Here is a 67,751-nt window from a genome sequence, read left to right as displayed (position 1 = left end):
ACACCCAGAGCAGAAGTCCTACTTCAGCCAGATCAGGCCTGCAAAGAAACTGCGTTTCACAGGCCTTTCGAAGAGATGTTCCCGGTAGGCTGTAAGAGCACTGTGCAGAGCGAGTTGTTTCTCAGGTTCCCAAAGAGCTGGAAGCAAGATGCTGTGGGGCCCAACTCGCCCTTTGGAAAGAAGCCTGCACGTTGTGCCTTTCAGCTCTAGGGCAAAGTAGCACACCCAGAGCAGAAGTCCTACTTCAGCCAGATCAGGCCTGCAAAGAAACTGCGTTTCACAGGCCTTTGGAAGAGATGTTGCCACTAGGCTGTAAGAGCACTGTGCGGAGCGAGTTGTTTCTCAGCTTCCCAAAGAGCTGGAAGCAAGATGCTGTGGGGCCCAACTCGCCCTTTGGAAAGAAGCCTGCACGTTGTGCCTTTCAGCTCTAGGGCAAAGTAGCACACCCAGAGCAGAAGTCCTACTTCAGCCAGATCAGGCCTGCAAAGAAACTGCGTTTCACAGGCCTTTGGAAGAGATGTTCCCGGTAGGCTGTAAGAGCACTGTGCAGAGCGAGTTGTTTCTTAGCTTCCCAAAGAGCTGGAAGCAAGATGCTGTGGGGCCCAACTCGCCCTTTGGAAAGAAGCCTGCACGTTGTGCGTTTCAGCTCTAGGGCAAAGTAGCACACCCAGAGCAGAAGTCCTACTTCAGCCAGATCAGGCCTGCAAAGAAACTGCGTTTCACAGGCCTTTGGAAGAGATGTTCCCGGTAGGCTGTAAGAGCACTGTGCAGAGCGAGTTGTTTCTTAGCTTCCCAAAGAGCTGGAAGCAAGATGCTGTGGGGCCCAAATCGCCCTTTGGAAAGAAGCCTGCACGTTGTGCCTTTCAGCTCTAGGGCAAAGTAGCACACCCAGAGCAGAAGTCCTACTTCAGCCAGATCAGGCCTGCAAAGAAACTGCGTTTCACAGGCCTTTGGAAGAGATGTTCCCGGGAGGCTGTAAGAGCACTGTGCAGAGCGAGTGGTTTCTTAGCTTCCCAAAGAGCTGGAAGCAAGATGCTGTGGGGCCCAACTCGCCCTTTGGAAAGAAGCCTGCACGTTGTGCCTTTCAGCTCTAGGGCAAAGTAGCACACCCAGAGCAGAAGTCCTACTTCAGCCAGATCAGGCCTGCAAAGAAACTGCGTTTCACAGGCCTTTGGAAGAGATGTTCCCGGTAGGCTGTAAGAGCACTGTGCAGAGCGAGTTGTTTCTTAGCTTCCCAAAGAGCTGGAAGCAAGATGCTGTGGGGCCCAACTCGCCCTTTGGAAAGAAGCCTGCACGTTGTGCCTTTCAGCTCTAGGGCAAAGTAGCACACCCAGAGCAGAAGTCCTACTTCAGCCAGATCAGGCCTGCAAAGAAACTGCGTTTCACAGGCCTTTGGAAGAGATGTTCCCGGTAGGCTGTAAGAGCACTGTGCAGAGCGAGTTGTTTCTTAGCTTCCCAAAGAGCTGGAAGCAAGATGCTGTGGGGCCCAACTCGCCCTTTGGAAAGAAGCCTGCACGTTGTGCCTTTCAGCTCTAGGGCAAAGTAGCACACCCAGAGCAGAAGTCCTACTTCAGCCAGATCAGGCCTGCAAAGAAACTGCGTTTCACAGGCCTTTGGAAGAGATGTTCCCACTAGGCTGTAAGAGCACTGTGCAGAGCGAGTTGTTTCTTAGCTTCCCAAAGAGCTGGAAGCAAGATGCTGTGGGGCCCAACTCGCCCTTTGGAAAGAAGCCTGCACGTTGTGCCTTTCAGCTCTAGGGCAAAGTAGCACACCCAGAGCAGAAGTCCTACTTCAGCCAGATCAGGCCTGCAAAGAAACTGCGTTTCACAGGCCTTTCGAAGAGATGTTCCCGGTAGGCTGTAAGAGCACTGTGCAGAGCGAGTTGTTTCTTAGCTTCCCAAAGAGCTGGAAGCAAGATGCTGTGGGGCCCAACTCGCCCTTTGGAAAGAAGCCTGCACGTTGTGCCTTTCAGCTCTAGGGCAAAGTAGCACACCCAGAGCAGAAGTCCTACTTCAGCCAGATCAGGCCAGCAAGGAAACTGCGTTTCACAGGCCTTTGGAAGAGATGTTCCCGGTAGGCTGTAAGAGCACTGTGCAGAGTGAGTTGTTTCTTAGCTTCCCAAAGAGCTGGAAGCAAGATGCTGTGGGGCCCAACTCGCCCTTTGGAAAGAAGCCTGCACGTTGTGCCTTTCAGCTCTAGGGCAAAGTAGCACACCCAGAGCAGAAGTCCTACTTCAGCCAGGTCAGGCCTGCAAAGAAACTGCGTTTCACAGGCCTTTGGAAGAGATGTTCCCGGTAGGCTGTAAGAGCACTGTGCAGAGCGAGTTGTTTCTTAGCTTCCCAAAGAGCTGGAAGCAAGATGCTGTGCGGCCCAACTCGCCCTTTGGATAGAAGCCTGCACGTTGTGCCTTTCAGCTCTAGGGCAAAGTAGCACACCCAGAGCAGAAGTCCTACTTCAGCCAGATCAGGCCTGCAAAGAAACTGCGTTTCACAGGCCTTTGGAAGAGATGTTCCCGGTAGGCTGTAAGAGCACTGTGCAGAGCGAGTTGTTTCTTAGCTTCCCAAAGAGCTGGAAGCAAGATGCTGTGGGGCCCAACTCGCCCTTTGGAAAGAAGCCTGCACTTTGTGCCTTTCAGCTCTAGGGCAACGTAGCACACCCAGAGCAGAAGTCCTACTTCAGCCAGATCAGGCCTGCAAAGAAACTGCATTTCACAGGCCTTTGGAAGAGATGTTCCCGGTAGGCTGTAAGAGCACTGTGCAGAGCGAGTTGTTGCTTAGCTTCCCAAAGAGCTGGAAGCAAGATGCTGTGGGGCCCAACTCGCCCTTTGGAAAGAAGCCTGCACGTTGTGCGTTTCAGCTCTAGGGCAAAGTAGCACACCCAGAGCAGAAGTCCTACTTCAGCCAGATCAGGCCTGCAAAGAAACTGCGTTTCACAGGCCTTTGGAAGAGATGTTCCCGGTAGGCTGTAAGAGCACTGTGCAGAGCGAGTTGTTTCTTAGCTTCCCAAAGAGCTGGAAGCAAGATGCTGTGGGGCCCAACTCGCCCTTTGGAAAGAAGCCTGCACGTTGTGCCTTTCAGCTCTAGGGCAAAGTAGCACACCCACAGCAGAAGTCCTACTTCAGCCAGATCAGGCCTGCAAAGAAACTGCGTTTCACAGGCCTTTGGAAGAGATGTTCCCACTAGGCTGTAAGAGCACTGTGCAGAGCGAGTGGTTTCTTAGCTTCCCAAAGAGCTGGAAGCAAGATGCTGTGGGGCCCAACTCGCCCTTTGGAAAGAAGCCTGCACGTTGTGCCTTTCAGCTCTAGGGCAAAGTAGCACACCCAGAGCAGAAGTCCTACTTCAGCGAGATCAGGCCTGCAAAGAAACTGCGTTTCACAGGCCTTTGGAAGAGATGTTCCCGGTAGGCTGTAAGAGCACTGTGCAGAGCGAGTTGTTTCTTAGCTTCCCAAAGAGCTGGAAGCAAGATGCTGTGGGGCCCAACTCGCCCTTTGGAAAGAAGCCTGCATGTTGTGCCTTTCAGCTCTAGGGCAAAGTAGCACACCCAGAGCAGAAGTCCTACTTCAGCCAGATCAGGCCTGCAAAGAAACTGCGTTTCACAGGCCTTTGGAAGAGATGTTCCCGGTAGGCTGTAAGAGCACTGTGCAGAGCGAGTTGTTTCTTAGCTTCCCAAAGAGCTGGAAGCAAGATGCTGTGGGGCCCAACTCGCCCTTTGGAAAGAAGCCTGCACGTTGTGCCTTTCAGCTCTAGGGCAAAGTAGCACACCCAGAGCAGAAGTCCTACTTCAGCCAGATCAGGCCTGCAAAGAAACTGCGTTTCACAGGCCTTTGGAAGAGATGTTCCCACTAGGCTGTAAGAGCACTGTGCAGAGCGAGTGGTTTCTTAGCTTCCCAAAGAGCTGGAAGCAAGATGCTGTGGGGCCCAACTCGCCCTTCGGAAAGAAGCCTGCACGTTGTGCCTTTCAGCTCTAGGGCAAAGTAGCACACCCAGAGCAGAAGTCCTACTTCAGCCAGATCAGGCCTGCAAAGAAACTGCGTTTCACAGGCCTTTGGAAGAGATGTTCCCACTAGGCTGTAAGAGCACTGTGCAGAGCGAGTGGTTTCTTAGCTTCCCAAAGAGCTGGAAGCAAGATGCTGTGGGGCCCAACTCGCCCTTTGGAAAGAAGCCTGCACGTTGTGCCTTTCAGCTCTAGGGCAAAGTAGCACACCCAGAGCAGAAGTCCTACTTCAGCCAGATCAGGCCTGCAAAGAAACTGCGTTTCACAGGCCTTTGGAAGAGATGTTCCCGGTAGGCTGTAAGAGCACTGTGCAGAGCGAGTTGTTTCTCAGCTTCCCAAAGAGCTGGAAGCAAGATGCTGTGGGGCCCAACTCGCCCTTTGGAAAGAAGCCTGCACGTTGTGCCTTTCAGCTCTAGGGCAAAGTAGCACACCCAGAGCAGAAGTCCTACTTCAGCCAGATCAGGCCAGCAAAGAAACTGCGTTTCACAGGCCTTTGGAAGAGATGTTCCCGGTAGGCTGTAAGAGCACTATGCAGAGCGAGTTGTTCTTTAGCTTCCCAAAGAGCTGGAAGCAAGATGCTGTGGGGCCCAACTCGCCCTTTGGAAAGAAGCCTGCACGTTGTGGCTTTCAGCTCTAGGGCAAAGTAGCACACCCAGAGCAGAAGTCCTACTTCAGCCAGATCAGGCCTGCAAAGAAACTGCGTTTCACAGGCCTTTGGAAGAGATGTTCCCGGTAGGCTGTAAGAGCACTGTGCAGAGCGAGTTGTTTCTTAGCTTCCCAAAGAGCTGGAAGCAAGATGCTGTGGGGCCCAACTCGCCCTTTGGAAAGAAGCCTGCACGTTGTGCCTTTCAGCTCTAGGGCAAAGTAGCACACCCAGAGCAGAAGTCCTACTTCAGCGAGATCAGGCCTGCAAAGAAACTGCGTTTCACAGGCCTTTGGAAGAGATGTTCCCGGTAGGCTGTAAGAGCACTGTGCAGAGCGAGTTGTTTCTTAGCTTCCCAAAGAGCTGGAAGCAAGATGCTGTGGGGCCCAACTCGCCCTTTGGAAAGAAGCCTGCACGTTGTGCCTTTCAGCTCTAGGGCAAAGTAGCACACCCAGAGCAGAAGTCCTACTTCAGCCAGATCAGGCCTGCAAAGAAACTGCGTTTCACAGGCCTTTGGAAGAGATGTTCCCGGTAGGCTGTAAGAGCACTGTGCAGAGCGAGTTGTTTCTTAGCTTCCCAAAGAGCTGGAAGCAAGATGCTGTGGGGCCCAACTCGCCCTTTGGAAAGAAGCCTGCACGTTGTGCCTTTCAGCTCTAGGGCAAAGTAGCACACCCAGAGCAGAAGTCCTACTTCAGCCAGATCAGGCCAGCAAGGAAACTGCGTTTCACAGGCCTTTGGAAGAGATGTTCCCGGTAGGCTGTAAGAGCACTGTGCAGAGCGAGTTGTTTCTTAGCTTCCCAAAGAGCTGGAAGCAAGATGCTGTGGGGCCCAACTCGCCCTTTGGAAAGAAGCCTGCACGTTGTGCCTTTCAGCTCTAGGGCAAAGTAGCACACCCAGAGCAGAAGTCCTACTTCAGCCAGGTCAGGCCTGCAAAGAAACTGCGTTTCACAGGCCTTTGGAAGAGATGTTCCCGGTAGGCTGTAAGAGCACTGTGCAGAGCGAGTTGTTTCTTAGCTTCCCAAAGAGCTGGAAGCAAGATGCTGTGGGGCCCAACTCGCCCTTTGGATAGAAGCCTGCACGTTGTGCCTTTCAGCTCTAGGGCAAAGTAGTACACCCAGAGCAGAAGTCCTACTTCAGCCAGATCAGGCCTGCAAAGAAACTGCGTTTCACAGGCCTTTGGAAGAGATGTTCCCGGTAGGCTGTAAGAGCACTGTGCAGAGCGAGTTGTTTCTTAGCTTCCCAAAGAGCTGGAAGCAAGATGCTGTGGGGCCCAACTCGCCCTTTGGAAAGAAGCCTGCACTTTGTGCCTTTCAGCTCTAGGGCAACGTAGCACACCCAGAGCAGAAGTCCTACTTCAGCCAGATCAGGCCTGCAAAGAAACTGCATTTCACAGGCCTTTGGAAGAGATGTTCCCGGTAGGCTGTAAGAGCACTGTGCAGAGCGAGTTGTTGCTTAGCTTCCCAAAGAGCTGGAAGCAAGATGCTGTGGGGCCCAACTCGCCCTTTGGAAAGAAGCCTGCACGTTGTGCGTTTCAGCTCTAGGGCAAAGTAGCACACCCAGAGCAGAAGTCCTACTTCAGCCAGATCAGGCCTGCAAAGAAACTGCGTTTCACAGGCCTTTGGAAGAGATGTTCCCGGTAGGCTGTAAGAGCACTGTGCAGAGCGAGTTGTTTCTTAGCTTCCCAAAGAGCTGGAAGCAAGAAGCTGTTGGGGCCCAACTCGCCCTTTGGAAATAAGCCTGCACGTTGTGGCTTTCAGCTCTAGGGCAAAGTAGCACACCCAGAGCAGAAGTCCTACTTCAGCCAGATCAGGCCTGCAAAGAAACTGCGTTTCACAGGCCTTTGGAAGAGATGTTCCCGGTAGGCTGTAAGAGCACTGTGCAGAGCGAGTTGTTTCTTAGCTTCCCAAAGAGCTGGAAGCAAGATGCTGTGGGGCCCAACTCGCCCTTTGGAAAGAAGCCTGCACGTTGTGCCTTTCAGCTCTAGGGCAAAGTAGCACACCCACAGCAGAAGTCCTACTTCAGCCAGATCAGGCCTGCAAAGAAACTGCGTTTCACAGGCCTTTGGAAGAGATGTTCCCGGTAGGCTGTAAGAGCACTGTGCAGAGCGAGTTGTTTCTTAGCTTCCCAAAGAGCTGGAAGCAAGATGCTGTGGGGCCCAACTCGCCCTTTGGAAAGAAGCCTGCATGTTGTGCCTTTCAGCTCTAGGGCAAAGTAGCACACCCAGAGCAGAAGTCCTACTTCAGCCAGATCAGGCCTGCAAAGAAACTGCGTTTCACAGGCCTTTGGAAGAGATGTTCCCGGTAGGCTGTAAGAGCACTGTGCAGAGCGAGTTGTTTCTCAGCTTCCCAAAGAGCTGGAAGCAAGATGCTGTGGGGCCCAACTCGCCCTTTGGAAAGAAGCCTGCACGTTGTGCCTTTCAGCTCTAGGGCAAAGTAGCACACCCAGAGCAGAAGTCCTACTTCAGCCAGATCAGGCCTGCAAAGAAACTGCGTTTCACAGGCCTTTGGAAGAGATGTTCCCGGTAGGCTGTAAGAGCACTGTGCAGAGCGAGTTGTTTCTTAGCTTCCCAAAGAGCTGGAAGCAAGATGCTGTGGGGCCCAACTCGCCCTTTGGAAAGAAGCCTGCACGTTGTGCCTTTCAGCTCTAGGGCAAAGTAGCACACCCAGAGCAGAAGTCCTACTTCAGCCAGATCAGGCCTGCAAAGAAACTGCGTTTCACAGGCCTTTGGAAGAGATGTTCCCGGTAGGCTGTAAGAGCACTGTGCAGAGCGAGTTGTTTCTCAGCTTCCCAAAGAGCTGGAAGCAAGATGCTGTGGGGCCCAACTCGCCCTTTGGAAAGAAGCCTGCACGTTGTGCCTTTCAGCTCTAGGGCAAAGTAGCACACCCAGAGCAGAAGTCCTACTTCAGCCCGATCAGGCCTGCAAAGAAACTGCGTTTCACAGGCCTTTGGAAGAGATGTTCCCGGTAGGCTGTAAGAGCACTATGCAGAGCGAGTTGTTCTTTAGCTTCCCAAAGAGCTGGAAGCAAGATGCTGTGGGGCCCAACTCGCCCTTTGGAAAGAAGCCTGCACGTTGTGCCTTTCAGCTCTAGGGCAAAGTAGCACACCCAGAGCAGAAGTCCTACTTCAGCCAGATCAGGCCTGCAAAGAAACTGCGTTTCACAGGCCTTTGGAAGAGATGTTCCCACTAGGCTGTAAGAGCACTGTGCAGAGCGAGTTGTTTCTTAGCTTCCCAAAGAGCTGGAAGCAAGATGCTGTGGGGCCCAACTCGCCCTTTGGAAAGAAGCCTGCACGTTGTGCCTTTCAGCTCTAGGGCAAAGTAGCACACCCAGAGCAGAAGTCCTACTTCAGCGAGATCAGGCCTGCAAAGAAACTGCGTTTCACAGGCCTTTGGAAGAGATGTTCCCGGTAGGCTGTAAGAGCACTGTGCAGAGCGAGTTGTTTCTTAGCTTCCCAAAGAGCTGGAAGCAAGATGCTGTGGGGCCCAACTCGCCCTTTGGAAAGAAGCCTGCACGTTGTGCCTTTCAGCTCTAGGGCAAAGTAGCACACCCAGAGCAGAAGTCCTACTTCAGGCAGATCAGGCCTGCAAAGAAACTGCGTTTCACAGGCCTTTGGAAGACATGTTCCCGGTAGGCTGTAAGAGCACTGTGCAGAGCGAGTGGTTTCTTAGCTTCCCAAAGAGCTGGAAGCAAGATGCTGTGGGGCCCAACTCGCCCTTTGGAAAGAAGCCTGAACGTTGTGCCTTTCAGCTCTAGGGCAAAGTAGCATACCCAGAGCAGAAGTCCTACTTCAGCCAGATCAGGCCTGCAAAGAAACTGCGTTTCACAGGCCTTTGGAAGAGATGTTCCCAGTAGGCTGTAAGAGCACTGTGCAGAGCGAGTTGTTTCTCAGCTTCCCAAAGAGCTGGAAGCAAGATGCTGTGGGGCCCAACTCGCCCTTTGGAAAGAAGCCTGCACGTTGTGCCTTTCAGCTCTAGGGCAAAGTAGCACACCCAGAGCAGAAGTCCTACTTCAGCCAGATCAGGCCTGCAAAGAAACTGCGTTTCACAGGCCTTTGGAAGAGATGTTCCCGGTAGGCTGTAAGAGCACTGTGCGGAGCGAGTTGTTTCTTAGCTTCCCAAAGAGCTGGAAGCAAGATGCTGTGGGGGCCAACTCGCCCTTTGGAAAGAAGCCTGCACGTTGTGCCTTTCAGCTCTAGGGCAAAGTAGCACACCCAGAGCAGAAGTCCTACTTCAGCCAGATCAGGCCTGCAAAGAAACTGCGTTTCACAGGCCTTTGGAAGAGATGTTCCCGGTAGGCTGTAAGAGCACTGTGCAGAGCGAGTTGTTTCTTAGCTTCCCAAAGAGCTGGAAGCAAGATGCTGTGGGGCCCAACTCGCCCTTTGGAAAGAAGCCTGCACGTTGTGCCTTTCAGCTCTAGGGCAAAGTAGCACACCCAGAGCAGAAGTCCTACTTCAGCCAGATCAGGCCTGCAAAGAAACTGCGTTTCACAGGCCTTTGGAAGACATGTTCCCGGTAGGCTGTAAGAGCACTGTGCAGAGCGAGTTGTTTCTTAGCTTCCCAAAGAGCTGGAAGCAAGATGCTGTGGGGCCCAACTCGCCCTTTGGAAAGAAGCCTGCACGTTGTGCCTTTCAGCTCTAGGGCAAAGTAGCACACCCAGAGCAGAAGTCCTACTTCAGCCAGATCAGGCCTGCAAAGAAACTGCGTTTCACAGGCCTTTGGAAGAGATGTTCCCGGTAGGCTGTAAGAGCACTGTGCAGAGCGAGTTGTTTCTTAGCTTCCCAAAGAGCTGGAAGCAAGATGCTGTGGGGCCCAACTCGCCCTTTGGAAAGAAGCCTGCACGTTGTGCCTTTCAGCTCTAGGGCAAAGTAGCACACCCAGAGCAGAAGTCCTACTTCAGCCAGGTCAGGCCTGCAAAGAAACTGCGTTTCACAGGCCTTTGGAAGAGATGTTCCCGGTAGGCTGTAAGAGCACTGTGCAGAGCGAGTTGTTTCTTAGCTTCCCAAAGAGCTGGAAGCAAGATGCTGTGGGGCCCAACTCGCCCTTTGGAAAGAAGCCTGCACGTTGTGCCTTTCAGCTCTAGGGCAAAGTAGCACACCCAGAGCAGAAGTCCTACTTCAGCCAGATCAGGCCTGCAAAGAAACTGCGTTTCACAGGCCTTTGGAAGAGATGTTCCCGGTAGGCTGTAAGAGCACTGTGCGGAGCGAGTTGTTTCTTAGCTTCCCAAAGAGCTGGAAGCAAGATGCTGTGGGGCCCAACTCGCCCTTTGGAAAGAAGCCTGCACGTTGTGCCTTTCAGCTCTAGGGCAAAGTAGCACACCCAGAGCAGAAGTCCTACTTCAGCGAGATCAGGCCTGCAAAGAAACTGCGTTTCACAGGCCTTTGGAAGAGATGTTCCCGGTAGGCTGTAAGAGCACTGTGCAGAGCGAGTTGTTTCTTAGCTTCCCAAAGAGCTGGAAGCAAGATGCTGTGGGGCCCAACTCGCCCTTTGGAAAGAAGCCTGCACGTTGTGCCTTTCAGCTCTAGGGCAAAGTAGCACACCCAGAGCAGAAGTCCTACTTCAGCCAGGTCAGGCCTGCAAAGAAACTGCGTTTCACAGGCCTTTGGAAGAGATGTTCCCGGTAGGCTGTAAGAGCACTGTGCAGAGCGAGTTGTTTCTTAGCTTCCCAAAGAGCTGGAAGCAAGATGCTGTGGGGCCCAACTCGCCCTTTGGAAAGAAGCCTGCACGTTGTGCCTTTCAGCTCTAGGGCAAAGTAGCACACCCAGAGCAGAAGTCCTACTTCAGCCAGATCAGGCCTGCAAAGAAACTGCGTTTCACAGGCCTTTGGAAGAGATGTTCCCGGTAGGCTGTAAGAGCACTGTGCAGAGCGAGTTGTTTCTTAGCTTCCCAAAGAGCTGGAAGCAAGATGCTGTGGGGCCCAACTCGCCCTTTGGAAAGAAGCCTGCACGTTGTGCCTTTCAGCTCTAGGGCAAAGTAGCACACCCAGAGCAGAAGTCCTACTTCAGCCAGATCAGGCCTGCAAAGAAACTGCGTTTCACAGGCCTTTGGAAGAGATGTTCCCGGTAGGCTGTAAGAGCACTGTGCAGAGCGAGTTGTTTCTTAGCTTCCCAAAGAGCTGGAAGCAAGATGCTGTGGGGCCCAACTCGCCCTTTGGAAAGAAGCCTGCACGTTGTGCCTTTCAGCTCTAGGGCAAAGTAGCACACCCAGAGCAGAAGTCCTACTTCAGCCAGATCAGGCCTGCAAAGAAACTGCGTTTCACAGGCCTTTGGAAGAGATGTTCCCGGTAGGCTGTAAGAGCACTGTGCGGAGCGAGTTGTTTCTTAGCTTCCCAAAGAGCTGGAAGCAAGATGCTGTGGGGCCCAACTCGCCCTTTGGAAAGAAGCCTGCACGTTGTGCCTTTCAGCTCTAGGGCAAAGTAGCACACCCAGAGCAGAAGTCCTACTTCAGCCAGATCAGGCCTGCAAAGAAACTGCGTTTCACAGGCCTTTGGAAGAGATGTTCCCACTAGGCTGTAAGAGCACTGTGCAGAGCGAGTGGTTTCTTAGCTTCCCAAAGAGCTGGAAGCAAGATGCTGTGGGGCCCAACTCGCCCTTTGGAAAGAAGCCTGCACGTTGTGCCTTTCAGCTCTAGGGCAAAGTAGCACACCCAGAGCAGAAGTCCTACTTCAGCCAGATCAGGCCTGCAAAGAAACTGCGTTTCACAGGCCTTTGGAAGAGATGTTCCCGGTAGGCTGTAAGAGCACTGTGCAGAGCGAGTTGTTTCTCAGCTTCCCAAAGAGCTGGAAGCAAGATGCTGTGGGGCCCAACTCGCCCTTTGGAAAGAAGCCTGCACGTTGTGCCTTTCAGCTCTAGGGCAAAGTAGCACACCCAGAGCAGAAGTCCTACTTCAGCCAGATCAGGCCTGCAAAGAAACTGCGTTTCACAGGCCTTTGGAAGAGATGTTCCCGGTAGGCTGTAAGAGCACTATGCAGAGCGAGTTGTTCTTTAGCTTCCCAAAGAGCTGGAAGCAAGATGCTGTGGGGCCCAACTCGCCCTTTGGAAAGAAGCCTGCACGTTGTGCCTTTCAGCTCTAGGGCAAAGTAGCACACCCAGAGCAGAAGTCCTACTTCAGCCAGATCAGGCCTGCAAAGAAACTGCGTTTCACAGGCCTTTGGAAGAGATGTTCCCGGTAGGCTGTAAGAGCACTGTGCAGAGCGAGTTGTTTCTTAGCTTCCCAAAGAGCTGGAAGCAAGATGCTGTGGGGCCCAACTCGCCCTTTGGAAAGAAGCCTGCACGTTGTGCCTTTCAGCTCTAGGGCAAAGTAGCACACCCAGAGCAGAAGTCCTACTTCAGCGAGATCAGGCCTGCAAAGAAACTGCGTTTCACAGGCCTTTGGAAGAGATGTTCCCGGTAGGCTGTAAGAGCACTGTGCAGAGCGAGTTGTTTCTTAGCTTCCCAAAGAGCTGGAAGCAAGATGCTGTGGGGCCCAACTCGCCCTTTGGAAAGAAGCCTGCACGTTGTGCCTTTCAGCTCTAGGGCAAAGTAGCACACCCAGAGCAGAAGTCCTACTTCAGCCAGATCAGGCCTGCAAAGAAACTGCGTTTCACAGGCCTTTGGAAGACATGTTCCCGGTAGGCTGTAAGAGCACTGTGCAGAGCGAGTTGTTTCTTAGCTTCCCAAAGAGCTGGAAGCAAGATGCTGTGGGGCCCAACTCGCCCTTTGGAAAGAAGCCTGAACGTTGTGCCTTTCAGCTCTAGGGCAAAGTAGCATACCCAGAGCAGAAGTCCTACTTCAGCCAGATCAGGCCTGCAAAGAAACTGCGTTTCACAGGCCTTTGGAAGAGATGTTCCCAGTAGGCTGTAAGAGCACTGTGCAGAGCGAGTTGTTTCTCAGCTTCCCAAAGAGCTGGAAGCAAGATGCTGTGGGGCCCAACTCGCCCTTTGGAAAGAAGCCTGCACGTTGTGCCTTTCAGCTCTAGGGCAAAGTAGCACACCCAGAGCAGAAGTCCTACTTCAGCCAGATCAGGCCTGCAAAGAAACTGCGTTTCACAGGCCTTTGGAAGAGATGTTCCCGGTAGGCTGTAAGAGCACTGTGCGGAGCGAGTTGTTTCTTAGCTTCCCAAAGAGCTGGAAGCAAGATGCTGTGGGGCCCAACTCGCCCTTTGGAAAGAAGCCTGCACGTTGTGCCTTTCAGCTCTAGGGCAAAGTAGCACACCCAGAGCAGAAGTCCTACTTCAGCGAGATCAGGCCTGCAAAGAAACTGCGTTTCACAGGCCTTTGGAAGAGATGTTCCCGGTAGGCTGTAAGAGCACTGTGCAGAGCGAGTTGTTTCTTAGCTTCCCAAAGAGCTAGAAGCAAGATGCTGTGGGGCCCAACTCGCCCTTTGGAAAGAAGCCTGCACGTTGTGCCTTTCAGCTCTAGGGCAAAGTAGCACACCCAGAGCAGAAGTCCTACTTCAGCCAGATCAGGCCTGCAAAGAAACTGCGTTTCACAGGCCTTTGGAAGAGATGTTCCCGGTAGGCTGTAAGAGCACTGTGCAGAGCGAGTTGTTTCTTAGCTTCCCAAAGAGCTGGAAGCAAGATGCTGTGGGGCCCAACTCGCCCTTTGGAAAGAAGCCTGCACGTTGTGCCTTTCAGCTCTAGGGCAAAGTAGCACACCCAGAGCAGAAGTCCTACTTCAGCCAGATCAGGCCTGCAAAGAAACTGCGTTTCACAGGCCTTTGGAAGAGATGTTCCCGGTAGGCTGTAAGAGCACTGTGCAGAGCGAGTTGTTTCTTAGCTTCCCAAAGAGCTGGAAGCAAGATGCTGTGGGGCCCAACTCGCCCTTTGGAAAGAAGCCTGCACGTTGTGCCTTTCAGCTCTAGGGCAAAGTAGCACACCCAGAGCAGAAGTCCTACTTCAGCCAGATCAGGCCTGCAAAGAAACTGCGTTTCACAGGCCTTTGGAAGAGATGTTCCCGGTAGGCTGTAAGAGCACTGTGCAGAGCGAGTTGTTTCTTAGCTTCCCAAAGAGCTGGAAGCAAGATGCTGTGGGGCCCAACTCGCCCTTTGGAAAGAAGCCTGCACGTTGTGCCTTTCAGCTCTAGGGCAAAGTAGCACACCCAGAGCAGAAGTCCTACTTCAGCCAGATCAGGCCTGCAAAGAAACTGCGTTTCACAGGCCTTTGGAAGAGATGTTCCCGGTAGGCTGTAAGAGCACTGTGCAGAGCGAGTTGTTTCTTAGCTTCCCAAAGAGCTGGAAGCAAGATGCTGTGGGGCCCAACTCGCCCTTTGGAAAGAAGCCTGCACGTTGTGCCTTTCAGCTCTAGGGCAAAGTAGCACACCCAGAGCAGAAGTCCTACTTCAGCCAGATCAGGCCTGCAAAGAAACTGCGTTTCACAGGCCTTTGGAAGAGATGTTCCCGGTAGGCTGTAAGAGCACTGTGCGGAGCGAGTTGTTTCTTAGCTTCCCAAAGAGCTGGAAGCAAGATGCTGTGGGGCCCAACTCGCCCTTTGGAAAGAAGCCTGCACGTTGTGCCTTTCAGCTCTAGGGCAAAGTAGCACACCCAGAGCAGAAGTCCTACTTCAGCCAGATCAGGCCTGCAAAGAAACTGCGTTTCACAGGCCTTTGGAAGAGATGTTCCCACTAGGCTGTAAGAGCACTGTGCAGAGCGAGTGGTTTCTTAGCTTCCCAAAGAGCTGGAAGCAAGATGCTGTGGGGCCCAACTCGCCCTTTGGAAAGAAGCCTGCACGTTGTGCCTTTCAGCTCTAGGGCAAAGTAGCACACCCAGAGCAGAAGTCCTACTTCAGCCAGATCAGGCCTGCAAAGAAACTGCGTTTCACAGGCCTTTGGAAGAGATGTTCCCGGTAGGCTGTAAGAGCACTGTGCAGAGCGAGTTGTTTCTCAGCTTCCCAAAGAGCTGGAAGCAAGATGCTGTGGGGCCCAACTCGCCCTTTGGAAAGAAGCCTGCACGTTGTGCCTTTCAGCTCTAGGGCAAAGTAGCACACCCAGAGCAGAAGTCCTACTTCAGCCCGATCAGGCCTGCAAAGAAACTGCGTTTCACAGGCCTTTGGAAGAGATGTTCCCGGTAGGCTGTAAGAGCACTATGCAGAGCGAGTTGTTCTTTAGCTTCCCAAAGAGCTGGAAGCAAGATGCTGTGGGGCCCAACTCGCCCTTTGGAAAGAAGCCTGCACGTTGTGCCTTTCAGCTCTAGGGCAAAGTAGCACACCCAGAGCAGAAGTCCTACTTCAGCCAGATCAGGCCTGCAAAGAAACTGCGTTTCACAGGCCTTTGGAAGAGATGTTCCCGGTAGGCTGTAAGAGCACTGTGCAGAGCGAGTTGTTTCTTAGCTTCCCAAAGAGCTGGAAGCAAGATGCTGTGGGGCCCAACTCGCCCTTTGGAAAGAAGCCTGCACGTTGTGCCTTTCAGCTCTAGGGCAAAGTAGCACACCCAGAGCAGAAGTCCTACTTCAGCGAGATCAGGCCTGCAAAGAAACTGCGTTTCACAGGCCTTTGGAAGAGATGTTCCCGGTAGGCTGTAAGAGCACTGTGCAGAGCGAGTTGTTTCTTAGCTTCCCAAAGAGCTGGAAGCAAGATGCTGTGGGGCCCAACTCGCCCTTTGGAAAGAAGCCTGCACGTTGTGCCTTTCAGCTCTAGGGCAAAGTAGCACACCCAGAGCAGAAGTCCTACTTCAGCCAGATCAGGCCTGCAAAGAAACTGCGTTTCACAGGCCTTTGGAAGACATGTTCCCGGTAGGCTGTAAGAGCACTGTGCAGAGCGAGTGGTTTCTTAGCTTCCCAAAGAGCTGGAAGCAAGATGCTGTGGGGCCCAACTCGCCCTTTGGAAAGAAGCCTGCACGTTGTGCCTTTCAGCTCTAGGGCAAAGTAGCATACCCAGAGCAGAAGTCCTACTTCAGCCAGATCAGGCCTGCAAAGAAACTGCGTTTCACAGGCCTTTGGAAGAGATGTTCCCAGTAGGCTGTAAGAGCACTGTGCAGAGCGAGTTGTTTCTCAGCTTCCCAAAGAGCTGGAAGCAAGATGCTGTGGGGCCCAACTCGCCCTTTGGAAAGAAGCCTGCACGTTGTGCCTTTCAGCTCTAGGGCAAAGTAGCACACCCAGAGCAGAAGTCCTACTTCAGCCAGATCAGGCCTGCAAAGAAACTGCGTTTCACAGGCCTTTGGAAGAGATGTTCCCGGTAGGCTGTAAGAGCACTGTGCGGAGCGAGTTGTTTCTTAGCTTCCCAAAGAGCTGGAAGCAAGATGCTGTGGGGCCCAACTCGCCCTTTGGAAAGAAGCCTGCACGTTGTGCCTTTCAGCTCTAGGGCAAAGTAGCACACCCAGAGCAGAAGTCCTACTTCAGCCAGATCAGGCCTGCAAAGAAACTGCGTTTCACAGGCCTTTGGAAGAGATGTTCCCGGTAGGCTGTAAGAGCACTGTGCAGAGCGAGTTGTTTCTTAGCTTCCCAAAGAGCTGGAAGCAAGATGCTGTGGGGCCCAACTCGCCCTTTGGAAAGAAGCCTGCACGTTGTGCCTTTCAGCTCTAGGGCAAAGTAGCACACCCAGAGCAGAAGTCCTACTTCAGCCAGATCAGGCCTGCAAAGAAACTGCGTTTCACAGGCCTTTGGAAGACATGTTCCCGGTAGGCTGTAAGAGCACTGTGCAGAGCGAGTTGTTTCTTAGCTTCCCAAAGAGCTGGAAGCAAGATGCTGTGGGGCCCAACTCGCCCTTTGGAAAGAAGCCTGCACGTTGTGCCTTTCAGCTCTAGGGCAAAGTAGCACACCCAGAGCAGAAGTCCTACTTCAGCCAGATCAGGCCTGCAAAGAAACTGCGTTTCACAGGCCTTTGGAAGAGATGTTCCCGGTAGGCTGTAAGAGCACTGTGCAGAGCGAGTTGTTTCTTAGCTTCCCAAAGAGCTGGAAGCAAGATGCTGTGGGGCCCAACTCGCCCTTTGGAAAGAAGCCTGCACGTTGTGCCTTTCAGCTCTAGGGCAAAGTAGCACACCCAGAGCAGAAGTCCTACTTCAGCCAGGTCAGGCCTGCAAAGAAACTGCGTTTCACAGGCCTTTGGAAGAGATGTTCCCGGTAGGCTGTAAGAGCACTGTGCAGAGCGAGTTGTTTCTTAGCTTCCCAAAGAGCTGGAAGCAAGATGCTGTGGGGCCCAACTCGCCCTTTGGAAAGAAGCCTGCACGTTGTGCCTTTCAGCTCTAGGGCAAAGTAGCACACCCAGAGCAGAAGTCCTACTTCAGCCAGATCAGGCCTGCAAAGAAACTGCGTTTCACAGGCCTTTGGAAGAGATGTTCCCGGTAGGCTGTAAGAGCACTGTGCGGAGCGAGTTGTTTCTTAGCTTCCCAAAGAGCTGGAAGCAAGATGCTGTGGGGCCCAACTCGCCCTTTGGAAAGAAGCCTGCACGTTGTGCCTTTCAGCTCTAGGGCAAAGTAGCACACCCAGAGCAGAAGTCCTACTTCAGCCAGATCAGGCCTGCAAAGAAACTGCGTTTCACAGGCCTTTGGAAGAGATGTTCCCGGTAGGCTGTAAGAGCACTGTGCAGAGCGAGTTGTTTCTTAGCTTCCCAAAGAGCTGGAAGCAAGATGCTGTGGGGCCCAACTCGCCCTTTGGAAAGAAGCCTGCACGTTGTGCCATTCAGCTCTAGGGCAAAGTAGCACACCCAGAGCAGAAGTCCTACTTCAGCCAGGTCAGGCCTGCAAAGAAACTGCGTTTCACAGGCCTTTGGAAGAGATGTTCCCGGTAGGCTGTAAGAGCACTGTGCAGAGCGAGTTGTTTCTTAGCTTCCCAAAGAGCTGGAAGCAAGATGCTGTGGGGCCCAACTCGCCCTTTGGAAAGAAGCCTGCACGTTGTGCCTTTCAGCTCTAGGGCAAAGTAGCACACCCAGAGCAGAAGTCCTACTTCAGCCAGATCAGGCCTGCAAAGAAACTGCGTTTCACAGGCCTTTGGAAGAGATGTTCCCGGTAGGCTGTAAGAGCACTGTGCAGAGCGAGTTGTTTCTTAGCTTCCCAAAGAGCTGGAAGCAAGATGCTGTGGGGCCCAACTCGCCCTTTGGAAAGAAGCCTGCACGTTGTGCCTTTCAGCTCTAGGGCAAAGTAGCACACCCAGAGCAGAAGTCCTACTTCAGCCAGATCAGGCCTGCAAAGAAACTGCGTTTCACAGGCCTTTGGAAGAGATGTTCCCGGTAGGCTGTAAGAGCACTGTGCAGAGCGAGTTGTTTCTTAGCTTCCCAAAGAGCTGGAAGCAAGATGCTGTGGGGCCCAACTCGCCCTTTGGAAAGAAGCCTGCACGTTGTGCCTTTCAGCTCTAGGGCAAAGTAGCACACCCAGAGCAGAAGTCCTACTTCAGCCAGATCAGGCCTGCAAAGAAACTGCGTTTCACAGGCCTTTGGAAGAGATGTTCCCGGTAGGCTGTAAGAGCACTGTGCGGAGCGAGTTGTTTCTTAGCTTCCCAAAGAGCTGGAAGCAAGATGCTGTGGGGCCCAACTCGCCCTTTGGAAAGAAGCCTGCACGTTGTGCCTTTCAGCTCTAGGGCAAAGTAGCACACCCAGAGCAGAAGTCCTACTTCAGCCAGATCAGGCCTGCAAAGAAACTGCGTTTCACAGGCCTTTGGAAGAGATGTTCCCACTAGGCTGTAAGAGCACTGTGCAGAGCGAGTGGTTTCTTAGCTTCCCAAAGAGCTGGAAGCAAGATGCTGTGGGGCCCAACTCGCCCTTTGGAAAGAAGCCTGCACGTTGTGCCTTTCAGCTCTAGGGCAAAGTAGCACACCCAGAGCAGAAGTCCTACTTCAGCCAGACCAGGCCTGCAAAGAAACTGCGTTTCACAGGCCTTTGGAAGAGATGTTCCCGGTAGGCTGTAAGAGCACTGTGCAGAGCGAGTTGTTTCTCAGCTTCCCAAAGAGCTGGAAGCAAGATGCTGTGGGGCCCAACTCGCCCTTTGGAAAGAAGCCTGCACGTTGTGCCTTTCAGCTCTAGGGCAAAGTAGCACACCCAGAGCAGAAGTCCTACTTCAGCCAGATCAGGCCTGCAAAGAAACTGCGTTTCACAGGCCTTTGGAAGAGATGTTCCCGGTAGGCTGTAAGAGCACTATGCAGAGCGAGTTGTTCTTTAGCTTCCCAAAGAGCTGGAAGCAAGATGCTGTGGGGCCCAACTCGCCCTTTGGAAAGAAGCCTGCACGTTGTGCCTTTCAGCTCTAGGGCAAAGTAGCACACCCAGAGCAGAAGTCCTACTTCAGCCAGATCAGGCCTGCAAAGAAACTGCGTTTCACAGGCCTTTGGAAGAGATGTTCCCGGTAGGCTGTAAGAGCACTGTGCAGAGCGAGTTGTTTCTTAGCTTCCCAAAGAGCTGGAAGCAAGATGCTGTGGGGCCCAACTCGCCCTTTGGAAAGAAGCCTGCACGTTGTGCCTTTCAGCTCTAGGGCAAAGTAGCACACCCAGAGCAGAAGTCCTACTTCAGCGAGATCAGGCCTGCAAAGAAACTGCGTTTCACAGGCCTTTGGAAGAGATGTTCCCGGTAGGCTGTAAGAGCACTGTGCAGAGCGAGTTGTTTCTTAGCTTCCCAAAGAGCTGGAAGCAAGATGCTGTGGGGCCCAACTCGCCCTTTGGAAAGAAGCCTGCACGTTGTGCCTTTCAGCTCTAGGGCAAAGTAGCACACCCAGAGCAGAAGTCCTACTTCAGCCAGATCAGGCCTGCAAAGAAACTGCGTTTCACAGGCCTTTGGAAGAGATGTTCCCGGTAGGCTGTAAGAGCACTGTGCAGAGCGAGTTGTTTCTTAGCTTCCCAAAGAGCTGGAAGCAAGATGCTGTGGGGCCCAACTCGCCCTTTGGAAAGAAGCCTGAACGTTGTGCCTTTCAGCTCTAGGGCAAAGTAGCATACCCAGAGCAGAAGTCCTACTTCAGCCAGATCAGGCCTGCAAAGAAACTGCGTTTCACAGGCCTTTGGAAGAGATGTTCCCAGTAGGCTGTAAGAGCACTGTGCAGAGCGAGTTGTTTCTCAGCTTCCCAAAGAGCTGGAAGCAAGATGCTGTGGGGCCCAACTCGCCCTTTGGAAAGAAGCCTGCACGTTGTGCCTTTCAGCTCTAGGGCAAAGTAGCACACCCAGAGCAGAAGTCCTACTTCAGCCAGATCAGGCCTGCAAAGAAACTGCGTTTCACAGGCCTTTGGAAGAGATGTTCCCGGTAGGCTGTAAGAGCACTGTGCGGAGCGAGTTGTTTCTTAGCTTCCCAAAGAGCTGGAAGCAAGATGCTGTGGGGCCCAACTCGCCCTTTGGAAAGAAGCCTGCACGTTGTGCCTTTCAGCTCTAGGGCAAAGTAGCACACCCAGAGCAGAAGTCCTACTTCAGCCAGATCAGGCCTGCAAAGAAACTGCGTTTCACAGGCCTTTGGAAGAGATGTTCCCGGTAGGCTGTAAGAGCACTGTGCAGAGCGAGTTGTTTCTTAGCTTCCCAAAGAGCTGGAAGCAAGATGCTGTGGGGCCCAACTCGCCCTTTGGAAAGAAGCCTGCACGTTGTGCCTTTCAGCTCTAGGGCAAAGTAGCACACCCAGAGCAGAAGTCCTACTTCAGCCAGATCAGGCCTGCAAAGAAACTGCGTTTCACAGGCCTTTGTAAGAGATGTTCCCGGTAGGCTGTAAGAGCACTGTGCAGAGCGAGTTGTTTCTTAGCTTCCCAAAGAGCTGGAAGCAAGATGCTGTGGGGCCCAACTCGCCCTTTGGAAAGAAGCCTGCACGTTGTGCCTTTCAGCTCTAGGGCAAAGTAGCACACCCAGAGCAGAAGTCCTACTTCAGCCAGATCAGGCCTGCAAAGAAACTGCGTTTCACAGGCCTTTTGAAGAGATGTTCCCGGTAGGCTGTAAGAGCACTGTGCAGAGCGAGTTGTTTCTTAGCTTCCCAAAGAGCTGGAAGCAAGATGCTGTGGGGCCCAACTCGCCCTTTGGAAAGAAGCCTGCACGTTGTGCCTTTCAGCTCTAGGGCAAAGTAGCACACCCAGAGCAGAAGTCCTACTTCAGCCAGGTCAGGCCTGCAAAGAAACTGCGTTTCACAGGCCTTTGGAAGAGATGTTCCCGGTAGGCTGTAAGAGCACTGTGCAGAGCGAGTTGTTTCTTAGCTTCCCAAAGAGCTGGAAGCAAGATGCTGTGGGGCCCAACTCGCCCTTTGGAAAGAAGCCTGCACGTTGTGCCTTTCAGCTCTAGGGCAAAGTAGCACACCCAGAGCAGAAGTCCTACTTCAGCCAGATCAGGCCTGCAAAGAAACTGCGTTTCACAGGCCTTTGGAAGAGATGTTCCCGGTAGGCTGTAAGAGCACTGTGCGGAGCGAGTTGTTTCTTAGCTTCCCAAAGAGCTGGAAGCAAGATGCTGTGGGGCCCAACTCGCCCTTTGGAAAGAAGCCTGCACGTTGTGCCTTTCAGCTCTAGGGCAAAGTAGCACACCCAGAGCAGAAGTCCTACTTCAGCCAGATCAGGCCTGCAAAGAAACTGCGTTTCACAGGCCTTTGGAAGAGATGTTCCCGGTAGGCTGTAAGAGCACTGTGCAGAGCGAGTTGTTTCTTAGCTTCCCAAAGAGCTGGAAGCAAGATGCTGTGGGGCCCAACTCGCCCTTTGGAAAGAAGCCTGCACGTTGTGCCTTTCAGCTCTAGGGCAAAGTAGCACACCCAGAGCAGAAGTCCTACTTCAGCCAGGTCAGGCCTGCAAAGAAACTGCGTTTCACAGGCCTTTGGAAGAGATGTTCCCGGTAGGCTGTAAGAGCACTGTGCAGAGCGAGTTGTTTCTTAGCTTCCCAAAGAGCTGGAAGCAAGATGCTGTGGGGCCCAACTCGCCCTTTGGAAAGAAGCCTGCACGTTGTGCCTTTCAGCTCTAGGGCAAAGTAGCACACCCAGAGCAGAAGTCCTACTTCAGCCAGATCAGGCCTGCAAAGAAACTGCGTTTCACAGGCCTTTGGAAGAGATGTTCCCGGTAGGCTGTAAGAGCACTGTGCAGAGCGAGTTGTTTCTTAGCTTGCCAAAGAGCTGGAAGCAAGATGCTGTGGGGCCCAACTCGCCCTTTGGAAAGAAGCCTGCACGTTGTGCCTTTCAGCTCTAGGGCAAAGTAGCACACCCAGAGCAGAAGTCCTACTTCAGCCAGATCAGGCCTGCAAAGAAACTGCGTTTCACAGGCCTTTGGAAGAGATGTTCCCGGTAGGCTGTAAGAGCACTGTGCAGAGCGAGTTGTTTCTTAGCTTCCCAAAGAGCTGGAAGCAAGATGCTGTGGGGCCCAACTCGCCCTTTGGAAAGAAGCCTGCACGTTGTGCCTTTCAGCTCTGGGGCAAAGTAGCACACCCAGAGCAGAAGTCCTACTTCAGCCAGATCAGGCCTGCAAAGAAACTGCGTTTCACAGGCCTTTGGAAGAGATGTTCCCGGTAGGCTGTAAGAGCACTGTGCAGAGCGAGTTGTTTCTTAGCTTCCCAAAGAGCTGGAAGCAAGATGCTGTGGGGCCCAACTCGCCCTTTGGAAAGAAGCCTGCACGTTGTGCCTTTCAGCTCTAGGGCAAAGTAGCACACCCAGAGCAGAAGTCCTACTTCAGCCAGATCAGGCCTGCAAAGAAACTGCGTTTCACAGGCCTTTGGAAGAGATGTTCCCGGGAGGCTGTAAGAGCACTGTGCAGAGCGAGTGGTTTCTTAGCTTCCCAAAGAGCTGGAAGCAAGATGCTGTGGGGCCCAACTCGCCCTTTGGAAAGAAGCCTGCACGTTGTGCCTTTCAGCTCTAGGGCAAAGTAGCACACCCAGAGCAGAAGTCCTACTTCAGCCAGATCAGGCCTGCAAAGAAACTGCGTTTCACAGGCCTTTCGAAGAGATGTTCCCGGTAGGCTGTAAGAGCACTGTGCAGAGCGAGTTGTTTCTTAGCTTGCCAAAGAGCTGGAAGCAAGATGCTGTGGGGCCCAACTCGCCCTTTGGAAAGAAGCCTGCACGTTGTGCCTTTCAGCTCTAGGGCAAAGTAGCACACCCAGAGCAGAAGTCCTACTTCAGCCAGATCAGGCCTGCAAAGAAACTGCGTTTCACAGGCCTTTGGAAGAGATGTTCCCGGTAGGCTGTAAGAGCACTGTGCAGAGCGAGTTGTTTCTTAGCTTCCCAAAGAGCTGGAAGCAAGATGCTGTGGGGCCCAACTCGCCCTTTGGAAAGAAGCCTGCACGTTGTGCCTTTCAGCTCTAGGGCAAAGTAGCACACCCAGAGCAGAAGTCCTACTTCAGCCAGATCAGGCCTGCAAAGAAACTGCGTTTCACAGGCCTTTGGAAGAGATGTTCCCGGTAGGCTGTAAGAGCACTGTGCGGAGCGAGTTGTTTCTTAGCTTCCCAAAGAGCTGGAAGCAAGATGCTGTGGGGCCCAACTCGCCCTTTGGAAAGAAGCCTGCACGTTGTGCCTTTCAGCTCTAGGGCAAAGTAGCACACCCAGAGCAGAAGTCCTACTTCAGCCAGATCAGGCCTGCAAAGAAACTGCGTTTCACAGGCCTTTGGAAGAGATGTTCCCGGTAGGCTGTAAGAGCACTGTGCAGAGCGAGTTGTTTCTTAGCTTCCCAAAGAGCTGGAAGCAAGATGCTGTGGGGCCCAACTCGCCCTTTGGAAAGAAGCCTGCACGTTGTGCCTTTCAGCTCTAGGGCAAAGTAGCACACCCAGAGCAGAAGTCCTACTTCAGCCAGATCAGGCCTGCAAAGAAACTGCGTTTCACAGGCCTTTGGAAGAGATGTTCCCGGTAGGCTGTAAGAGCACTGTGCAGAGCGAGTTGTTTCTTAGCTTCCCAAAGAGCTGGAAGCAAGATGCTGTGGGGCCCAACTCGCCCTTTGGAAAGAAGCCTGCACGTTGTGCCTTTCAGCTCTAGGGCAAAGTAGCACACCCAGAGCAGAAGTCCTACTTCAGCCAGATCAGGCCTGCAAAGAAACTGCGTTTCACAGGCCTTTGGAAGAGATGTTCCCGGTAGGCTGTAAGAGCACTGTGCAGAGCGAGTTGTTTCTTAGCTTCCCAAAGAGCTGGAAGCAAGATGCTGTGGGGCCCAACTCGCCCTTTGGAAAGAAGCCTGCACGTTGTGCCTTTCAGCTCTAGGGCAAAGTAGCACACCCAGAGCAGAAGTCCTACTTCAGCCAGATCAGGCCTGCAAAGAAACTGCGTTTCACAGGCCTTTGGAAGAGATGTTCCCGGTAGGCTGTAAGAGCACTGTGCAGAGCGAGTTGTTTCTTAGCTTCCCAAAGAGCTGGAAGCAAGATGCTGTGGGGCCCAACTCGCCCTTTGGAAAGAAGCCTGCACGTTGTGCCTTTCAGCTCTAGGGCAAAGTAGCACACCCAGAGCAGAAGTCCTACTTCAGCCAGATCAGGCCTGCAAAGAAACTGCGTTTCACAGGCCTTTGGAAGAGATGTTCCCGGTAGGCTGTAAGAGCACTGTGCAGAGCGAGTTGTTTCTTAGCTTCCCAAAGAGCTGGAAGCAAGATGCTGTGGGGCCCAACTCGCCCTTTGGAAAGAAGCCTGCACGTTGTGCCTTTCAGCTCTAGGGCAAAGTAGCACACCCAGAGCAGAAGTCCTACTTCAGCCAGATCAGGCCTGCAAAGAAACTGCGTTTCACAGGCCTTTGGAAGAGATGTTCCCGGGAGGCTGTAAGAGCACTGTGCAGAGCGAGTGGTTTCTTAGCTTCCCAAAGAGCTGGAAGCAAGATGCTGTGGGGCCCAACTCGCCCTTTGGAAAGAAGCCTGCACGTTGTGCCTTTCAGCTCTAGGGCAAAGTAGCACACCCAGAGCAGAAGTCCTACTTCAGCCAGATCAGGCCTGCAAAGAAACTGCGTTTCACAGGCCTTTCGAAGAGATGTTCCCGGTAGGCTGTAAGAGCACTGTGCAGAGCGAGTTGTTTCTTAGCTTGCCAAAGAGCTGGAAGCAAGATGCTGTGGGGCCCAACTCGCCCTTTGGAAAGAAGCCTGCACGTTGTGCCTTTCAGCTCTAGGGCAAAGTAGCACACCCAGAGCAGAAGTCCTACTTCAGCCAGATCAGGCCTGCAAAGAAACTGCGTTTCACAGGCCTTTGGAAGAGATGTTCCCGGTAGGCTGTAAGAGCACTGTGCAGAGCGAGTTGTTTCTTAGCTTCCCAAAGAGCTGGAAGCAAGATGCTGTGGGGCCCAACTCGCCCTTTGGAAAGAAGCCTGCACGTTGTGCCTTTCAGCTCTAGGGCAAAGTAGCACACCCAGAGCAGAAGTCCTACTTCAGCCAGATCAGGCCTGCAAAGAAACTGCGTTTCACAGGCCTTTGGAAGAGATGTTCCCGGTAGGCTGTAAGAGCACTGTGCAGAGCGAGTTGTTTCTTAGCTTCCCAAAGAGCTGGAAGCAAGATGCTGTGGGGCCCAACTCGCCCTTTGGAAAGAAGCCTGCACGTTGTGCCTTTCAGCTCTAGGGCAAAGTAGCACACCCAGAGCAGAAGTCCTACTTCAGCCAGATCAGGCCTGCAAAGAAACTGCGTTTCACAGGCCTTTGGAAGAGATGTTCCCGGTAGGCTGTAAGAGCACTGTGCAGAGCGAGTTGTTTCTTAGCTTCCCAAAGAGCTGGAAGCAAGATGCTGTGGGGCCCAACTCGCCCTTTGGAAAGAAGCCTGCACGTTGTGCCTTTCAGCTCTAGGGCAAAGTAGCACACCCAGAGCAGAAGTCCTACTTCAGCCAGGTCAGGCCTGCAAAGAAACTGCGTTTCACAGGCCTTTGGAAGAGATGTTCCCGGTAGGCTGTAAGAGCACTGTGCAGAGCGAGTTGTTTCTTAGCTTCCCAAAGAGCTGGAAGCAAGATGCTGTGGGGCCCAACTCGCCCTTTGGAAAGAAGCCTGCACGTTGTGCCTTTCAGCTCTAGGGCAAAGTAGCACACCCAGAGCAGAAGTCCTACTTCAGCCAGATCATGCCTGCAAAGAAACTGCGTTTCACAGGCCTTTGGAAGAGATATTCCCGGTAGGCTGTAAGAGCACTGTGCGGAGCGAGTTGTTTCTTAGCTTCCCAAAGAGCTGGAAGCAAGATGCTGTGGGGCCCAACTCGCCCTTTGGAAAGAAGCCTGCACGTTGTGCCTTTCAGCTCTAGGGCAAAGTAGCACACCCAGAGCAGAAGTCCTACTTCAGCCAGATCAGGCCTGCAAAGAAACTGCGTTTCACAGGCCTTTGGAAGAGATGTTCCCGGTAGGCTGTAAGAGCACTGTGCAGAGCGAGTTGTTTCTTAGCTTCCCAAAGAGCTGGAAGCAAGATGCTGTGGGGCCCAACTCGCCCTTTGGAAAGAAGCCTGCACGTTGTGCCTTTCAGCTCTAGGGCAAAGTAGCACACCCAGAGCAGAAGTCCTACTTCAGCCAGATCAGGCCTGCAAAGAAACTGCGTTTCACAGGCCTTTGGAAGAGATGTTCCCGGTAGGCTGTAAGAGCACTGTGCAGAGCGAGTTGTTTCTTAGCTTCCCAAAGAGCTGGAAGCAAGATGCTGTGGGGCCCAACTCGCCCTTTGGAAAGAAGCCTGCACGTTGTGCCTTTCAGCTCTAGGGCAAAGTAGCACACCCAGAGCAGAAGTCCTACTTCAGCCAGATCAGGCCTGCAAAGAAACTGCGTTTCACAGGCCTTTGGAAGAGATGTTCCCGGTAGGCTGTAAGAGCACTGTGCAGAGCGAGTGGTTTCTTAGCTTCCCAAAGAGCTGGAAGCAAGATGCTGTGGGGCCCAACTCGCCCTTTGGAAAGAAGCCTGCACGTTGTGCCTTTCAGCTCTAGGGCAAAGTAGCACACCCAGAGCAGAAGTCCTACTTCAGCCAGATCAGGCCTGCAAAGAAACTGCGTTTCACAGGCCTTTGGAAGAGATGTTCCCGGTAGGCTGTAAGAGCACTGTGCAGAGCGAGTTGTTTCTTAGCTTCCCAAAGAGCTGGAAGCAAGATGCTGTGGGGCCCAACTCGCCCTTTGGAAAGAAGCCTGCACGTTGTGCCTTTCAGCTCTAGGGCAAAGTAGCACACCCAGAGCAGAAGTCCTACTTCAGCCAGATCAGGCCTGCAAAGAAACTGCGTTTCACAGGCCTTTGGAAGAGATGTTCCCGGTAGGCTGTAAGAGCACTGTGCAGAGCGAGTTGTTTCTTAGCTTCCCAAAGAGCTGGAAGCAAGATGCTGTGGGGCCCAACTCGCCCTTTGGAAAGAAGCCTGCACGTTGTGCCTTTCAGCTCTAGGGCAAAGTAGCACACCCAGAGCAGAAGTCCTACTTCAGCCAGATCAGGCCTGCAAAGAAACTGCGTTTCACAGGCCTTTGGAAGAGATGTTCCCGGTAGGCTGTAAGAGCACTGTGCAGAGCGAGTTGTTTCTTAGCTTCCCAAAGAGCTGGAAGCAAGATGCTGTGGGGCCCAACTCGCCCTTTGGAAAGAAGCCTGCACGTTGTGCCTTTCAGCTCTAGGGCAAAGTAGCACACCCAGAGCAGAAGTCCTACTTCAGCCAGGTCAGTCCTGCAAAGAAACTGCGTTTCACAGGCCTTTGGAAGAGATGTTCCCGGTAGGCTGTAAGAGCACTGTGCAGAGCGAGTTGTTTCTTAGCTTCCCAAAGAGCTGGAAGCAAGATGCTGTGGGGCCCAACTCGCCCTTTGGAAAGAAGCCTGCACGTTGTGCCTTTCAGCTCTAGGGCAAAGTAGCACACCCAGAGCAGAAGTCCTACTTCAGCCAGGTCAGGCCTGCAAAGAAACTGCGTTTCACAGGCCTTTGGAAGAGATGTTCCCGGTAGGCTGTAAGAGCACTGTGCAGAGCGAGTTGTTTCTTAGCTTCCCAAAGAGCTGGAAGCAAGATGCTGTGGGGCCCAACTCGCCCTTTGGAAAGAAGCCTGCACGTTGTGCCTTTCAGCTCTAGGGCAAAGTAGCACACCCAGAGCAGAAGTCCTACTTCAGCCAGATCAGGCCTGCAAAGAAACTGCGTTTCACAGGCCTTTGGAAGAGATGTTCCCACTAGGCTGTAAGAGCACTGTGCAGAGCGAGTTGTTTCTTAGCTTCCCAAAGAGCTGGAAGCAAGATGCTGTGGGGCCCAACTCGACCTTTGGAAAGAAGCCTGCACTTTGTGCCTTTAAGCTCTAGGGCTACGTAGCACACCCAGAGCAGAAGTCCTACTTCAGCCAGATCAGGCCTGCAAAGAAACTGCATTTCACAGGCCTTTGGAAGAGATGTTCCCGGTAGACTGTAAGAGCACTGTGCAGAGCGAGTTCTTTCTTAGCTTCCCAAAGAGCTGGAAGCAAGATGCTGTGGGGCCCAACTCGCCCTTTGGAAAGAAGCCTGCACGTTGTGCCTTTCAGCTCTAGGGCAAAGTAGCACACCCAGAGCAGAAGTCCTACTTCAGCCAGATCAGGCCTGCAAAGAAACTGCGTTTCACAGGCCTTTGGAAGAGATGTTCCCGGTAGGCTGTAAGAGCACTGTGCAGAGCGAGTTGTTTCTTAGCTTCCCAAAGAGCTGGAAGCAAGATGCTGTGGGGCCCAACTCGCCCTTTGGAAAGAAGCCTGCACGTTGTGCCTTTCAGCTCTAGGGCAAAGTAGCACACCCAGAGCAGAAGTCCTACTTCAGCCAGATCAGGCCTGCAAAGAAACTGCGTTTCACAGGCGTTTGGAAGAGATGTTCCCGGTAGGCTGTAAGAGCACTGTGCAGAGCGAGTTGTTTCTTAGCTTCCCAAAGAGCTGGAAGCAAGATGCTGTGAGGCCCAACTCGCCCTTTGGAAAGAAGCCTGCACGTTGTGCCTTTCAGCTCTAGGGCAAAGTAGCACACCCAGAGCAGAAGTCCTACTTCAGCCAGATCAGGCCTGCAAAGAAACTGCGTTTCACAGGCCTTTCGAAGAGATGTTCCCGGTAGGCTGTAAGAGCACTGTGCAGAGCGAGTTGTTTCTTAGCTTCCCAAAGAGCTGGAAGCAAGATGCTGTGGGGCCCAACTCGCCCTTTGGAAAGAAGCCTGCACGTTGTGCCTTTCAGCTCTAGGGCAAAGTAGCACACCCAGAGCAGAAGTCCTACTTCAGCCAGATCAGGCCTGCAAAGAAACTGCGTTTCACAGGCCTTTGGAAGACATGTTCCCGGTAGGCTGTAAGAGCACTGTGCAGAGCGAGTGGTTTCTTAGCTTCCCAAAGAGCTGGAAGCAAGATGCTGTGGGGCCCAACTCGCCCTTTGGAAAGAAGCCTGAACGTTGTGCGTTTCAGCTCTAGGGCAAAGTAGCATACCCAGAGCAGAAGTCCTACTTCAGCCAGATCAGGCCTGCAAAGAAACTGCGTTTCACAGGCCTTTGGAAGAGATGTTCCCAGTAGGCTGTAAGAGCACTGTGCAGAGCGAGTTGTTTCTCAGCTTCCCAAAGAGCTGGAAGCAAGATGCTGTGGGGCCCAACTCGCCCTTTGGAAAGAAGCCTGCACGTTGTGCCTTTCAGCTCTAGGGCAAAGTAGCACACCCAGAGCAGAAGTCCTACTTCAGCCAGATCAGGCCTGCAAAGAAACTGCGTTTCACAGGCCTTTGGAAGAGATGTTCCCGGTAGGCTGTAAGAGCACTGTGCAGAGCGAGTTGTTTCTTAGCTTCCCAAAGAGCTGGAAGCAAGATGCTGTGGGGCCCAACTCGCCCTTAGGAAAGAAGCCTGCACGTTGTGCCTTTCAGCTCTAGGGCAAAGTAGCACACCCAGAGCAGAAGTCCTACTTCAGCCAGATCAGGCCTGCAAAGAAACTGCGTTTCACAGGCCTTTGGAAGAGATGTTCCCGGTAGGCTGTAAGAGCACTGTGCAGAGCGAGTTGTTTCTTAGCTTCCCAAAGAGCTGGAAGCAAGATGCTGTGGGGCCCAACTCGCCCTTTAGAAAGAAGCCTGCACGTTGTGCCTTTCAGCTCTAGGGCAAAGTAGCACACCCAGAGCAGAAGTCCTACTTCAGCCAGATCAGGCCTGCAAAGAAACTGCGTTTCACAGGCCTTTGGAAGAGATGTTGCCACTAGGCTGTAAGAGCACTGTGCAGAGCGAGTTGTTTCTTAGCTTCCCAAAGAGCTGGAAGCAAGATGCTGTGGGGCCCAACTCGCCCTTTGGAAAGAAGCCTGCACGTTGTGCCTTTCAGCTCTAGGGCAAAGTAGCACACCCAGAGCAGAAGTCCTACTTCAGCCAGATCAGGCCTGCAAAGAAACTGCGTTTCACAGGCCTTTGGAAGAGATGTTCCCGGTAGGCTGTAAGAGCACTGTGCAGAGCGAGTTGTTTCTTAGCTTCCCAAAGAGCTGGAAGCAAGATGCTGTGGGGCCCAACTCGCCCTTTGGAAAGAAGCCTGCACGTTGTGCCTTTCAGCTCTAGGGCAAAGTAGCACACCCAGAGCAGAAGTCCTACTTCAGCCAGATCAGGCCTGCAAAGGAACTGCGTTTCACAGGCCTTTGGAAGAGATGTTCCCGGTAGGCTGTAAGAGCACTGTGCAGAGCGAGTTGTTTCTTAGCTTCCCAAAGAGCTGGAAGCAAGATGCTGTGGGGCCCAACTCGCCCTTTGGAAAGAAGCCTGCACGTTGTGCCTTTCAGCTCTAGGGCAAAGTAGCACACCCAGAGCAGAAGTCCTACTTCAGCCAGGTCAGGCCTGCAAAGAAACTGCGTTTCACAGGCCTTTCGAAGAGATGTTCCCGGTAGGCTGTAAGAGCACTGTGCAGAGCGAGTTGTTTCTCAGCTTCCCAAAGAGCTGGAAGCAAGATGCTGTGGGGCCCAACTCGCCCTTTGGAAAGAAGCCTGCACGTTGTGCCTTTCAGCTCTAGGGCAAAGTAGCACACCCAGAGCAGAAGTCCTACTTCAGCCAGATCAGGCCTGCAAAGAAACTGCGTTTCACAGGCCTTTGGAAGAGATGTTCCCGGTAGGCTGTAAGAGCACTGTGCAGAGCGAGTTGTTTCTTAGCTTCCCAAAGAGCTGGAAGCAAGATGCTGTGGGGCCCAACTCGCCCTTAGGAAAGAAGCCTGCACGTTGTGCCTTTCAGCTCTAGGGCAAAGTAGCACACCCAGAGCAGAAGTCCTACTTCAGCCAGATCAGGCCTGCAAAGAAACTGCGTTTCACAGGCCTTTGGAAGAGATGTTCCCGGTAGGCTGTAAGAGCACTGTGCAGAGCGAGTTGTTTCTTAGCTTCCCAAAGAGCTGGAAGCAAGATGCTGTGGGGCCCAACTCGCCCTTTAGAAAGAAGCCTGCACGTTGTGCCTTTCAGCTCTAGGGCAAAGTAGCACACCCAGAGCAGAAGTCCTACTTCAGCCAGATCAGGCCTGCAAAGAAACTGCGTTTCACAGGCCTTTGGAAGAGATGTTGCCACTAGGCTGTAAGAGCACTGTGCAGAGCGAGTTGTTTCTTAGCTTCCCAAAGAGCTGGAAGCAAGATGCTGTGGGGCCCAACTCGCCCTTTGGAAAGAAGCCTGCACGTTGTGCCTTTCAGCTCTAGGGCAAAGTAGCACACCCAGAGCAGAAGTCCTACTTCAGCCAGATCAGGCCTGCAAAGAAACTGCGTTTCACAGGCCTTTGGAAGAGATGTTCCCGGTAGGCTGTAAGAGCACTGTGCAGAGCGAGTTGTTTCTTAGCTTCCCAAAGAGCTGGAAGCAAGATGCTGTGGGGCCCAACTCGCCCTTTGGAAAGAAGCCTGCACGTTGTGCCTTTCAGCTCTAGGGCAAAGTAGCACACCCAGAGCAGAAGTCCTACTTCAGCCAGATCAGGCCTGCAAAGGAACTGCGTTTCACAGGCCTTTGGAAGAGATGTTCCCGGTAGGCTGTAAGAGCACTGTGCAGAGCGAGTTGTTTCTTAGCTTCCCAAAGAGCTGGAAGCAAGATGCTGTGGGGCCCAACTCGCCCTTTGGAAAGAAGCCTGCACGTTGTGCCTTTCAGCTCTAGGGCAAAGTAGCACACCCAGAGCAGAAGTCCTACTTCAGCCAGGTCAGGCCTGCAAAGAAACTGCGTTTCACAGGCCTTTGGAAGAGATGTTCCCTGTAGGCTGTAAGAGCACTGTGCAGAGCGAGTTGTTTCTTAGCTTCCCAAAGAGCTGGAAGCAAGATGCTGTGGGGTCCAACTCGCCCTTTGGAAAGAAGCCTGCACGTTGTGCCTTTCAGCTCTAGGGCAAAGTAGCACACCCAGAGCAGAAGTCCTACTTCAGCCAGATCAGGCCTGCAAAGAAACTGCGTTTCACAGGCCTTTGGAAGAGATGTTCCCGGTAGGCTGTAAGAGCACTGTGCGGAGCGAGTTGTTTCTTAGCTTCCCAAAGAGCTGGAAGCAAGATGCTGTGGGGCCCAACTCGCCCTTTGGAAAGAAGCCTGCACTTTGTGCCTTTAAGCTCTAGGGCTACGTAGCACACCCAGAGCAGAAGTCCTACTTCAGCCAGGTCAGGCCTGCAAAGAAACTGCGTTTCACAGGCCTTTGGAAGAGATGTTCCCGGTAGGCTGTAAGAGCACTGTGCAGAGCGAGTTGTTTCTTAGCTTCCCAAAGAGCTGGAAGCAAGATGCTGTGGGGCCCAACTCGCCCTTTGGAAAGAAGCCTGCACGTTGTGCCTTTCAGCTCTAGGGCAAAGTAGCACACCCAGAGCAGAAGTCCTACTTCAGCCAGATCAGGCCTGCAAAGAAACTGCGTTTCACAGGCCTTTGGAAGAGATGTTCCCGGTAGGCTGTAAGAGCACTGTGCAGAGCGAGTTGTTTCTTAGCTTCCCAAAGAGCTGGAAGCAAGATGCTGTGGGGCCCAACTCGCCCTTTGGAAAGAAGCCTGCACGTTGTGCCTTTCAGCTCTAGGGCAAAGTAGCACACCCAGAGCAGAAGTCCTACTTCAGCCAGATCAGGCCTGCAAAGAAACTGCGTTTCACAGGCCTTTGGAAGAGATGTTCCCGGTAGGCTGTAAGAGCACTGTGCAGAGCGAGTTGTTTCTTAGCTTCCCAAAGAGCTGGAAGCAAGATGCTGTGGGGCCCAACTCGCCCTTTGGAAAGAAGCCTGCACGTTGTGCCTTTCAGCTCTAGGGCAAAGTAGCACACCCAGAGCAGAAGTCCTACTTCAGCCAGATCAGGCCTGCAAAGAAACTGCGTTTCACAGGCCTTTGGAAGACATGTTCCCGGGAGGCTGTAAGAGCACTGTGCAGAGCGAGTGGTTTCTTAGCTTCCCAAAGAGCTGGAAGCAAGATGCTGTGGGGCCCAACTCGCCCTTTGGAAAGAAGCCTGCACGTTGTGCCTTTCAGCTCTAGGGCAAAGTAGCACACCCAGAGCAGAAGTCCTACTTCAGCCAGATCAGGCCTGCAAAGAAACTGCGTTTCACAGGCCTTTGGAAGAGATGTTCCCGGTAGGCTGTAAGAGCACTGTGCAGAGCGAGTTGTTTCTTAGCTTCCCAAAGAGCTGGAAGCAAGATGCTGTGGGGCCCAACTCGCCCTTTGGAAAGAAGCCTGCACGTTGTGCCTTTCAGCTCTAGGGCAAAGTAGCACACCCAGAGCAGAAGTCCTACTTCAGCCAGATCAGGCCTGCAAAGGAACTGCGTTTCACAGGCCTTTGGAAGAGATGTTCCCGGTAGGCTGTAAGAGCACTGTGCAGAGCGAGTTGTTTCTTAGCTTCCCAAAGAGCTGGAAGCAAGATGCTGTGGGGCCCAACTCGCCCTTTGGAAAGAAGCCTGCACGTTGTGCCTTTCAGCTCTAGGGCAAAGTAGCACACCCAGAGCAGAAGTCCAACTTCAGCCAGGTCAGGCCTGCAAATAAACTGCGTTTCACAGGCCTTTCGAAGAGATGTTCCCGGTAGGCTGTAAGAGCACTGTGCAGAGCGAGTTGTTTCTCAGCTTCCCAAAGAGCTGGAAGCAAGATGCTGTGGGGCCCAACTCGCCCTTTGGAAAGAAGCCTGCACGTTGTGCCTTTCAGCTCTAGGGCAAAGTAGCACACCCAGAGCAGAAGTCCTACTTCAGCCAGATCAGGCCTGCAAAGAAACTGCGTTTCACAGGCCTTTGGAAGAGATGTTCCCGGTAGGCTGTAAGAGCACTGTGCAGAGCGAGTTGTTTCTTAGCTTCCCAAAGAGCTGGAAGCAAGATGCTGTGGGGCCCAACTCGCCCTTAGGAAAGAAGCCTGCACGTTGTGCCTTTCAGCTCTAGGGCAAAGTAGCACACCCAGAGCAGAAGTCCTACTTCAGCCAGATCAGGCCTGCAAAGAAACTGCGTTTCACAGGCCTTTGGAAGAGATGTTCCCGGTAGGCTGTAAGAGCACTGTGCAGAGCGAGTTGTTTCTTAGCTTCCCAAAGAGCTGGAAGCAAGATGCTGTGGGGCCCAACTCGCCCTTTAGAAAGAAGCCTGCACGTTGTGCCTTTCAGCTCTAGGGCAAAGTAGCACACCCAGAGCAGAAGTCCTACTTCAGCCAGATCAGGCCTGCAAAGAAACTGCGTTTCACAGGCCTTTGGAAGAGATGTTGCCACTAGGCTGTAAGAGCACTGTGCAGAGCGAGTTGTTTCTTAGCTTCCCAAAGAGCTGGAAGCAAGATGCTGTGGGGCCCAACTCGCCCTTTGGAAAGAAGCCTGCACGTTGTGCCTTTCAGCTCTAGGGCAAAGTAGCACACCCAGAGCAGAAGTCCTACTTCAGCCAGATCAGGCCTGCAAAGAAACTGCGTTTCACAGGCCTTTGGAAGAGATGTTCCCGGTAGGCTGTAAGAGCACTGTGCAGAGCGAGTTGTTTCTTAGCTTCCCAAAGAGCTGGAAGCAAGATGCTGTGGGGCCCAACTCGCCCTTTGGAAAGAAGCCTGCACGTTGTGCCTTTCAGCTCTAGGGCAAAGTAGCACACCCAGAGCAGAAGTCCTACTTCAGCCAGATCAGGCCTGCAAAGGAACTGCGTTTCACAGGCCTTTGGAAGAGATGTTCCCGGTAGGCTGTAAGAGCACTGTGCAGAGCGAGTTGTTTCTTAGCTTCCCAAAGAGCTGGAAGCAAGATGCTGTGGGGCCCAACTCGCCCTTTGGAAAGAAGCCTGCACGTTGTGCCTTTCAGCTCTAGGGCAAAGTAGCACACCCAGAGCAGAAGTCCTACTTCAGCCAGGTCAGGCCTGCAAAGAAACTGCGTTTCACAGGCCTTTGGAAGAGATGTTCCCTGTAGGCTGTAAGAGCACTGTGCAGAGCGAGTTGTTTCTTAGCTTCCCAAAGAGCTGGAAGCAAGATGCTGTGGGGTCCAACTCGCCCTTTGGAAAGAAGCCTGCACGTTGTGCCTTTCAGCTCTAGGGCAAAGTAGCACACCCAGAGCAGAAGTCCTACTTCAGCCAGATCAGGCCTGCAAAGAAACTGCGTTTCACAGGCCTTTGGAAGAGATGTTCCCGGTAGGCTGTAAGAGCACTGTGCGGAGCGAGTTGTTTCTTAGCTTCCCAAAGAGCTGGAAGCAAGATGCTGTGGGGCCCAACTCGCCCTTTGGAAAGAAGCCTGCACTTTGTGCCTTTAAGCTCTAGGGCTACGTAGCACACCCAGAGCAGAAGTCCTACTTCAGCCAGATCAGGCCTGCAAAGAAACTGCGTTTCACAGGCCTTTGGAAGAGATGTTCCCGGTAGGCTGTAAGAGCACTGTGCAGAGCGAGTTGTTTCTTAGCTTCCCAAAGAGCTGGAAGCAAGATGCTGTGGGGCCCAACTCGCCCTTTGGAAAGAAGCCTGCACGTTGTGCCTTTCAGCTCTAGGGCAAAGTAGCACACCCAGAGCAGAAGTCCTACTTCAGCCAGATCAGGCCTGCAAAGAAACTGCGTTTCACAGGCCTTTGGAAGAGATGTTCCCGGTAGGCTGTAAGAGCACTGTGCAGAGCGAGTTGTTTCTTAGCTTCCCAAAGAGCTGGAAGCAAGATGCTGTGGGGCCCAACTCGCCCTTTGGAAAGAAGCCTGCACGTTGTGCCTTTCAGCTCTAGGGCAAAGTAGCACACCCAGAGCAGAAGTCCTACTTCAGCCAGATCAGGCCTGCAAAGAAACTGCGTTTCACAGGCCTTTGGAAGAGATGTTCCCGGTAGGCTGTAAGAGCACTGTGCAGAGCGAGTTGTTTCTTAGCTTCCCAAAGAGCTGGAAGCAAGATGCTGTGGGGCCCAACTCGCCCTTTGGAAAGAAGCCTGCACGTTGTGCCTTTCAGCTCTAGGGCAAAGTAGCACACCCAGAGCAGAAGTCCTACTTCAGCCAGATCAGGCCTGCAAAGAAACTGCGTTTCACAGGCCTTTGGAAGAGATGTTCCCGGGAGGCTGTAAGAGCACTGTGCAGAGCGAGTGGTTTCTTAGCTTCCCAAAGAGCTGGAAGCAAGATGCTGTGGGGCCCAACTCGCCCTTTGGAAAGAAGCCTGCACGTTGTGCCTTTCAGCTCTAGGGCAAAGTAGCACACCCAGAGCAGAAGTCCTACTTCAGCCAGATCAGGCCTGCAAAGAAACTGCGTTTCACAGGCCTTTCGAAGAGATGTTCCCGGTAGGCTGTAAGAGCACTGTGCAGAGCGAGTTGTTTCTTAGCTTGCCAAAGAGCTGGAAGCAAGATGCTGTGGGGCCCAACTCGCCCTTTGGAAAGAAGCCTGCACGTTGTGCCTTTCAGCTCTAGGGCAAAGTAGCACACCCAGAGCAGAAGTCCTACTTCAGCCAGATCAGGCCTGCAAAGAAACTGCGTTTCACAGGCCTTTGGAAGAGATGTTCCCGGTAGGCTGTAAGAGCACTGTGCAGAGCGAGTTGTTTCTTAGCTTCCCAAAGAGCTGGAAGCAAGATGCTGTGGGGCCCAACTCGCCCTTTGGAAAGAAGCCTGCACGTTGTGCCTTTCAGCTCTAGGGCAAAGTAGCACACCCAGAGCAGAAGTCCTACTTCAGCCAGATCAGGCCTGCAAAGAAACTGCGTTTCACAGGCCTTTGGAAGAGATGTTCCCGGTAGGCTGTAAGAGCACTGTGCAGAGCGAGTTGTTTCTTAGCTTCCCAAAGAGCTGGAAGCAAGATGCTGTGGGGCCCAACTCGCCCTTTGGAAAGAAGCCTGCACGTTGTGCCTTTCAGCTCTAGGGCAAAGTAGCACACCCAGAGCAGAAGTCCTACTTCAGCCAGATCAGGCCTGCAAAGAAACTGCGTTTCACAGGCCTTTGGAAGAGATGTTCCCGGTAGGCTGTAAGAGCACTGTGCAGAGCGAGTTGTTTCTTAGCTTCCCAAAGAGCTGGAAGCAAGATGCTGTGGGGCCCAACTCGCCCTTTGGAAAGAAGCCTGCACGTTGTGCCTTTCAGCTCTAGGGCAAAGTAGCACACCCAGAGCAGAAGTCCTACTTCAGCCAGATCAGGCCTGCAAAGAAACTGCGTTTCACAGGCCTTTGGAAGAGATGTTCCCGGGAGGCTGTAAGAGCACTGTGCAGAGCGAGTGGTTTCTTAGCTTCCCAAAGAGCTGGAAGCAAGATGCTGTGGGGCCCAACTCGCCCTTTGGAAAGAAGCCTGCACGTTGTGCCTTTCAGCTCTAGGGCAAAGTAGCACACCCAGAGCAGAAGTCCTACTTCAGCCAGATCAGGCCTGCAAAGAAACTGCGTTTCACAGGCCTTTCGAAGAGATGTTCCCGGTAGGCTGTAAGAGCACTGTGCAGAGCGAGTTGTTTCTTAGCTTGCCAAAGAGCTGGAAGCAAGATGCTGTGGGGCCCAACTCGCCCTTTGGAAAGAAGCCTGCACGTTGTGCCTTTCAGCTCTAGGGCAAAGTAGCACACCCAGAGCAGAAGTCCTACTTCAGCCAGATCAGGCCTGCAAAGAAACTGCGTTTCACAGGCCTTTGGAAGAGATGTTCCCGGTAGGCTGTAAGAGCACTGTGCAGAGCGAGTTGTTTCTTAGCTTCCCAAAGAGCTGGAAGCAAGATGCTGTGGGGCCCAACTCGCCCTTTGGAAAGAAGCCTGCACGTTGTGCCTTTCAGCTCTAGGGCAAAGTAGCACACCCAGAGCAGAAGTCCTACTTCAGCCAGATCAGGCCTGCAAAGAAACTGCGTTTCACAGGCCTTTGGAAGAGATGTTCCCGGTAGGCTGTAAGAGCACTGTGCGGAGCGAGTTGTTTCTTAGCTTCCCAAAGAGCTGGAAGCAAGATGCTGTGGGGCCCAACTCGCCCTTTGGAAAGAAGCCTGCACGTTGTGCCTTTCAGCTCTAGGGCAAAGTAGCACACCCAGAGCAGAAGTCCTACTTCAGCCAGATCAGGCCTGCAAAGAAACTGCGTTTCACAGGCCTTTGGAAGAGATGTTCCCGGTAGGCTGTAAGAGCACTGTGCAGAGCGAGTTGTTTCTTAGCTTCCCAAAGAGCTGGAAGCAAGATGCTGTGGGGCCCAACTCGCCCTTTGGAAAGAAGCCTGCACGTTGTGCCTTTCAGCTCTAGGGCAAAGTAGCACACCCAGAGCAGAAGTCCTACTTCAGCCAGATCAGGCCTGCAAAGAAACTGCGTTTCACAGGCCTTTGGAAGAGATGTTCCCGGTAGGCTGTAAGAGCACTGTGCAGAGCGAGTTGTTTCTTAGCTTCCCAAAGAGCTGGAAGCAAGATGCTGTGGGGCCCAACTCGCCCTTTGGAAAGAAGCCTGCACGTTGTGCCTTTCAGCTCTAGGGCAAAGTAGCACACCCAGAGCAGAAGTCCTACTTCAGCCAGATCAGGCCTGCAAAGAAACTGCGTTTCACAGGCCTTTGGAAGAGATGTTCCCGGTAGGCTGTAAGAGCACTGTGCAGAGCGAGTTGTTTCTTAGCTTGCCAAAGAGCTGGAAGCAAGATGCTGTGGGGCCCAACTCGCCCTTTGGAAAGAAGCCTGCACGTTGTGCCTTTCAGCTCTAGGGCAAAGTAGCACACCCAGAGCAGAAGTCCTACTTCAGCCAGATCAGGCCTGCAAAGAAACTGCGTTTCACAGGCCTTTGGAAGAGATGTTCCCGGTAGGCTGTAAGAGCACTGTGCAGAGCGAGTTGTTTCTTAGCTTCCCAAAGAGCTGGAAGCAAGATGCTGTGGGGCCCAACTCGCCCTTTGGAAAGAAGCCTGCACGTTGTGCCTTTCAGCTCTAGGGCAAAGTAGCACACCCAGAGCAGAAGTCCTACTTCAGCCAGATCAGGCCTGCAAAGAAACTGCGTTTCACAGGCCTTTGGAAGAGATGTTCCCGGTAGGCTGTAAGAGCACTGTGCAGAGCGAGTTGTTTCTTAGCTTCCCAAAGAGCTGGAAGCAAGATGCTGTGGGGCCCAACTCGCCCTTTGGAAAGAAGCCTGCACGTTGTGCCTTTCAGCTCTAGGGCAAAGTAGCACACCCAGAGCAGAAGTCCTACTTCAGCCAGATCAGGCCTGCAAAGAAACTGCGTTTCACAGGCCTTTGGAAGAGATGTTCCCGGTAGGCTGTAAGAGCACTGTGCAGAGCGAGTTGTTTCTTAGCTTCCCAAAGAGCTGGAAGCAAGATGCTGTGGGGCCCAACTCGCCCTTTGGAAAGAAGCCTGCACGTTGTGCCTTTCAGCTCTAGGGCAAAGTAGCACACCCAGAGCAGAAGTCCTACTTCAGCCAGATCAGGCCTGCAAAGAAACTGCGTTTCACAGGCCTTTGGAAGAGATGTTCCCGGGAGGCTGTAAGAGCACTGTGCAGAGCGAGTGGTTTCTTAGCTTCCCAAAGAGCTGGAAGCAAGATGCTGTGGGGCCCAACTCGCCCTTTGGAAAGAAGCCTGCACGTTGTGCCTTTCAGCTCTAGGGCAAAGTAGCACACCCAGAGCAGAAGTCCTACTTCAGCCAGATCAGGCCTGCAAAGAAACTGCGTTTCACAGGCCTTTGGAAGAGATGTTCCCGGTAGGCTGTAAGAGCACTGTGCAGAGCGAGTTGTTTCTTAGCTTCCCAAAGAGCTGGAAGCAAGATGCTGTGGGGCCCAACTCGCCCTTTGGAAAGAAGCCTGCACGTTGTGCCTTTCAGCTCTAGGGCAAAGTAGCACACCCAGAGCAGAAGTCCTACTTCAGCCAGATCAGGCCTGCAAAGAAACTGCGTTTCACAGGCCTTTGGAAGAGATGTTCCCGGTAGGCTGTAAGAGCACTGTGCAGAGCGAGTTGTTTCTTAGCTTCCCAAAGAGCTGGAAGCAAGATGCTGTGGGGCCCAACTCGCCCTTTGGAAAGAAGCCTGCACGTTGTGCCTTTCAGCTCTAGGGCAAAGTAGCACACCCAGAGCAGAAGTCCTACTTCAGCCAGATCAGGCCTGCAAAGAAACTGCGTTTCACAGGCCTTTGGAAGAGATGTTCCCAGTAGGCTGTAAGAGCACTGTGCAGAGCGAGTTGTTTCTTAGCTTCCCAAAGAGCTGGAAGCAAGATGCTGTGGGGCCCAACTCGCCCTTTGGAAAGAAGCCTGCACGTTGTGCCTTTCAGCTCTAGGGCAAAGTAGCACACCCAGAGCAGAAGTCCTACTTCAGCCAGATCAGGCCTGCAAAGAAACTGCGTTTCACAGGCCTTTGGAAGAGATGTTCCCGGTAGGCTGTAAGAGCACTGTGCAGAGCGAGTTGTTTCTTAGCTTCCCAAAGAGCTGGAAGCAAGATGCTGTGGGGCCCAACTCGCCCTTTGGAAAGAAGCCTGCACGTTGTGCCTTTCAGCTCTAGGGCAAAGTAGCACACCCAGAGCAGAAGTCCTACTTCAGCCAGATCAGGCCTGCAAAGAAACTGCGTTTCACAGGCCTTTGGAAGAGATGTTCCCGGTAGGCTGTAAGAGCACTGTGCAGAGCGAGTTGTTTCTTAGCTTCCCAAAGAGCTGGAAGCAAGATGCTGTGGGGCCCAACTCGCCCTTTGGAAAGAAGCCTGCACGTTGTGCCTTTCAGCTCTAGGGCAAAGTAGCACACCCAGAGCAGAAGTCCTACTTCAGCCAGGTCAGGCCTGCAAAGAAACTGCGTTTCACAGGCCTTTGGAAGAGATGTTCCCGGTAGGCTGTAAGAGCACTGTGCAGAGCGAGTTGTTTCTTAGCTTCCCAAAGAGCTGGAAGCAAGATGCTGTGGGGCCCAACTCGCCCTTTGGAAAGAAGCCTGCACGTTGTGCCTTTCAGCTCTAGGGCAAAGTAGCACACCCAGAGCAGAAGTCCTACTTCAGCCAGATCATGCCTGCAAAGAAACTGCGTTTCACAGGCCTTTGGAAGAGATATTCCCGGTAGGCTGTAAGAGCACTGTGCGGAGCGAGTTGTTTCTTAGCTTCCCAAAGAGCTGGAAGCAAGATGCTGTGGGGCCCAACTCGCCCTTTGGAAAGAAGCCTGCACGTTGTGCCTTTCAGCTCTAGGGCAAAGTAGCACACCCAGAGCAGAAGTCCTACTTCAGCCAGATCAGGCCTGCAAAGAAACTGCGTTTCACAGGCCTTTGGAAGAGATGTTCCCGGTAGGCTGTAAGAGCACTGTGCAGAGCGAGTTGTTTCTTAGCTTCCCAAAGAGCTGGAAGCAAGATGCTGTGGGGCCCAACTCGCCCTTTGGAAAGAAGCCTGCACGTTGTGCCTTTCAGCTCTAGGGCAAAGTAGCACACCCAGAGCAGAAGTCCTACTTCAGCCAGATCAGGCCTGCAAAGAAACTGCGTTTCACAGGCCTTTGGAAGAGATGTTCCCGGTAGGCTGTAAGAGCACTGTGCAGAGCGAGTTGTTTCTTAGCTTCCCAAAGAGCTGGAAGCAAGATGCTGTGGGGCCCAACTCGCCCTTTGGAAAGAAGCCTGCACGTTGTGCCTTTCAGCTCTAGGGCAAAGTAGCACACCCAGAGCAGAAGTCCTACTTCAGCCAGATCAGGCCTGCAAAGAAACTGCGTTTCACAGGCCTTTGGAAGAGATGTTCCCGGTAGGCTGTAAGAGCACTGTGCAGAGCGAGTGGTTTCTTAGCTTCCCAAAGAGCTGGAAGCAAGATGCTGTGGGGCCCAACTCGCCCTTTGGAAAGAAGCCTGCACGTTGTGCCTTTCAGCTCTAGGGCAAAGTAGCACACCCAGAGCAGAAGTCCTACTTCAGCCAGATCAGGCCTGCAAAGAAACTGCGTTTCACAGGCCTTTGGAAGAGATGTTCCCGGTAGGCTGTAAGAGCACTGTGCAGAGCGAGTTGTTTCTTAGCTTCCCAAAGAGCTGGAAGCAAGATGCTGTGGGGCCCAACTCGCCCTTTGGAAAGAAGCCTGCACGTTGTGCCTTTCAGCTCTAGGGCAAAGTAGCACACCCAGAGCAGAAGTCCTACTTCAGCCAGATCAGGCCTGCAAAGAAACTGCGTTTCACAGGCCTTTGGAAGAGATGTTCCCGGTAGGCTGTAAGAGCACTGTGCAGAGCGAGTTGTTTCTTAGCTTCCCAAAGAGCTGGAAGCAAGATGCTGTGGGGCCCAACTCGCCCTTTGGAAAGAAGCCTGCACGTTGTGCCTTTCAGCTCTAGGGCAAAGTAGCACACCCAGAGCAGAAGTCCTACTTCAGCCAGATCAGGCCTGCAAAGAAACTGCGTTTCACAGGCCTTTGGAAGAGATGTTCCCGGTAGGCTGTAAGAGCACTGTGCAGAGCGAGTTGTTTCTTAGCTTCCCAAAGAGCTGGAAGCAAGATGCTGTGGGGCCCAACTCGCCCTTTGGAAAGAAGCCTGCACGTTGTGCCTTTCAGCTCTAGGGCAAAGTAGCACACCCAGAGCAGAAGTCCTACTTCAGCCAGGTCAGTCCTGCAAAGAAACTGCGTTTCACAGGCCTTTGGAAGAGATGTTCCCGGTAGGCTGTAAGAGCACTGTGCAGAGCGAGTTGTTTCTTAGCTTCCCAAAGAGCTGGAAGCAAGATGCTGTGGGGCCCAACTCGCCCTTTGGAAAGAAGCCTGCACGTTGTGCCTTTCAGCTCTAGGGCAAAGTAGCACACCCAGAGCAGAAGTCCTACTTCAGCCAGGTCAGGCCTGCAAAGAAACTGCGTTTCACAGGCCTTTGGAAGAGATGTTCCCGGTAGGCTGTAAGAGCACTGTGCAGAGCGAGTTGTTTCTTAGCTTCCCAAAGAGCTGGAAGCAAGATGCTGTGGGGCCCAACTCGCCCTTTGGAAAGAAGCCTGCACGTTGTGCCTTTCAGCTCTAGGGCAAAGTAGCACACCCAGAGCAGAAGTCCTACTTCAGCCAGATCAGGCCTGCAAAGAAACTGCGTTTCACAGGCCTTTGGAAGAGATGTTCCCACTAGGCTGTAAGAGCACTGTGCAGAGCGAGTTGTTTCTTAGCTTCCCAAAGAGCTGGAAGCAAGATGCTGTGGGGCCCAACTCGACCTTTGGAAAGAAGCCTGCACTTTGTGCCTTTAAGCTCTAGGGCTACGTAGCACACCCAGAGCAGAAGTCCTACTTCAGCCAGATCAGGCCTGCAAAGAAACTGCATTTCACAGGCCTTTGGAAGAGATGTTCCCGGTAGACTGTAAGAGCACTGTGCAGAGCGAGTTCTTTCTTAGCTTCCCAAAGAGCTGGAAGCAAGATGCTGTGGGGCCCAACTCGCCCTTTGGAAAGAAGCCTGCACGTTGTGCCTTTCAGCTCTAGGGCAAAGTAGCACACCCAGAGCAGAAGTCCTACTTCAGCCAGATCAGGCCTGCAAAGAAACTGCGTTTCACAGGCCTTTGGAAGAGATGTTCCCGGTAGGCTGTAAGAGCACTGTGCAGAGCGAGTTGTTTCTTAGCTTCCCAAAGAGCTGGAAGCAAGATGCTGTGGGGCCCAACTCGCCCTTTGGAAAGAAGCCTGCACGTTGTGCCTTTCAGCTCTAGGGCAAAGTAGCACACCCAGAGCAGAAGTCCTACTTCAGCCAGATCAGGCCTGCAAAGAAACTGCGTTTCACAGGCCTTTGGAAGAGATGTTCCCGGTAGGCTGTAAGAGCACTGTGCGGAGCGAGTTGTTTCTTAGCTTCCCAAAGAGCTGGAAGCAAGATGCTGTGGGGCCCAACTCGCCCTTTGGAAAGAAGCCTGCACGTTGTGCCTTTCAGCTCTAGGGCAAAGTAGCACACCCAGAGCAGAAGTCCTACTTCAGCCAGATCAGGCCTGCAAAGAAACTGCGTTTCACAGGCCTTTCGAAGAGATGTTCCCGGTAGGCTGTAAGAGCACTGTGCAGAGCGAGTTGTTTCTTAGCTTCCCAAAGAGCTGGAAGCAAGATGCTGTGGGGCCCAACTCGCCCTTTGGAAAGAAGCCTGCACGTTGTGCCTTTCAGCTCTAGGGCAAAGTAGCACACCCAGAGCAGAAGTCCTACTTCAGCCAGATCAGGCCTGCAAAGAAACTGCGTTTCACAGGCCTTTGGAAGACATGTTCCCGGTAGGCTGTAAGAGCACTGTGCAGAGCGAGTGGTTTCTTAGCTTCCCAAAGAGCTGGAAGCAAGATGCTGTGGGGCCCAACTCGCCCTTTGGAAAGAAGCCTGAACGTTGTGCGTTTCAGCTCTAGGGCAAAGTAGCATACCCAGAGCAGAAGTCCTACTTCAGCCAGATCAGGCCTGCAAAGAAACTGCGTTTCACAGGCCTTTGGAAGAGATGTTCCCAGTAGGCTGTAAGAGCACTGTGCAGAGCGAGTTGTTTCTCAGCTTCCCAAAGAGCTGGAAGCAAGATGCTGTGGGGCCCAACTCGCCCTTTGGAAAGAAGCCTGCACGTTGTGCCTTTCAGCTCTAGGGCAAAGTAGCACACCCAGAGCAGAAGTCCTACTTCAGCCAGATCAGGCCTGCAAAGAAACTGCGTTTCACAGGCCTTTGGAAGAGATGTTCCCGGTAGGCTGTAAGAGCACTGTGCAGAGCGAGTTGTTTCTTAGCTTCCCAAAGAGCTGGAAGCAAGATGCTGTGGGGCCCAACTCGCCCTTAGGAAAGAAGCCTGCACGTTGTGCCTTTCAGCTCTAGGGCAAAGTAGCACACCCAGAGCAGAAGTCCTACTTCAGCCAGATCAGGCCTGCAAAGAAACTGCGTTTCACAGGCCTTTGGAAGAGATGTTCCCGGTAGGCTGTAAGAGCACTGTGCAGAGCGAGTTGTTTCTTAGCTTCCCAAAGAGCTGGAAGCAAGATGCTGTGGGGCCCAACTCGCCCTTTAGAAAGAAGCCTGCACGTTGTGCCTTTCAGCTCTAGGGCAAAGTAGCACACCCAGAGCAGAAGTCCTACTTCAGCCAGATCAGGCCTGCAAAGAAACTGCGTTTCACAGGCCTTTGGAAGAGATGTTGCCACTAGGCTGTAAGAGCACTGTGCAGAGCGAGTTGTTTCTTAGCTTCCCAAAGAGCTGGAAGCAAGATGCTGTGGGGCCCAACTCGCCCTTTGGAAAGAAGCCTGCACGTTGTGCCTTTCAGCTCTAGGGCAAAGTAGCACACCCAGAGCAGAAGTCCTACTTCAGCCAGATCAGGCCTGCAAAGAAACTGCGTTTCACAGGCCTTTGGAAGAGATGTTCCCGGTAGGCTGTAAGAGCACTGTGCAGAGCGAGTTGTTTCTTAGCTTCCCAAAGAGCTGGAAGCAAGATGCTGTGGGGCCCAACTCGCCCTTTGGAAAGAAGCCTGCACGTTGTGCCTTTCAGCTCTAGGGCAAAGTAGCACACCCAGAGCAGAAGTCCTACTTCAGCCAGATCAGGCCTGCAAAGGAACTGCGTTTCACAGGCCTTTGGAAGAGATGTTCCCGGTAGGCTGTAAGAGCACTGTGCAGAGCGAGTTGTTTCTTAGCTTCCCAAAGAGCTGGAAGCAAGATGCTGTGGGGCCCAACTCGCCCTTTGGAAAGAAGCCTGCACGTTGTGCCTTTCAGCTCTAGGGCAAAGTAGCACACCCAGAGCAGAAGTCCTACTTCAGCCAGGTCAGGCCTGCAAAGAAACTGCGTTTCACAGGCCTTTCGAAGAGATGTTCCCGGTAGGCTGTAAGAGCACTGTGCAGAGCGAGTTGTTTCTCAGCTTCCCAAAGAGCTGGAAGCAAGATGCTGTGGGGCCCAACTCGCCCTTTGGAAAGAAGCCTGCACGTTGTGCCTTTCAGCTCTAGGGCAAAGTAGCACACCCAGAGCAGAAGTCCTACTTCAGCCAGATCAGGCCTGCAAAGAAACTGCGTTTCACAGGCCTTTGGAAGAGATGTTCCCGGTAGGCTGTAAGAGCACTGTGCAGAGCGAGTTGTTTCTTAGCTTCCCAAAGAGCTGGAAGCAAGATGCTGTGGGGCCCAACTCGCCCTTAGGAAAGAAGCCTGCACGTTGTGCCTTTCAGCTCTAGGGCAAAGTAGCACACCCAGAGCAGAAGTCCTACTTCAGCCAGATCAGGCCTGCAAAGAAACTGCGTTTCACAGGCCTTTGGAAGAGATGTTCCCGGTAGGCTGTAAGAGCACTGTGCAGAGCGAGTTGTTTCTTAGCTTCCCAAAGAGCTGGAAGCAAGATGCTGTGGGGCCCAACTCGCCCTTTAGAAAGAAGCCTGCACGTTGTGCCTTTCAGCTCTAGGGCAAAGTAGCACACCCAGAGCAGAAGTCCTACTTCAGCCAGATCAGGCCTGCAAAGAAACTGCGTTTCACAGGCCTTTGGAAGAGATGTTGCCACTAGGCTGTAAGAGCACTGTGCAGAGCGAGTTGTTTCTTAGCTTCCCAAAGAGCTGGAAGCAAGATGCTGTGGGGCCCAACTCGCCCTTTGGAAAGAAGCCTGCACGTTGTGCCTTTCAGCTCTAGGGCAAAGTAGCACACCCAGAGCAGAAGTCCTACTTCAGCCAGATCAGGCCTGCAAAGAAACTGCGTTTCACAGGCCTTTGGAAGAGATGTTCCCGGTAGGCTGTAAGAGCACTGTGCAGAGCGAGTTGTTTCTTAGCTTCCCAAAGAGCTGGAAGCAAGATGCTGTGGGGCCCAACTCGCCCTTTGGAAAGAAGCCTGCACGTTGTGCCTTTCAGCTCTAGGGCAAAGTAGCACACCCAGAGCAGAAGTCCTACTTCAGCCAGATCAGGCCTGCAAAGGAACTGCGTTTCACAGGCCTTTGGAAGAGATGTTCCCGGTAGGCTGTAAGAGCACTGTGCAGAGCGAGTTGTTTCTTAGCTTCCCAAAGAGCTGGAAGCAAGATGCTGTGGGGCCCAACTCGCCCTTTGGAAAGAAGCCTGCACGTTGTGCCTTTCAGCTCTAGGGCAAAGTAGCACACCCAGAGCAGAAGTCCTACTTCAGCCAGGTCAGGCCTGCAAAGAAACTGCGTTTCACAGGCCTTTGGAAGAGATGTTCCCTGTAGGCTGTAAGAGCACTGTGCAGAGCGAGTTGTTTCTTAGCTTCCCAAAGAGCTGGAAGCAAGATGCTGTGGGGTCCAACTCGCCCTTTGGAAAGAAGCCTGCACGTTGTGCCTTTCAGCTCTAGGGCAAAGTAGCACACCCAGAGCAGAAGTCCTACTTCAGCCAGATCAGGCCTGCAAAGAAACTGCGTTTCACAGGCCTTTGGAAGAGATGTTCCCGGTAGGCTGTAAGAGCACTGTGCGGAGCGAGTTGTTTCTTAGCTTCCCAAAGAGCTGGAAGCAAGATGCTGTGGGGCCCAACTCGCCCTTTGGAAAGAAGCCTGCACTTTGTGCCTTTCAGCTCTAGGGCAACGTAGCACACCCAGAGCAGAAGTCCTACTTCAGCCAGATCAGGCCTGCAAAGAAACTGCGTTTCACAGGCCTTTGGAAGAGATGTTCCCGGTAGGCTGTAAGAGCACTGTGCAGAGCGAGTTGTTTCTTAGCTTCCCAAAGAGCTGGAAGCAAGATGCTGTGGGGCCCAACTCGCCCTTTGGAAAGAAGCCTGCACGTTGTGGCTTTCAGCTCTAGGGCAAAGTAGCACACCCAGAGCAGAAGTCCTACTTCAGCCAGATCAGGCCTGCAAAGAAACTGCGTTTCACAGGCCTTTGGAAGAGATGTTCCCGGTAGGCTGTAAGAGCACTGTGCAGAGCGAGTTGTTTCTTAGCTTCCCAAAGAGCTGGAAGCAAGATGCTGTGGGGCCCAACTCGCCCTTTGGAAAGAAGCCTGCACGTTGTGCCTTTCAGCTCTAGGGCAAAGTAGCACACCCAGAGCAGAAGTCCTACTTCAGCCAGATCAGGCCTGCAAAGAAACTGCGTTTCACAGGCCTTTGGAAGAGATGTTCCCACTAGGCTGTAAGAGCACTGTGCAGAGCGAGTTGTTTCTTAGCTTCCCAAAGAGCTGGAAGCAAGATGCTGTGGGGCCCAACTCGCCCTTTGGAAAGAAGCCTGCACGTTGTGCCTTTCAGCTCTAGGGCAAAGTAGCACACCCAGAGCAGAAGTCCTACTTCAGCCAGATCAGGCCTGCAAAGAAACTGCGTTTCACAGGCCTTTGGAAGAGATGTTCCCGGTAGGCTGTAAGAGCACTGTGCAGAGCGAGTTGTTTCTTAGCTTCCCAAAGAGCTGGAAGCAAGATGCTGTGGGGCCCAACTCGCCCTTTGGAAAGAAGCCTGCACGTTGTGGCTTTCAGCTCTAGGGCAAAGTAGCACACCCAGAGCAGAAGTCCTACTTCAGCCAGATCAGGCCTGCAAAGAAACTGCGTTTCACAGGCCTTTGGAAGAGATGTTCCCGGTAGGCTGTAAGAGCACTGTGCAGAGCGAGTTGTTTCTTAGCTTCCCAAAGAGCTGGAAGCAAGATGCTGTGGGGCCCAACTCGCCCTTTGGAAAGAAGCCTGCACGTTGTGCCTTTCAGCTCTAGGGCAAAGTAGCACACCCAGAGCAGAAGTCCTACTTCAGCCAGATCAGGCCTGCAAAGAAACTGCGTTTCACAGGCCTTTGGAAGAGATGTTCCCGGTAGGCTGTAAGAGCACTGTGCAGAGCGAGTGGTTTCTTAGCTTCCCAAAGAGCTGGAAGCAAGATGCTGTGGGGCCCAACTCGCCCTTTGGAAAGAAGCCTGCACGTTGTGCCTTTCAGCTCTAGGGCAAAGTAGCACACCCAGAGCAGAAGTCCTACTTCAGCCAGATCAGGCCTGCAAAGAAACTGCGTTTCACAGGCCTTTGGAAGAGATGTTCCCGGTAGGCTGTAAGAGCACTGTGCAGAGCGAGTTGTTTCTTAGCTTCCCAAAGAGCTGGAAGCAAGATGCTGTGGGGCCCAACTCGACCTTTGGAAAGAAGCCTGCACGTTGTGGCTTTCAGCTCTAGGGCAAAGTAGCACACCCAGAGCAGAAGTCCTACTTCAGCCAGATCAGGCCTGCAAAGAAACTGCGTTTCACAGGCCTTTGGAAGAGATGTTCCCGGTAGGCTGTAAGAGCACTGTGCAGAGCGAGTGGTTTCTTAGCTTCCCAAAGAGCTGGAAGCAAGATGCTGTGGGGCCCAACTCGCCCTTTGGAAAGAAGCCTGCACGTTGTGCCTTTCAGCTCTAGGGCAAAGTAGCACACCCAGAGCAGAAGTCCTACTTCAGCCAGATCAGGCCTGCAAAGAAACTGCGTTTCACAGGCCTTTGGAAGAGATGTTCCCGGTAGGCTGTAAGAGCACTGTGCAGAGCGAGTTGTTTCTTAGCTTCCCAAAGAGCTGGAAGCAAGATGCTGTGGGGCCCAACTCGCCCTTTGGAAAGAAGCCTGCACGTTGTGCCTTTCAGCTCTAGGGCAAAGTAGCACACCCAGAGCAGAAGTCCTACTTCAGCCAGATCAGGCCTGCAAAGAAACTGCGTTTCACAGGCCTTTGGAAGAGATGTTCCCGGTAGGCTGTAAGAGCACTGTGCAGAGCGAGTTGTTTCTTAGCTTCCCAAAGAGCTGGAAGCAAGATGCTGTGGGGCCCAACTCGCCCTTTGGAAAGAAGCCTGCACGTTGTGCCTTTCAGCTCTAGGGCAAAGTAGCACACCCAGAGCAGAAGTCCTACTTCAGCCAGATCAGGCCTGCAAAGAAACTGCGTTTCACAGGCCTTTGGAAGAGATGTTCCCAGTAGGCTGTAAGAGCACTGTGCAGAGCGAGTTGTTTCTCAGCTTCCCAAAGAGCTGGAAGCAAGATGCTGTGGGGCCCAACTCGCCCTTTGGAAAGAAGCCTGCACGTTGTGCCTTTCAGCTCTAGGGCAAAGTAGCACACCCAGAGCAGAAGTCCTACTTCAGCCAGATCAGGCCTGCAAAGAAACTGCGTTTCACAGGCCTTTGGAAGAGATGTTCCCGGTAGGCTGTAAGAGCACTGTGCAGAGCGAGTTGTTTCTTAGCTTCCCAAAGAGCTGGAAGCAAGATGCTGTGGGGCCCAACTCGCCCTTAGGAAAGAAGCCTGCACGTTGTGCCTTTCAGCTCTAGGGCAAAGTAGCACACCCAGAGCAGAAGTCCTACTTCAGCCAGATCAGGCCTGCAAAGAAACTGCGTTTCACAGGCCTTTGGAAGAGATGTTCCCGGTAGGCTGTCAGAGCACTGTGCAGAGCGAGTTGTTTCTTAGCTTCCCAAAGAGCTGGAAGCAAGATGCTGTGGGGCCCAACTCGCCCTTTAGAAAGAAGCCTGCACGTTGTGCCTTTCAGCTCTAGGGCAAAGTAGCACACCCAGAGCAGAAGTCCTACTTCAGCCAGATCAGGCCTGCAAAGAAACTGCGTTTCACAGGCCTTTGGAAGAGATGTTGCCACTAGGCTGTAAGAGCACTGTGCAGAGCGAGTTGTTTCTTAGCTTCCCAAAGAGCTGGAAGCAAGATGCTGTGGGGCCCAACTCGCCCTTTGGAAAGAAGCCTGCACGTTGTGCCTTTCAGCTCTAGGGCAAAGTAGCACACCCAGAGCAGAAGTCCTACTTCAGCCAGATCAGGCCTGCAAAGAAACTGCGTTTCACAGGCCTTTGGAAGAGATGTTCCCGGTAGGCTGTAAGAGCACTGTGCAGAGCGAGTTGTTTCTTAGCTTCCCAAAGAGCTGGAAGCAAGATGCTGTGGGGCCCAACTCGCCCTTTGGAAAGAAGCCTGCACGTTGTGCCTTTCAGCTCTAGGGCAAAGTAGCACACCCAGAGCAGAAGTCCTACTTCAGCCAGATCAGGCCTGCAAAGGAACTGCGTTTCACAGGCCTTTGGAAGAGATGTTCCCGGGAGGCTGTAAGAGCACTGTGCAGAGCGAGTTGTTTCTTAGCTTCCCAAAGAGCTGGAAGCAAGATGCTGTGGGGCCCAACTCGCCCTTTGGAAAGAAGCCTGCACGTTGTGCCTTTCAGCTCTAGGGCAAAGTAGCACACCCAGAGCAGAAGTCCTACTTCAGCCAGGTCAGGCCTGCAAAGAAACTGCGTTTCACAGGCCTTTGGAAGAGATGTTCCCTGTAGGCTGTAAGAGCACTGTGCAGAGCGAGTTGTTTCTTAGCTTCCCAAAGAGCTGGAAGCAAGATGCTGTGGGGTCCAACTCGCCCTTTGGAAAGAAGCCTGCACGTTGTGCCTTTCAGCTCTAGGGCAAAGTAGCACACCCAGAGCAGAAGTCCTACTTCAGCCAGATCAGGCCTGCAAAGAAACTGCGTTTCACAGGCCTTTGGAAGAGATGTTCCCACTAGGCTCTAAGAGCACTGTGCAGAGCGAGTTGTTTCTTAGCTTCCCAAAGAGCTGGAAGCAAGATGCTGTGGGGCCCAACTCGCCCTTTGGAAAGAAGCCTGCACGTTGTGCCTTTCAGCTCTAGGGCAAAGTAGCACACCCAGAGCAGAAGTCCTACTTCAGCCAGATCAGGCCTGCAAAGAAACTGCGTTTCACAGGCCTTTGGAAGAGATGTTCCCGGTAGGCTGTAAGAGCACTGTGCAGAGCGAGTTGTTTCTTAGCTTCCCAAAGAGCTGGAAGCAAGATGCTGTGGGGCCCAACTCGCCCTTTGGAAAGAAGCCTGCACGTTGTGGCTTTCAGCTCTAGGGCAAAGTAGCACACCCAGAGCAGAAGTCCTACTTCAGCCAGATCAGGCCTGCAAAGAAACTGCGTTTCACAGGCCTTTGGAAGAGATGTTCCCGGTAGGCTGTAAGAGCACTGTGCAGAGCGAGTTGTTTCTTAGCTTCCCAAAGAGCTGGAAGCAAGATGCTGTGGGGCCCAACTCGCCCTTTGGAAAGAAGCCTGCACGTTGTGGCTTTCAGCTCTAGGGCAAAGTAGCACACCCAGAGCAGAAGTCCTACTTCAGCCAGATCAGGCCTGCAAAGAAACTGCGTTTCACAGGCCTTTGGAAGAGATGTTCCCGGTAGGCTGTAAGAGCACTGTGCAGAGCGAGTTGTTTCTTAGCTTCCCAAAGAGCTGGAAGCAAGATGCTGTGGGGCCCAACTCGCCCTTTGGAAAGAAGCCTGCACGTTGTGGCTTTCAGCTCTAGGGCAAAGTAGCACACCCAGAGCAGAAGTCCTACTTCAGCCAGATCAGGCCTGCAAAGAAACTGCGTTTCACAGGCCTTTGGAAGAGATGTTCCCGGTAGGCTGTAAGAGCACTGTGCAGAGCGAGTTGTTTCTTAGCTTCCCAAAGAGCTGGAAGCAAGATGCTGTGGGGCCCAACTCGCCCTTTGGAAAGAAGCCTGCACGTTGTGCCTTTCAGCTCTAGGGCAAAGTAGCACACCCAGAGCAGAAGTCCTACTTCAGCCAGATCAGGCCTGCAAAGAAACTGCGTTTCACAGGCCTTTGGAAGAGATGTTCCCGGTAGGCTGTAAGAGCACTGTGCAGAGCGAGTGGTTTCTTAGCTTCCCAAAGAGCTGGAAGCAAGATGCTGTGGGGCCCAACTCGCCCTTTGGAAAGAAGCCTGCACGTTGTGCCTTTCAGCTCTAGGGCAAAGTAGCACACCCAGAGCAGAAGTCCTACTTCAGCCAGATCAGGCCTGCAAAGAAACTGCGTTTCACAGGCCTTTGGAAGAGATGTTCCCGGTAGGCTGTAAGAGCACTGTGCAGAGCGAGTTGTTTCTTAGCTTCCCAAAGAGCTGGAAGCAAGATGCTGTGGGGCCCAACTCGCCCTTTGGAAAGAAGCCTGCACGTTGTGCCTTTCAGCTCTAGGGCAAAGTAGCACACCCAGAGCAGAAGTCCTACTTCAGCCAGGTCAGGCCTGCAAAGAAACTGCGTTTCACAGGCCTTTGGAAGAGATGTTCCCGGTAGGCTGTAAGAGCACTGTGCAGAGCGAGTTGTTTCTTAGCTTCCCAAAGAGCTGGAAGCAAGATGCTGTGGGGCCCAACTCGCCCTTTGGAAAGAAGCCTGCACGTTGTGCCTTTCAGCTCTAGGGCAAAGTAGCACACCCAGAGCAGAAGTCCTACTTCAGCCAGATCAGGCCTGCAAAGAAACTGCGTTTCACAGGCCTTTGGAAGACATGTTCCCAGTAGGCTGTAAGAGCACTGTGCAGAGCGAGTTGTTTCTTAGCTTCCCAAAGAGCTGGAAGCAAGATGCTGTGGGGCCCAACTCGCCCTTTGGAAAGAAGCCTGCACGTTGTGCCTTTCAGCTCTAGGGCAAAGTAGCACACCCAGAGCAGAAGTCCTACTTCAGCCAGATCAGGCCTGCAAAGAAACTGCGTTTCACAGGCCTTTGGAAGAGATGTTCCCGGTAGGCTGTAAGAGCACTGTGCAGAGCGAGTTGTTTCTTAGCTTCCCAAAGAGCTGGAAGCAAGATGCTGTGGGGCCCAACTCGCCCTTTGGAAAGAAGCCTGCACGTTGTGCCTTTCAGCTCTAGGGCAAAGTAGCACACCCAGAGCAGAAGTCCTACTTCAGCCAGATCAGGCCTGCAAAGAAACTGCGTTTCACAGGCCTTTGGAAGAGATGTTCCCACTAGGCTGTAAGAGCACTGTGCAGAGCGAGTTGTTTCTTAGCTTCCCAAAGAGCTGGAAGCAAGATGCTGTGGGGCCCAACTCGACCTTTGGAAAGAAGCCTGCACTTTGTGCCTTTCAGCTCTAGGGCTACGTAGCACACCCAGAGCAGAAGTCCTACTTCAGCCAGATCAGGCCTGCAAAGAATCTGCATTTCACAGGCCTTTGGAAGAGATGTTCCCGGTAGGCTGTAAGAGCACTGTGCAGAGCGAGTTGTTTCTTAGCTTCCCAAAGAGCTGGAAGCAAGATGCTGTGGGGCCCAACTCGCCCTTTGGAAAGAAGCCTGCACGTTGTGCCTTTCAGCTCTAGGGCCAAGTAGCACACCCAGAGCAGAAGTCCTACTTCAGCCAGATCAGGCCTGCAAAGAAACTGCGTTTCACAGGCCTTTGGAAGAGATGTTCCCGGTAGGCTGTAAGAGCACTGTGCAGAGCGAGTTGTTTCTTAGCTTCCCAAAGAGCTGGAAGCAAGATGCTGTGGCGCCCAACTCGCCCTTTGGAAAGAAGCCTGCACGTTGTGCCTTTCAGCTCTAGGGCAAAGTAGCACACCCAGAGCAGAAGTCCTACTTCAGCCAGATCAGGCCTGCAAAGAAACTGCGTTTCACAGGCCTTTGGAAGAGATGTTCCCGGTAGGCTGTAAGAGCACTGTGCAGAGCGAGTTGTTTCTTAGCTTCCCAAAGAGCTGGAAGCAAGATGCTGTGGGGCCCAACTCGCACTTTGGAAAGAAGCCTGCACGTTGTGGCTTTCAGCTCTAGGGCAAAGTAGCACACCCAGAGCAGAAGTCCTACTTCAGCCAGATCAGGCCTGCAAAGAACCTGCGTTTCACAGGCCTTTGGAAGAGATGTTCCCACTAGGCTGTAAGAGCACTGTGCAGAGCGAGTTGTTTCTTAGCTTCCCAAAGAGCTGGAAGCAAGATGCTGTGGGGCCCAACTCGACCTTTGGAAAGAAGCCTGCACTTTGTGCCTTTCAGCTCTAGGGCTACGTAGCACACCCAGAGCAGAAGTCCTACTTCAGCCAGATCAGGCCTGCAAAGAAACTGCATTTCACAGGCCTTTGGAAGAGATGTTCCCGGTAGGCTGTAAGAGCACTGTGCAGAGCGAGTTGTTTCTTAGCTTCCCAAAGAGCTGGAAGCAAGATGCTGTGGGGCCCAACTCGCCCTTTGGAAAGAAGCCTGCACGTTGTGCCTTTCAGCTCTAGGGCAAAGTAGCACACCCAGAGCAGAAGTCCTACTTCAGCCAGATCAGGCCTGCAAAGAAACTGCGTTTCACAGGCCTTTGGAAGAGATGTTCCCGGTAGGCTGTAAGAGCACTGTGCAGAGCGAGTTGTTTCTTAGCTTCCCAAAGAGCTGGAAGCAAGATGCTGTGAGGCCCAACTCGCCCTTTGGAAAGAAGCCTGCACGTTGTGCCTTTCAGCTCTAGGGCAAAGTAGCACACCCAGAGCAGAAGTCCTACTTCAGCCAGATCAGGCCTGCAAAGAAACTGCGTTTCACAGGCCTTTCGAAGAGATGTTCCCGGTAGGCTGTAAGAGCACTGTGCAGAGCGAGTTGTTTCTTAGCTTCCCAAAGAGCTGGAAGCAAGATGCTGTGGGGCCCAACTCGCCCTTTGGAAAGAAGCCTGCACGTTGTGCCTTTCAGCTCTAGGGCAAAGTAGCACACCCAGAGCAGAAGTCCTACTTCAGCCAGATCAGGCCTGCAAAGAAACTGCGTTTCACAGGCCTTTCGAAGAGATGTTCCCGGTAGGCTGTAAGAGCACTGTGCAGAGCGAGTTGTTTCTTAGCTTCCCAAAGAGCTGGAAGCAAGATGCTGTGGGGCCCAACTCGCCCTTTGGAAAGAAGCCTGCACGTTGTGCCTTTCAGCTCTAGGGCAAAGTAGCACACCCAGAGCAGAAGTCCTACTTCAGCCAGATCAGGCCTGCAAAGAAACTGCGTTTCACAGGCCTTTGGAAGAGATGTTCCCGGTAGGCTGTAAGAGCACTGTGCAGAGCGAGTTGTTTCTTAGCTTCCCAAAGAGCTGGAAGCAAGATGCTGTGGGGCCCAACTCGCCCTTTGGAAAGAAGCCTGCACGTTGTGCCTTTCAGCTCTAGGGCAAAGTAGCACACCCAGAGCAGAAGTCCTACTTCAGCCAGATCAGGCCTGCAAAGAAACTGCGTTTCACAGGCCTTTGGAAGAGATGTTCCCGGTAGGCTGTAAGAGCACTGTGCAGAGCGAGTGGTTTCTTAGCTTCCCAAAGAGCTGGAAGCAAGATGCTGTGGGGCCCAACTCGCCCTTTGGAAAGAAGCCTGCACGTTGTGCCTTTCAGCTCTAGGGCAAAGTAGCACACCCAGAGCAGAAGTCCTACTTCAGCCAGATCAGGCCTGCAAAGAAACTGCGTTTCACAGGCCTTTGGAAGAGATGTTCCCACTAGGCTGTAAGAGCACTGTGCAGAGCGAGTTGTTTCTTAGCTTCCCAAAGAGCTGGAAGCAAGATGCTGTGGGGCCCAACTCGCCCTTTGGAAAGAAGCCTGCACTTTGTGCCTTTCAGCTCTAGGGCAACGTAGCACACCCAGAGCAGAAGTCCTACTTCAGCCAGATCAGGCCTGCAAAGAAACTGCGTTTCACAGGCCTTTGGAAGAGATGTTCCCGGTAGGCTGTAAGAGCACTGTGCAGAGCGAGTTGTTTCTTAGCTTCCCAAAGAGCTGGAAGCAAGATGCTGTGGGGCCCAACTCGCCCTTTGGAAAGAAGCCTGCACGTTGTGCCTTTCAGCTCTAGGGCAAAGTAGCACACCCAGAGCAGAAGTCCTACTTCAGCCAGATCAGGCCTGCAAAGAAACTGCGTTTCACAGGCCTTTGGAAGAGATGTTCCCACTAGGCTGTAAGAGCACTGTGCAGAGCGAGTTGTTTCTTCGCTTCCCAAAGAGCTGGAAGCAAGATGCTGTGGGGCCCAACTCGCCCTTTGGAAAGAAGCCTGCACGTTGTGCCTTTCAGCTCTAGGGCAAAGTAGCACACCCAGAGCAGAAGTCCTACTTCAGCCAGATCAGGCCTGCAAAGAAACTGCGTTTCACAGGCCTTTGGAAGAGATGTTCCCGGTAGGCTGTAAGAGCACTGTGCAGAGCGAGTTGTTTCTTAGCTTCCCAAAGAGCTGGAAGCAAGATGCTGTGGGGCCCAACTCGCCCTTTGGAAAGAAGCCTGCACGTTGTGCCTTTCAGCTCTAGGGCAAAGTAGCACACCCAGAGCAGAAGTCCTACTTCAGCCAGATCAGGCCTGCAAAGAAACTGCGTTTCACAGGCCTTTGGAAGAGATGTTCCCGGTAGGCTGTAAGAGCACTGTGCAGAGCGAGTTGTTTCTTAGCTTCCCAAAGAGCTGGAAGCAAGATGCTGTGGGGCCCAACTCGCCCTTTGGAAAGAAGCCTGCACGTTGTGCCTTTCAGCTCTAGGGCAAAGTAGCACACCCAGAGCAGAAGTCCTACTTCAGCCAGATCAGGCCTGCAAAGAAACTGCGTTTCACAGGCCTTTGGAAGAGATGTTCCCGGGAGGCTGTAAGAGCACTGTGCAGAGCGAGTGGTTTCTTAGCTTCCCAAAGAGCTGGAAGCAAGATGCTGTGGGGCCCAACTCGCCCTTTGGAAAGAAGCCTGCACGTTCTGCCTTTCAGCTCTAGGGCAAAGTAGCACACCCAGAGCAGAAGTCCTACTTCAGCCAGATCAGGCCTGCAAAGAAACTGCGTTTCACAGGCCTTTGGAAGAGATGTTCCCGGTAGGCTGTAAGAGCACTGTGCAGAGCGAGTTGTTTCTTAGCTTCCCAAAGAGCTGGAAGCAAGATGCTGTGGGGCCCAACTCGCCCTTTGGAAAGAAGCCTGCACGTTGTGCCTTTCAGCTCTAGGGCAAAGTAGCACACCCAGAGCAGAAGTCCTACTTCAGCCAGATCAGGCCTGCAAAGAAACTGCGTTTCACAGGCCTTTGGAAGAGATGTTCCCGGTAGGCTGTAAGAGCACTGTGCAGAGCGAGTTGTTTCTTAGCTTCCCAAAGAGCTGGAAGCAAGATGCTGTGGGGCCCAACTCGCCCTTTGGAAAGAAGCCTGCACGTTGTGCCTTTCAGCTCTAGGGCAAAGTAGCACACCCAGAGCAGAAGTCCTACTTCAGCCAGATCAGGCCTGCAAAGAAACTGCGTTTCACAGGCCTTTGGAAGAGATGTTCCCGGTAGGCTGTAAGAGCACTGTGCAGAGCCAGTTGTTTCTTAGCTTCCCAAAGAGCTGCAAGCAAGATGCTGTGGGGCCCAACTCGCCCTTTGGAAAGAAGCCTGCACGTTGTGGCTTTCAGCTCTAGGGCAAAGTAGCACACCCAGAGCAGAAGTCCTACTTCAGCCAGATCAGGCCTGCAAAGAAACTGCGTTTCACAGGCCTTTGGAAGAGATGTTCCCGGTAGGCTGTAAGAGCACTGTGCAGAGCGAGTTGTTTCTTAGCTTCCCAAAGAGCTGGAAGCAAGATGCTGTGGGGCCCAACTCGCCCTTTGGAAAGAAGCCTGCACGTTGTGCCTTTCAGCTCTAGGGCAAAGTAGCACACCCAGAGCAGAAGTCCTACTTCAGCCAGATCAGGCCTGCAAAGAAACTGCGTTTCACAGGCCTTTGGAAGAGATGTTCCCGGTAGGCTGTAAGAGCACTGTGCAGAGCGAGTTGTTTCTTAGCTTCCCAAAGAGCTGGAAGCAAGATGCTGTGGGGCCCAACTCGCCCTTTGGAAAGAAGCCTGCACGTTTTGCCTTTCAGCTCTAGGGCAAAGTAGCACACCCAGAGCAGAAGTCCTACTTCAGCCAGGTCAGGCCTGCAAAGAAACTGCGTTTCACAGGCCTTTGGAAGAGATGTTCCCGGTAGGCTGTAAGAGCACTGTGCAGAGCGAGTTGTTTCTTAGCTTCCCAAAGAGCTGGAAGCAAGATGCTGTGGGGCCCAACTCGCCCTTTGGAAAGAAGCCTGCACGTTGTGCCTTTCAGCTCTAGGGCAAAGTAGCACACCCAGAGCAGAAGTCCTACTTCAGCCAGATCAGGCCTGCAAAGAAACTGCGTTTCACAGGCCTTTGGAAGAGATGTTCCCGGTAGGCTGTAAGAGCACTGTGCAGAGCGAGTTGTTTCTTAGCTTCCCAAAGAGCTGGAAGCAAGATGCTGTGGGGCCCAACTCGCCCTTTGGAAAGAAGCCTGCACGTTGTGGCTTTCAGCTCTAGGGCAAAGTAGCACACCCAGAGCAGAAGTCCTACTTCAGCCAGATCAGGCCTGCAAAGAAACTGCGTTTCACAGGCCTTTGGAAGAGATGTTCCCGGTAGGCTGTAAGAGCACTGTGCAGAGCGAGTTGTTTCTTAGCTTCCCAAAGAGCTGGAAGCAAGATGCTGTGGGGCCCAACTCGCCCTTTGGAAAGAAGCCTGCACGTTGTGCCTTTCAGCTCTAGGGCAAAGTAGCACACCCAGAGCAGAAGTCCTACTTCAGCCAGATCAGGCCTGCAAAGAAACTGCGTTTCACAGGCCTTTGGAAGAGATGTTCCCGGTAGGCTGTAAGAGCACTGTGCAGAGCGAGTTGTTTCTTAGCTTCCCGAAGAGCTGGAAGCAAGATGCTGTGGGGCCCAACTCGCCCTTTGGAAAGAAGCCTGCACGTTGTGCCTTTCAGCTCTAGGGCAAAGTAGCACACCCAGAGCAGAAGTCCTACTTCAGCCAGATCAGGCCTGCAAAGAAACTGCGTTTCACAGGCCTTTGGAAGAGATGTTCCCGGTAGGCTGTAAGAGCACTGTGCAGAGCGAGTTGTTTCTTAGCTTCCCAAAGAGCTGGAAGCAAGATGCTGTGGGGCCCAACTCGCCCTTTGGAAAGAAGCCTGCACGTTGTGCCTTTCAGCTCTAGGGCAAAGTAGCACACCCAGAGCAGAAGTCCTACTTCAGCCAGATCAGGCCTGCAAAGAAACTGCGTTTCACAGGCCTTTGGAAGAGATGTTCCCGGTAGGCTGTAAGAGCACTGTGCAGAGCGAGTTGTTTCTTAGCTTCCCAAAGAGCTGGAAGCAAGATGCTGTGGGGCCCAACTCGCCCTTTGGAAAGAAGCCTGCACGTTGTGCCTTTCAGCTCTAGGGCAAAGTAGCACACCCAGAGCAGAAGTCCTACTTCAGCCAGATCAGGCCTGCAAAGAAACTGCGTTTCACAGGCCTTTGGAAGAGATGTTCCCGGTAGGCTGTAAGAGCACTGTGCAGAGCGAGTTGTTTCTTAGCTTCCCAAAGAGCTGGAAGCAAGATGCTGTGGGGCCCAACTCGCCCTTTGGAAAGAAGCCTGCACGTTGTGCCTTTCAGCTCTAGGGCAAAGTAGCACACCCAGAGCAGAAGTCCTACTTCAGCCAGATCAGGCCTGCAAAGAAACTGCGTTTCACAGGCCTTTGGAAGAGATGTTCCCGGTAGGCTGTAAGAGCACTGTGCAGAGCGAGTTGTTTCTTAGCTTCCCAAAGAGCTGGAAGCAAGATGCTGTGGGGCCCAACTCGCCCTTTGGAAAGAAGCCTGCACGTTGTGCCTTTCAGCTCTAGGGCAAAGTAGCACACCCAGAGCAGAAGTCCTACTTCAGCCAGATCAGGCCTGCAAAGAAACTGCGTTTCACAGGCCTTTGGAAGAGATGTTCCCGGTAGGCTGTAAGAGCACTGTGCAGAGCGAGTTGTTTCTTAGCTTCCCAAAGAGCTGGAAGCAAGATGCTGTGGGGCCCAACTCGCCCTTTGGAAAGAAGCCTGCACGTTGTGCCTTTCAGCTCTAGGGCAAAGTAGCACACCCAGAGCAGAAGTCCTACTTCAGCCAGATCAGGCCTGCAAAGAAACTGCGTTTCACAGGCCTTTGGAAGAGATGTTCCCGGTAGGCTGTAAGAGCACTGTGCAGAGCGAGTTGTTTCTTAGCTTCCCAAAGAGCTGGAAGCAAGATGCTGTGGGGCCCAACTCGCCCTTTGGAAAGAAGCCTGCACGTTGTGCCTTTCAGCTCTAGGGCAAAGTAGCACACCCAGAGCAGAAGTCCTACTTCAGCCAGATCAGGCCTGCAAAGAAACTGCGTTTCACAGGCCTTTGGAAGAGATGTTCCCGGTAGGCTGTAAGAGCACTGTGCAGAGCGAGTTGTTTCTTAGCTTCCCAAAGAGCTGGAAGCAAGATGCTGTGGGGCCCAACTCGCCCTTTGGAAAGAAGCCTGCACGTTGTGCCTTTCAGCTCTAGGGCAAAGTAGCACACCCAGAGCAGAAGTCCTACTTCAGCCAGATCAGGCCTGCAAAGAAACTGCGTTTCACAGGCCTTTGGAAGAGATGTTCCCGGTAGGCTGTAAGAGCACTGTGCAGAGCGAGTTGTTTCTTAGCTTCCCAAAGAGCTGGAAGCAAGATGCTGTGGGGCCCAACTCGCCCTTTGGAAAGAAGCCTGCACGTTGTGCCTTTCAGCTCTAGGGCAAAGTAGCACACCCAGAGCAGAAGTCCTACTTCAGCCAGATCAGGCCTGCAAAGAAACTGCGTTTCACAGGCCTTTGGAAGAGATGTTCCCACTAGGCTGTAAGAGCACTGTGCAGAGCGAGTTGTTTCTTAGCTTCCCAAAGAGCTGGAAGCAAGATGCTGTGGGGCCCAACTCGCCCTTTGGAAAGAAGCCTGCACGTTGTGGCTTTCAGCTCTAGGGCAAAGTAGCACACCCAGAGCAGAAGTCCTACTTCAGCCAGATCAGGCCTGCAAAGAAACTGCATTTCACAGGCCTTTGGAAGACATGTTCCCGGTAGGCTGTAAGAGCACTGTGCAGAGCGAGTTGTTTCTTAGCTTCCCAAAGAGCTGGAAGCAAGATGCTGTGGGGCCCAACTCGCCCTTTGGAAAGAAGCCTGCACGTTGTGGCTTTCAGCTCTAGGGCAAAGTAGCACACCCAGAGCAGAAGTCCTACTTCAGCCAGATCAGGCCTGCAAAGAAACTGCGTTTCACAGGCCTTTGGAAGAGATGTTCCCACTAGGCTGTAAGAGCACTGTGCAGAGCGAGTTGTTTCTCAGCTTCCCAAAGAGCTGGAAGCAAGATGCTGTGGGGCCCAACTCGCCCTTTGGAAAGAAGCCTGCACGTTGTGCCTTTCAGCTCTAGGGCAAAGTAGCACACCCAGAGCAGAAGTCCTACTTCAGCCAGATCAGGCCTGCAAAGAAACTGCGTTTCACAGGCCTTTGGAAGAGATGTTCCCGGTAGGCTGTAAGAGCACTATGCAGAGTGAGTTGTTCTTTAGCTTCCCAAAGAGCTGGAAGCAAGATGCTGTGGGGCCCAACTCGCCCTTTGGAAAGAAGCCTGCACGTTGTGGCTTTCAGCTCTAGGGCAAAGTAGCACACCCAGAGCAGAAGTCCTACTTCAGCCAGATCAGGCCTGCAAAGAAACTGCGTTTCACAGGCCTTTGGAAGAGATGTTCCCGGTAGGCTGTAAGAGCACTGTGCAGAGCGAGTGGTTTCTTAGCTTCCCAAAGAGCTGGAAGCAAGATGCTGTGGGGCCCAACTCGCCCTTTGGAAAGAAGCCTGCACGTTTTGCCTTTCAGCTCTAGGGCAAAGTAGCACACCCAGAGCAGAAGTCCTACTTCAGCCAGATCAGGCCTGCAAAGAAACTGCGTTTCACAGGCCTTTGGAAGAGATGTTCCCGGTAGGCTGTAAGAGCACTGTGCAGAGCGAGTGGTTTCTTAGCTTCCCAAAGAGCTGGAAGCAAGATGCTGTGGGGCCCAACTCGCCCTTTGGAAAGAAGCCTGCACGTTGTGGCTTTCAGCTCTAGGGCAAAGTAGCACACCCAGAGCAGAAGTCCTACTTCAGCCAGATCAGGCCTGCAAAGAAACTGCGTTTCACAGGCCTTTGGAAGAGATGTTCCCGGTAGGCTGTAAGAGCACTGTGCAGAGCGAGTTGTTTCTTAGCTTCCCAAAGAGCTGGAAGCAAGATGCTGTGGGGCCCAACTCGCCCTTTGGAAAGAAGCCTGCACGTTGTGCCTTTCAGCTCTAGGGCAAAGTAGCACACCCAGAGCAGAAGTCCTACTTCAGCCAGATCAGGCCTGCAAAGAAACTGCGTTTCACAGGCCTTTGGAAGAGATGTTCCCGGTAGGCTGTAAGAGCACTGTGCAGAGCGAGTTGTTTCTTAGCTTCCCAAAGAGCTGGAAGCAAGATGCTGTGGGGCCCAACTCGCCCTTTGGAAAGAAGCCTGCACGTTGTGCCTTTCAGCTCTAGGGCAAAGTAGCACACCCAGAGCAGAAGTCCTACTTCAGCCAGATCAGGCCTGCAAAGAAACTGCGTTTCACAGGCCTTTGGAAGAGATGTTCCCGGTAGGCTGTAAGAGCACTGTGCAGAGCGAGTTGTTTCTTAGCTTCCCAAAGAGCTGGAAGCAAGATGCTGTGGGGCCCAACTCGCCCTTTGGAAAGAAGCCTGCACGTTGTGCCTTTCAGCTCTAGGGCAAAGTAGCACACCCAGAGCAGAAGTCCTACTTCAGCCAGATCAGGCCTGCAAAGAAACTGCGTTTCACAGGCCTTTGGAAGAGATGTTCCCGGTAGGCTGTAAGAGCACTGTGCAGAGCGAGTTGTTTCTTAGCTTCCCAAAGAGCTGGAAGCAAGATGCTGTGGGGCCCAACTCGCCCTTTGGAAAGAAGCCTGCACGTTGTGCCTTTCAGCTCTAGGGCAAAGTAGCACACCCAGAGCAGAAGTCCTACTTCAGCCAGATCAGGCCTGCAAAGAAACTGCGTTTCACAGGCCTTTGGAAGAGATGTTCCCGGTAGGCTGTAAGAGCACTGTGCAGAGCGAGTTGTTTCTTAGCTTCCCAAAGAGCTGGAAGCAAGATGCTGTGGGGCCCAACTCGCCCTTTGGAAAGAAGCCTGCACGTTGTGCCTTTCAGCTCTAGGGCAAAGTAGCACACCCAGAGCAGAAGTCCTACTTCAGCCAGATCAGGCCTGCAAAGAAACTGCGTTTCACAGGCCTTTGGAAGAGATGTTCCCACTAGGCTGTAAGAGCACTGTGCAGAGCGAGTTGTTTCTTAGCTTCCCAAAGAGCTGGAAGCAAGATGCTGTGGGGCCCAACTCGCCCTTTGGAAAGAAGCCTGCACGTTGTGGCTTTCAGCTCTAGGGCAAAGTAGCACACCCAGAGCAGAAGTCCTACTTCAGCCAGATCAGGCCTGCAAAGAAACTGCATTTCACAGGCCTTTGGAAGACATGTTCCCGGTAGGCTGTAAGAGCACTGTGCAGAGCGAGTTGTTTCTTAGCTTCCCAAAGAGCTGGAAGCAAGATGCTGTGGGGCCCAACTCGCCCTTTGGAAAGAAGCCTGCACGTTGTGGCTTTCAGCTCTAGGGCAAAGTAGCACACCCAGAGCAGAAGTCCTACTTCAGCCAGATCAGGCCTGCAAAGAAACTGCGTTTCACAGGCCTTTGGAAGAGATGTTCCCACTAGGCTGTAAGAGCACTGTGCAGAGCGAGTTGTTTCTCAGCTTCCCAAAGAGCTGGAAGCAAGATGCTGTGGGGCCCAACTCGCCCTTTGGAAAGAAGCCTGCACGTTGTGCCTTTCAGCTCTAGGGCAAAGTAGCACACCCAGAGCAGAAGTCCTACTTCAGCCAGATCAGGCCTGCAAAGAAACTGCGTTTCACAGGCCTTTGGAAGAGATGTTCCCGGTAGGCTGTAAGAGCACTATGCAGAGTGAGTTGTTCTTTAGCTTCCCAAAGAGCTGGAAGCAAGATGCTGTGGGGCCCAACTCGCCCTTTGGAAAGAAGCCTGCACGTTGTGGCTTTCAGCTCTAGGGCAAAGTAGCACACCCAGAGCAGAAGTCCTACTTCAGCCAGATCAGGCCTGCAAAGAAACTGCGTTTCACAGGCCTTTGGAAGAGATGTTCCCGGTAGGCTGTAAGAGCACTGTGCAGAGCGAGTGGTTTCTTAGCTTCCCAAAGAGCTGGAAGCAAGATGCTGTGGGGCCCAACTCGCCCTTTGGAAAGAAGCCTGCACGTTTTGCCTTTCAGCTCTAGGGCAAAGTAGCACACCCAGAGCAGAAGTCCTACTTCAGCCAGATCAGGCCTGCAAAGAAACTGCGTTTCACAGGCCTTTGGAAGAGATGTTCCCGGTAGGCTGTAAGAGCACTGTGCAGAGCGAGTGGTTTCTTAGCTTCCCAAAGAGCTGGAAGCAAGATGCTGTGGGGCCCAACTCGCCCTTTGGAAAGAAGCCTGCACGTTGTGGCTTTCAGCTCTAGGGCAAAGTAGCACACCCAGAGCAGAAGTCCTACTTCAGCCAGATCAGGCCTGCAAAGAAACTGCGTTTCACAGGCCTTTGGAAGAGATGTTCCCGGTAGGCTGTAAGAGCACTGTGCAGAGCGAGTTGGTTCTCAGCTTCCCAAAGAGCTGGAAGCAAGATGCTGTGGGGCCCAACTCGCCCTTTGGAAAGAAGCCTGCACGTTGTGGCTTTCAGCTCTAGGGCAAAGTAGCACACCCAGAGCAGAAGTCCTACTTCAGCCAGATCAGGCCTGCAAAGAAACTGCGTTTCACAGGCCTTTGGAAGAGATGTTCCCGGTAGGCTGTAAGAGCACTGTGCAGAGCGAGTGGTTTCTTAGCTTCCCAAAGAGCTGGAAGCAAGATGCTGTGGGGCCCAACTCGCCCTTTGGAAAGAAGCCTGCTCGTTTTGCCTTTCAGCTCTAGGGCAAAGTAGCACACCCAGAGCAGAAGTCCTACTTCAGCCAGATCAGGCCTGCAAAGAAACTGCGTTTCACAGGCCTTTGGAAGAGATGTTCCCGGTAGGCTGTAAGAGCACTGTGCAGAGCGAGTGGTTTCTTAGCTTCCCAAAGAGCTGGAAGCAAGATGCTGTGGGGCCCAACTCGCCCTTTGGAAAGAAGCCTGCACGTTGTGCCTTTCAGCTCTAGGGCAAAGTAGCATACCCAGAGCAGAAGTCCTACTTCAGCCAGATCAGGCCTGCAAAGAAACTGCGTTTCACAGGCCTTTGGAAGAGATGTTCCCGGTAGGCTGTAAGAGCACTGTGCAGAGCGAGTTGTTTCTCAGCTTCCCAAAGAGCTGGAAGCAAGATGCTGTGGGGCCCAACTCGCCCTTTGGAAAGAAGCCTGCACGTTGTGCCTTTCAGCTCTAGGGCAAAGTAGCACACCCAGAGCAGAAGTCCTACTTCAGCCAGATCAGGCCTGCAAAGAAACTGCGTTTCACAGGCCTTTGGAAGAGATGTTCCCGGTAGGCTGTAAGAGCACTGTGCAGAGCGAGTGGTTTCTTAGCTTCCCAAAGAGCTGGAAGCAAGATGCTGTGGGGCCCAACTCGCCCTTTGGAAAGAAGCCTGCACGTTGTGCCTTTCAGCTCTAGGGCAAAGTAGCACACCCAGAGCAGAAGTCCTACTTCAGCCAGATCAGGCCTGCAAAGAAACTGCGTTTCACAGGCCTTTGGAAGAGATGTTCCCGGTAGGCTGTAAGAGCACTGTGCAGAGCGAGTTGTTTCTTAGCTTCCCAAAGAGCTGGAAGCAAGATGCTGTGGGGCCCAACTCGCCCTTTGGAAAGAAGCCTGCACGTTGTGCCTTTCAGCTCTAGGGCAAAGTAGCACACCCAGAGCAGAAGTCCTACTTCAGCCAGGTCAGGCCTGCAAAGAAACTGCGTTTCACAGGCCTTTGGAAGAGATGTTCCCGGTAGGCTGTAAGAGCACTGTGCAGAGCGAGTTGTTTCTTAGCTTCCCAAAGAGCTGGAAGCAAGATGCTGTGGGGCCCAACTCGCCCTTTGGAAAGAAGCCTGCACGTTGTGCCTTTCAGCTCTAGGGCAAAGTAGCACACCCAGAGCAGAAGTCCTACTTCAGCCAGATCAGGCCTGCAAAGAAACTGCGTTTCACAGGCCTTTGGAAGAGATGTTCCCGGTAGGCTGTAAGAGCACTGTGCAGAGCGAGTTGTTTCTTAGCTTCCCAAAGAGCTGGAAGCAAGATGCTGTGGGGCCCAACTCGCCCTTTGGAAAGAAGCCTGCACGTTGTGCCTTTCAGCTCTAGGGCAAAGTAGCACACCCAGAGCAGAAGTCCTACTTCAGCCAGATCAGGCCTGCAAAGAAACTGCGTTTCACAGGCCTTTGGAAGAGATGTTCCCGGTAGGCTGTAAGAGCACTGTGCAGAGCGAGTTGTTTCTTAGCTTCCCAAAGAGCTGGAAGCAAGATGCTGTGGGGCCCAACTCGCCCTTTGGAAAGAAGCCTGCACGTTGTGCCTTTCAGCTCTAGGGCAAAGTAGCACACCCAGAGCAGAAGTCCTACTTCAGCCAGATCAGGCCTGCAAAGAAACTGCGTTTCACAGGCCTTTGGAAGAGATGTTCCCGGTAGGCTGTAAGAGCACTGTGCAGAGCGAGTTGTTTCTTAGCTTCCCAAAGAGCTGGAAGCAAGATGCTGTGGGGCCCAACTCGCCCTTTGGAAAGAAGCCTGCACGTTGTGCCTTTCAGCTCTAGGGCAAAGTAGCACACCCAGAGCAGAAGTCCTACTTCAGCCAGATCAGGCCTGCAAAGAAACTGCGTTTCACAGGCCTTTGGAAGAGATGTTCCCGGTAGGCTGTAAGAGCACTGTGCAGAGCGAGTGGTTTCTTAGCTTCCCAAAGAGCTGGAAGCAAGATGCTGTGGGGCCCAACTCGCCCTTTGGAAAGAAGCCTGCACGTTGTGCCTTTCAGCTCTAGGGCAAAGTAGCACACCCAGAGCAGAAGTCCTACTTCAGCCAGATCAGGCCTGCAAAGAAACTGCGTTTCACAGGCCTTTGGAAGAGATGTTCCCGGTAGGCTGTAAGAGCACTGTGCAGAGCGAGTTGTTTCTTAGCTTCCCAAAGAGCTGGAAGCAAGATGCTGTGGGGCCCAACTCGCCCTTTGGAAAGAAGCCTGCACGTTGTGCCTTTCAGCTCTAGGGCAAAGTAGCACACCCAGAGCAGAAGTCCTACTTCAGCCAGGTCAGGCCTGCAAAGAAACTGCGTTTCACAGGCCTTTGGAAGAGATGTTCCCGGTAGGCTGTAAGAGCACTGTGCAGAGCGAGTTGTTTCTTAGCTTCCCAAAGAGCTGGAAGCAAGATGCTGTGGGGCCCAACTCGCCCTTTGGAAAGAAGCCTGCACGTTGTGCCTTTCAGCTCTAGGGCAAAGTAGCACACCCAGAGCAGAAGTCCTACTTCAGCCAGATCAGGCCTGCAAAGAAACTGCGTTTCACAGGCCTTTGGAAGACATGTTCCCAGTAGGCTGTAAGAGCACTGTGCAGAGCGAGTTGTTTCTTAGCTTCCCAAAGAGCTGGAAGCAAGATGCTGTGGGGCCCAACTCGCCCTTTGGAAAGAAGCCTGCACGTTGTGCCTTTCAGCTCTAGGGCAAAGTAGCACACCCAGAGCAGAAGTCCTACTTCAGCCAGATCAGGCCTGCAAAGAAACTGCGTTTCACAGGCCTTTGGAAGAGATGTTCCCGGTAGGCTGTAAGAGCACTGTGCAGAGCGAGTTGTTTCTTAGCTTCCCAAAGAGCTGGAAGCAAGATGCTGTGGGGCCCAACTCGCCCTTTGGAAAGAAGCCTGCACGTTGTGCCTTTCAGCTCTAGGGCAAAGTAGCACACCCAGAGCAGAAGTCCTACTTCAGCCAGATCAGGCCTGCAAAGAAACTGCGTTTCACAGGCCTTTGGAAGAGATGTTCCCACTAGGCTGTAAGAGCACTGTGCAGAGCGAGTTGTTTCTTAGCTTCCCAAAGAGCTGGAAGCAAGATGCTGTGGGGCCCAACTCGACCTTTGGAAAGAAGCCTGCACTTTGTGCCTTTCAGCTCTAGGGCTACGTAGCACACCCAGAGCAGAAGTCCTACTTCAGCCAGATCAGGCCTGCAAAGAATCTGCATTTCACAGGCCTTTGGAAGAGATGTTCCCGGTAGGCTGTAAGAGCACTGTGCAGAGCGAGTTGTTTCTTA

This window comes from Equus caballus, chromosome 15 (assembly GCF_041296265.1).
Source record: "Equus caballus isolate H_3958 breed thoroughbred chromosome 15, TB-T2T, whole genome shotgun sequence".
NCBI classification, from domain to species: domain Eukaryota; kingdom Metazoa; phylum Chordata; class Mammalia; order Perissodactyla; family Equidae; genus Equus; species Equus caballus.
This window is presented reverse-complemented; position numbering follows the sequence as displayed.